Genomic DNA, 70,875 nt, shown 5'->3' with positions numbered 1-70,875 from the left:
GTTGAGATTGTTTTCCAGTGTGCATTAGTTTTCACTTACCTACACTGAAATTCATCTGCCATTTTGTTACCCACCTGCCCAGTTTTGTGAGAGCCCTTTGTAACTCTTCAGTCAGCTTTGTACTTAACCATCTTGAATAATTTTTTATTGTCTACAAACTTTGCCACCTCACTGTTTACCCTTTTTTTCCAAACCATTTATGAATATGTTGAACAGCTCTGGTCCCAGTACAGATCCTTGGGAGAACCCACTGTTTACCTCTTTCCAGTGTGAAAACTGATAATTTGTTCCTACCCTTTGTTTCCTATCTTTAACCCAGTTACTGGTCCATGAGAGGACCTTCCTTTTATCCCATGACTGCTTGGCTTGCTTAGGAGCTTTTGGTGAGGGACCTTGTCAATGGCTTTCTGAAAATCCAAATACACTGTATCCACTAGATCACCCGTGCCCACATGTTTGACCCCCCATCAAAGAAGTTTAATAGATTGGTGAGGCATGATTTCCTTTACAGAAGGATTCTTCCCCAATATATTGTGTTTAATAATTTTGTTCTTTACTATAGTCTCCACAAATTTGCCTGGTACTGAAGTTAGGCTTAGTGGGCTACAATTGCCAGGACCAGCTCTGAAGCCTTTTTAAAAGTCAGTGTTACATTAGCTTATCCTCCAGTCACTTGGCACAGAGGCAGATTTAAGTGATAGGTTACAGACTACCGCTATGGCTTAGTGTGGGAATCTCCTTCTCATGCTCTCCGGTGAAGAGTGATGCAAAGAATTCATGTAGCTTCTCTGCAATGGCCTTGTCTTCCTTGCATGCTGCTTCAGCGCCTGGATCATCCCGTGGCCTCACAGAGAGCCTGGCAGGGTCCCTGCTTCCCCTGCACTCTCCCCCCCCCCCCCCCCCAAAAAAAAAAAAAAGTTGCTGTTTAGTTTTTGAATCTTTTGCTAGTTGCTCTTCAAATTCTGTTCAGCCCAGGGGTGGCCACCCTGAGCCTGAGAAGGAGCCAGAATTTACCGATGCACATCGCCAAAGAGCCACCGTAATACGTCAGCAGCCCCCGCTCCGCTCCCAGAGCCACCTCCCCCTCCCTCACCTTCCGATCCGCTGTTTCCTGGCATGCAGGGGGAGGGGGGGGGAGCAGGGCACAGCAGGCTCAGTGGAGGGGGCGGGAAGGGCTGGAGTGGGGGCAGGGCCTGTGGCAGAGCCAGGGGTTGAGCAGTGAGCGAACACACACACCACACCACACCACACCACACCCCCCCCCCCCCCCCGGCACAGTGGAAGGTTGGCGCCTGGAGCTCCAGCCCCAGAGTCGGTGCCTGTACAAGGAGCCGCATAGTAACTTCTGAAGAGCTGCATGCGGCTCTGGAGCAACGGGTTGGCCACCCCGGTTTAGCCTGCCTAATTATACTTTTACATTTGACTTGCCGGAGTTTGTTCCTTTCTGTTTTCCTCAGAAGGATTTGACTTTTTTTTAAAAGGTGTCTTTTTGTCTCTAAGCAACTCTTTTACTATTGTTTAGCCATGGTGGCATTGTTTTTGTTTGGTCCTCTCACTGTTTCTGTTGTTTGGGGTATACATGTAGTTTGAGCCTCTATTATGATGTTTTTAAGAAGTTTCCATGCAGCGTGCAGGCATTTTACTCTTGTGACTGTTCCTTTTAATATCCATTTAACTATCTTCCTTATTTTTGTGTAGTTTTCTTTTTGAAGTTAAATGCTACTGTGGCTTGTTGTTTTGGTATTTTTCTCCCTACGAGGAGGTTAAATTTAATTACGCCATGGTTGCTATTACCTAGTGGTTCAGCTATGTTCACCTCTTGAACCAGATCCTGTGCTCCATTTAGTTCTAAATCAAGAATTGCATCTCCCCCCTCCATCTCCCCCCTTGTGGGTTCCAGGACTAGCTGCTCCAAGAAGCAGTCATTTATAGTGTCTAGAAATTTTATCTCTGCATCCCATCCGGAGGTGACATGTTCCCAGTCAATATGGGGACAGTTGAAATTCCCCATTATTATTGGGTTTTCTGTTTCTGCAGCCTCTCTAGTTTCCCTGGGTATTTCACAAGCACCGTCAGCATCCTGGTCACATGGTCAGTAGTTTATTCCTATTGCTCTCCTCTGATTAGTCAAACATGGAATTTCTATCCATAGGGATTCTATAGTACAGTTTGATTCATTTAAGATTTTTACTTTATTTCAGTCTATGCTTTCTTTCACATATAAAACCACTCCCCCACTAGCATGACCTGTCGGCTTTCCCCCAGCCCTTAGTTTAAAAACTCCTCTGACTGTCTTAATTTTACATGCCAGCAGTCTGGTTCTGTGATGCCCCTCTCAGTGTTGACTTGGGTTACCCATTGTTTGCCTTTGTTCCCCAACCTTCTCCACTGTAATTGCAGATCGAAAGCCGAGATGCGTCACACCTGTCGTGGGACCATTAACCTAGCCACAGCCAACATCACTGTGGAGGACTCCTGCAACTTCATCATCTCCAACGGTGGGGCACAGACCTACCACTTGAAGGCCAGCTCAGAGGTGGAACGGCAGCGCTGGGTCACGGCCCTGGAGCTGGCCAAGGCCAAGGCTGTCAAGATGCTGGCTGAATCAGGTAAGGGGTGCCATGCGCGGCTTCTCCGAGGGAGCTCTGTGGAAGAAGAGGGAGGGACCCAGTGGTGGTGCAGTGCAGAGGACACGGGGGAAGCTAGGAATGAGTGAACATGAAGACTGAATTCCCTTCCTCTCAGGGGAGGGAGTGCTTTCCTAGGTGGGGCTTAGGGTCCCAGGGTGCAGTGCTGTGTGTCAGGAGGTGGGATCTGAACCCCCTAAGTAATTGAATCTCCCAACTCCTGTAGCTACCTGCTCGGAGCTCTCTTGGGAGCTGCAGATGATGAGAACCTCGCACCTGAAAGCAGCACCAAACGCTTCACCCCAAGATACCAATCACCTTTCCATTTTAGGGATGTGATGTGTAGCGTGGGGCTCGATACAATTTTACAATTGGGATTCCTGGCATGTTTCGTTCCATCCTATTTAGATTTTCAGCTCCTCGGGGCAAAGACCACGCGTCTCCAGCCTTGCCCAGCACCAAGCCCATGGTTCTCCAGTCACTGCTCAGTGCTGAACTGCGTGCCCGATGCCCCATGGCAACACACGGCCTGGGGGCTTGTTGCCTTCCAGCTTGCTTTAGCATAAGGGGCAGATGGACCCTGCTTTACCCAGTAGGCTGTTCAATCTCTGGTAGAGCTGTATCTCCACAACTACACCCTGTTTCTGTATCGTAAATCTGCCTGGCTCCCCATCCCATGGCTAAGCTGCTGTGTTCTGCAGCAAGAGGCTTTTGAGGCCATTCTTCCCCCTGGGCTGATGTATTTAGCTCCACTGAATTTTATTTCCCATGGGAACACGGGGGTCTGACTGTGGCTCAGCTACCGCCTCGCGCTGTCTGGGGCTGTGGCATGAATGTGCATAAAGATCTGCAAATGCACTTACAAGGGCTCTCCACACTCAGGCAGCCGCTGCTTGGAACGTTCAGGAAAGTGAAGTCAGCACCCTCGGTAGGTGTCCAGCCATACCCAGGGACTGAGTTTTGTGTGTGACAATCGGAGTTGTCTCTGAACCTCTCTAATAGTGTCAGCTGTTACCTCCCTTAATACAAAAATCCCAGGTCTCCTCTGACTGCTGCTTGAATGGCAGCTGTCACTTTTGCACCATGTAACATAGAACAAATGATGGAACAGGTCTGGAAAATGAAAGATTACTTGCAGTTTTGAGGCGGGGGGAGAATATCCCAATTTTTCTAGACCTTTTTCAGATTAGCCCCTATGGACATAGCAAATGATTAGCTATATCTGGTTGGGACAGTATGTAAGCTGCCAGCATAGTGAGGTATCATTCCTGAGTAGTGCCTTTGGGAGCGACCCCCAATACAATTATTTAATGTAGCTCTGCGTTGGCCTGCTTGGGATTTCCCTTTTTTTTCTTTTTTCAGGACAAAGTAGACCACTAAAAGATCAGCTGTCATGTCTTTACTGACTCTGACAATGCTAAGTCTTGATTACAATCTCTGCCATCTCTAACCATGAATTCCAAGATTCGGGGCTCTGGTATTCCTGAAACGTCTTTGTTTTCTGAGTTCTAATATATACCCTAGTGTTGGCTCTCTTGCTGTTTAACACACACCTCGTATGCCAGCCACATGGTCAGATCAGATCTTTCCCTTAAGATTTCCTGGCTTGATCTGTTCTGATAATGTATTGGACTTGGATAGTGTCTTGGATAGACTTCTTGGAGCCACTTATGCAGTGAACAGCCCTGCCCATTACTGTCATCCTGGCCTTAGAATAATCATTCCAGATTCTGTTTTGAAATAGAGGGGAGCGCAATAAATAGCCTGTCTGGAGTAAAAATACCCTCCCTCTTTAACTCCAGTCCATGCCCCTTCTCAGCTGTCTGGGGAGCAAGGTGAGCTTTACGCTATGGCCTGTAGGTGAGCAGACGTGTGCTGTTAAACCAAGGAAGGAAGCTCAAAAGCTCCTGTCTGCTGAAGCTCTGCCCTAACAATTCAACCAGGGCTCCAGCACTTCAGCTGCTGAGATGTCACGTGGGTGGAAAAGGCAGCGCCCAGTCTGCTCCGAGGGTAGACCCAGGAGCTGAGACACGTTGGTAGCTGGCACGGAGCATAGGTGTAATAATTCTTGCCAAGCGATTGGGCTGCTGCATTGAGCGCTAGCTGAAGTTTTGTGATGTGGCTTATGTAGATTGCAGTACGGGAGCCCAGCTGCCAGCATGGGTCAGTAGCAGTGGTTCTGTAACCCACAGCCACTCAGCCTGGCACTCTGTGCCCACCAGTGGTGGCTGGGCCACAGATGGAGCCATGGCTAACAGAGCTGGCTCTTTTAGTCTAGGTAGGCGTGGCTTATGTTTTGAGAACCGATGAAGTGAGCTGTAGCTCACGAAAGCTTATGCTCAGATAAATTGGTTAGTCTCTAAGGTGCCACAAGTCCTCCTTTTCTTTTTGCGAATACAGACTAACACGGCTGCTACTCTGAAAAGAGGTCCTGGGGTCAGTCCCCACTGCTGAGGCCCCAGCCAGGTGGTACAATTCCAACCTGAGCAGCCATTGGATGACAGCTGCTGTCAATCATTACTGACCTCCAGCTGGATTGGACAGGATGAGGCACCATTTCCCCTGAGCTGTCCAATCCACTACCATTACTTTGTGGAGACAGAATGTAGGAAGCGCTGACCGTGTGTGGGGAGCAGGGGAGGGTCTGGTAACACACTTGGCTGGTCGGTGCTGAGTATCCCTTCCTGGCTGGATGTGATGTGGCTTGTCCTTGACACCCCCCCCCCACCCCCCCAGATGAGTCGGGTGATGAAGAGTCCGTATCACAGACAGACAAGACGGAGCTGCAGAACACACTGCGCACCCTGTCCAGCAAAGTGGAGGACCTGAGCACGTGCAACGACCTGATTGCCAAGCACGGCACGGCGCTGCAGCGCTCCCTCAGCGAGCTGGAGACCCTCAAGCTGCCCGCCGAGAGCAACGAGAAGATCAAGCAGGTCAACGAGCGAGCCACACTCTTCCGCATCACCTCCAACGCCATGATCAACGTGAGTGTGGCCAGCTGCGGGGGGTGGAGCACATGGAACTGCAGGGATTACACGCCCCAGCATGCACTGCTCCAGATTGGAGAGGCCTCTCAGATCAGTGCGGAACTGTGCGTGCGGGATCATGTGCTGTGTGGGGCAAGCAGCCATGGCCTGGGTCTGTGTGACACGATAAGGCCCTGATCATTATTGCAGTGAAGGCGATCTCTGGAGCAGGGGGCAGATGTATTGTCCTCTGTAAATCAGTACAGGTAACCTACGGGTTCCTGCATTGCCATCGGAGCCTTCTGTTGGGCAAAACACGAGCACCTGTGGCCTACGTGCCCTCCCTGTTATGGTGAATGCCCTGCGGTGCCTATCTAGGGCTTCTGTGGCTATTGCGATCAGCCCCTGCCACAGCACATTGAATTGGGTAGCCTGGTGGGCAGAGAAGAGGTATAAAAAGATGTAAATCCCTTGCACCCTTTTACACCTCTTCTCTGCCCACCAGGCAGCCTGATACAGTGTGCCACGCTGGGGGTTGATCGCAGTAGGACGTAGGAAGGGATGGGGATGAGGCAGGATTCCACATGGAGAATGGTTCCAGCTCAGCTCTGTGATTTTCTAAGAGGCCAGTGAAGGCATGGTTCAGTGATCGCTCATCTGGCCATAGAGGGTTGAGGTATCACTGCCCTGGTGTCAGAGGGAGATGGGGAACCCGGTTATGGGATGTGGGGTGTGGGAAGTTCCCAGTATGGGCTGGTCCCCAGAAGGGAGCTGGGGCTGTGATGGAAATGGGGATCTATGCTCACTCAAATGACTGAGCCAACGGTGGCTTCAGCTGGGAGCTCCCTCCATTTCTCTGCCTGCTGTCCCAGCTTTGTAAGCTGCCAAGCACTTGCCAGGGAGTCTCTGGCCTCAGAGCTGCCTCTAGTCTTCAGAACCTCAGCACAGGGGCTCACAAGGAAGATGTTGTCTTGACTGGCCAGAAGGAATTATCGTCTGGGTGGCTACAAGGCCACTTGAGCTTGGGTGGTGGCTGGGACACTGCCAATGGCTTGAAAATTCCCCTGCATCTCTTGTTTGTCCACAAGGGGGCAGCATTGCCCCAGGTGGGAATAAGAGGCATCTGGAGCCTACCAACGCATGTTGAGCAGACCCCTCTAAGGCAGCGCTTCCGGGGCAGGGTGGAGTACAGAGCTGTGGCAGTGACCTGTGCTCTTCCTCGCAGGCCTGCCGAGACTTCCTGATGCTGGCACAGACGCACAGCAAGAAGTGGCAGAAGTCCCTTCAGTACGAGCGAGACCAGCGCATCCGTCTGGAGGAGACCCTGGAGCAGCTGGCCAAGCAGCACAATCATCTAGAGAGAGCCTTCCGAGGGGCCACCGTGCTGCCAGCCAGCACTCCCCGCAGCGGGGGCTCTGCTAAAGGTCAGCGGGCAGGGCTCCTTCCCCGAGGCTGCACTACAGCTGTCTGCTGTTGCTCTTGCTGGGTGATGCAAGGACTGGTGGGATTGGGAGCTCTCTCTCAGCTCTCCATCATTATGCACTGCTCCCTTCTAGCGCTCCCCCTGCTGAGAGAGGCTGGGACTGGAGTAGCCAGGAGCTTCTGCCACAGCAAGTGCTCCTGCCCTGCTCCGGCTGGAAGAGATCAGTAGCTGGGAGCTCACCCCAAAAGCAGCACTGCTGCCCCGCTCCCAACAGTGCCCTCTGGTCTGGTGGGAGAGGCTGGGGCTGGAATAACTGGGAGCTCCCCTATAGCCAGCACTCCTGCCCTGCTCCTTGTAGCACCCCCTGCTGGGAGAGGCCAGGACTGGAATAGCTGGGAGCTCCCCACACAGCCAGCACTGCTGCTCTGCTTCCCATAGCGCCTCCCGCTGGGCTCCAGGCAGATGGAGACTGAAGACTCTCGTGTATAGCTTGCCACCATTCCCTCTTGCAGATGAATGCTGCCCAGGGAAAGGAGACCTGAGCGACGAAGATGATGATAATGAGTTCTTTGATGCACCAGAGATCATCACCATGCCGGAGAGCATGGGCCACAAGTGAGTGATCTCGGGCTGAGTCTTGGGCATCGTTCTCCCTACTCCTCTGCCTAGCAGGGAGGATGCCCCTTCCCTACGCGTACATCTGTGGATGATCATGTAGCTCTGCTTCTGCTGGTAAGCACCATACTGTAGGTTACTGTGATGAAGAGGGGTAGCTATCAGCATGGCCTGGGCCTCTCCACTTCCCTGCCATGTCCTGTACCATTCCTTTGCTCTTCAATGCGCATCAGACTGAGAAAAGCCTCTGATGGCTTGGGGGAGGGAGGGCATTGAGGGGTGCAATGTGCTGACTTGTTTTCTCTTCTTCCTGTAGACGCACCGGCAGCAACATCAGCGGCGCCAGCAGTGACATCAGCCTCGACGAGCAGGTAGTTCTGTACCCAGGGCAGGTACAGTCTTGTTGCTGATGGAAGCCCCCAGAGAGAGAGAAGCTGTCTGGGGGACATGGGCAGATATCCCAAGGAATGTTCCTGGCACTGTTGACTTGAGCTTGCCGGGTGCTTTAAGCAGGCATGAAGCCAAGGGCCTGACAGGCAGGGCTGTGCGTATGGGAGTGCATGGAAGCTGAGTGGCGGAAGAACTAGGCCTTCTGGGAGTGGAGTGGGAGGAGATCTGGTGGACTTGGTCAAGCAGGGTGTCCCAGGCATAGGAAGCTGCATGGAAGGAGGCTGAAGGTAGAGAGAAGGACACGAAGGGAGGGAAGGAGTCAAGATTGAGAAGAAGTCATGCAGGGCCAGGAAAGCCTGCAGACCGGCTTTCCCTTGGTCATGCCAGCATGGTCTTGCCCATGTCTTGCCCTCAGTTCAAACATCAGCCAGAGGACACCAAAAAGGAGAAGAGAACTCGGATTCCCAACAAGCCGAACTACAGCCTCAACCTGTGGAGCATCATGAAGAACTGCATTGGGAAGGAGCTCTCCAAGATCCCCATGCCGGTGAGTCCCCCAGCCTGTGGGGGTGCTCTGGGGCTAGTCCTTTGAAAGAGGGTGACCTCCAGTTTTCTGAGTAACAGCTGGGACTGAGGCTGCAAATTGATGAGCCCCATTGATCTAAGGTTGTTAGGTTCCCAGTGCTGCGGCTCCCTGGGCAGCCAAGATCCTGGGCTCCTCTCCTGTCTCTGACTCCTCTCTCCTGCTCCCAGGTGAACTTCAACGAGCCTCTGTCCATGCTGCAGCGCCTCACCGAGGACTTGGAGTACCACGAGCTGCTGGACCGAGCAGCCAAGTGCGAGAGCTCCCTGGAGCAGCTCTGCTACGTGGCCGCCTTCACAGTCTCCTCTTATTCCACCACCGTCTTCCGCACCAGCAAGCCATTCAACCCTCTCCTGGGGGAGACCTTCGAGCTGGACCGGCTGGAGGAGAACGGCTACCGCTCCCTCTGCGAGCAGGTGTGAACAGCCTCTGCCCTAGAGGGCAAGCCAGGCTACCATGCCGTCTGTGCTGGGGCTCCTTAGAGATCTCCTCCAGCTGGAGCTCCTGGTGCTGCCATCCCTGTCTACCCAACCCCAGGGCCCCACGGTTGTGTCTCTTAGAGAGAGCCAGGCGCTGGGCTTGGGAGTGGCAAGTAATGGCACTGGTCCCTTGGCAACTGTCTCGTTCTCTCCCTTATCTCTCCCAGGTAAGCCACCACCCTCCCGCTGCTGCCCACCATGCTCACTCCAAGCACGGCTGGACGCTTCGCCAGGAGATCAAAATCACCAGCAAATTCCGCGGCAAATACATATCCATCATGCCCCTCGGTGAGTCCTGGCCACCAGCATCCCTACTGCTAGGCACTAGGGAGGGTTCCTCGAGCCACGGCAGAGTGTCCCAGGCCCCTTAGTGGGGGTTTCTATCTCCACTCCCCTTGCTGTTACCCTATGTGCCAGCGAGGGTCTCCAGCCCCTCCTGTAGTGTTGTCAGCTGCCCAGGAAGGAGGATGGTAGAGTGTGGTGAAGATGATGCCCCCTCTCCTCTCCCAGCTCAGTGCTCCTTCTGCCCCAGCCCATCGCAGGAACATGCACTGGAGAGCCAGATTTCTGGGATCCATTTCCACTCCACCACTGCCTTGCAGAGTGATCTAGAGCAAGCCACCCAGCTGCCGTGCCTCAGTTTCTATAGTGGGAATGGCCTGAGCTGGTGGGGAGCTTGGAAAGCACGAAGCAAGTGCCACTGCAGCAGGCTAACCCCAGCCCCACAACTAAGGTGACGTTTATAATACCTCGCTCTGACGTAGAGCTTCTCAGCCATAGAGATCAGGGTCACGGCCTCTATTTTACAGGGGGGAACTAGGCACAGAGAGGGGATGTGACTTATACAAGATCACCCTGCTGTCTGGGGCACAGCTGGGAGCTAAGTTTCCTCTAAGCTGCGCGACCATGCAGCAAGCTATAAAAGGGCCACGCAGGCAGGGAGAGGCGCCCCTCGCCCAGCCCAGCCCTGCTGCAGCTGCCAGGCCAGGGAGAGGCGCCCCTCCCCCAGCCACAAGCTGCTGCGGTGAGAGAGGGCTGGAGGGAGTCTGCACCTCAAACCTGTCATCCCTGGCCGCACCCCCAGCCAGAGCCCACTGCCCCAGCCCTGAGCCTGAACCCCTCATCCCCGGCCCGAACCCCTCATCCCCGGAGCCTGCACCCCCAGCCAGAGCCCTCACTTCCCCGCACTCCAACCCTCTGCTCCACCCCTGAGCCCCTCGGCCCCACGCCCGCCACACGTCACCTCCATATTGGTGCACATAACAAACTTCATTCTGCACATGGATGTAAAAAATTAGAGGGAACATTGACTGGGAGTAGAACCCAGGTGCCCTGACTCTCAGCCCGGTCCAGTAGGCCACGTTGTCTGAGTTTCTTTGCCAGTGGAAGGAACAGTGAATATCATGGGTCTGAGGGAGTTCTAGTCGATTGGATGGTAATTCCAGAGTGGTGGGGGATTGGTTGTACAATTGGAGATCTGGAAAGCTGCTTATAAGCTGTTGAGAAATCGGCGTCTGCAGTATTTTCTGGAGAGTGTCTTGCTCTTTTATACCCCTTGTGCAAGAAATCAGACATGCTCTGGGACCCGTCCTTCAGCCCCCTGGCTGCTTCTCGTGTGCTGCTTCCTGGAATTGGTTACATGGCACAAGCATCTGTCCAGAAACCATGTTAGACATAACGGCAAATACACACATCGGGCTGAAACCACCAAAGTAAAGGGAAGTGCCTCTGCGTGAACGCAGTTGGTCACCTCCGAGGAGATTGGAAAACCAAATGAGCCCGGCAGTGTTATGGCTCGTGCAGGGAAATCCTCAAATCCAGTGCTTTACCCATCCCCCGCTCCCTACAGTGCTCCCTGCTGGGAGAGGCTGGGACTGGAGTAGCCGGGAGCTCCCCACACAGCCAGCTTGGTACTTCCTAATTGCGTGGCGCATGTGACTGTCGGATAAAAGCAGATTGGGTTGCCGTTAAGTGTTGGGCCGGGTGAAGTCCGGTTCGTGTTGCGTTGGGGGCTCTCCTAGAGATGGGCGGGAGGCCTGGATGGGCGCAGGTGTGTGCTGTCTGCAGCATTGTGAGGCAGCCGCTGGGGTTAGACTGGCCGTTCCCTTCCCCCATTTTTACTGCTTCTGCGGCGTGGGTGGGTGGAGTTTGTCCCCTCCCAGCACGGAGGGGGTGTCTGCTAACGGCTGTTCCAACCTCCACCTCCCTGTCTCTAGGTACCATCCACTGCATCTTCCACTCCTCCGGCAATCACTACACGTGGAAGAAGGTGACCACCACAGTGCACAACATCATAGTGGGCAAGCTATGGATAGACCAGGTGAGCGGGCGGGTTTGGGAACATGTTCACGTGGCAGCACTGGGAGGCAGGACTCCTGGGTTCTGTTCCCAGCCCTGCAGCAGCGTGGATGGGAACGGGGGCAAGTAAGTCCAGGAACGGGTCGTACAGCAGCAGCCAGGACCCCTGGGTTCTATTCCTAGCCGTGTGACTTGGGCTAGGCACCTAACAGCCATGGCTTAGTTTCCCCATCACTACCACGGGGGTGGGGGCTTGGAAAGTGCATCGTGAGTGCCGCTGAGCCTAGTTAACCCAAACCTTACTCCCCCGCAGTCTGGTGAGATCGAAATCGTCAATCACAAGACAGGCGACAAGTGCAATCTCAAGTTTGTTCCTTACAGCTATTTTTCCCGGGATGTGGCCAGGAAGGTAAGAGGGGGATTCATGGCTCATCCTCATTCCGAGTCTCCTCCCCCACCCCCGAGCAGGGTGCAGTGCTCATCGGGGCAGTGCAGGAGAGGGGCTTGGGGGATAGAGGAGGGGAGAGAATAAAAGGGCCAGGTGCTGTGGGGCAGAGGGGGAGACAGGATGGGAAAGGACCTGTGTGAGCTGCTGCCCCATGGCAGGTGAGGGAGAAGGCAGCACGTGGGGTGTGACATGGCAGCTACATCTGGGAAGTGACCTGCCCATCTAGCCCTGTATTGCTGGCTCAGCTCCAGTCCCAACTAGCTGTTCCTCTGGGGTCATGAGCACGGAGATAACGGGGCTGGGGGTGGATGGGATCTGGGGAATCCGTGGAGGGCGCAGTGGGTCTGGGGCGAGGAATCTGGTGAACTCCTGAGCGGAATGATGGGTTAATGGAGAGGAAGGGGGTGGAATATGGTGAATTTCTGGCTCCTGCAGCTGGCTTTGGCTGCTGGGAGCGGCACTAGAGGCTCACATGGGAACTCCCCATCTCTCTGCTCCTGTGCTGGGTGGCTGGGGAGACAGCTGCACCCAGTGCCCCACTTTGTACTTTCCATCCCGGCAGGTGACGGGGGAGGTGACAGACCTCTCGGGGAAAGTGCACTTTGTCCTGCTGGGCACCTGGGATGAGAAGATGGACTGCTTCAAGGTGCTGCCAGGCAGTGGGGACAACGGTGCTGAGGGGAGGCAGAGAGCCGAGGAGAGTCGGGTCCTGCTGTGGAAAAGGAACCCCCTCCCGTGAGTGAGGGCTGCTGGGCTGGGGGTGTGGCCGAGACACTGTGGGGGCTAGATGGTCCAGCATAGCCCCAGCTTCCTTCTGGGCTGTCTGATATGCAGGTGCTGGCTCACGCCTTGCCATCTCTGCCCTCCAATGCAGAGATCAGGGATTCCCATGGGACAGGGAACCGCTTCCCCACTGGCGGAGCAGGCAGCAGGGCTGGAGGGAGGATGCCATGCTGGCTGATCCCGTCCCACTGCCGTGTCTCACCCTTGTCCCTCGGCACAGGAAGAACGCTGAGAACATGTACTACTTCTCTGAGCTGGCGCTGACACTCAACGCCCTCGAGAGCGGCACCGCCCCCACTGACAGCCGGCTGCGGCCTGACCAGAGGCTGATGGAGAACGGGCGCTGGGACGAGGCCAATGCCGAGAAGCAGCGGCTGGAGGAGAAACAGCGCATCTCCCGCAAGAAGCGCGAGGCCGAGGCTATGAAGGCCACGGAGGATGGTAAGGAGACTGTTGGCTCCCTGCCCCTCTCCTCGCCCCAGGCGGCGCTGGCATGTCTGACACCCCTCCCGCCAATCTTCCTTCCCCCTCCAGGCACTCCCTACGACCCCTACAAGGCTCTGTGGTTCGAGCGGAAGAAGGACCCTGTCACAAAGGAGTTGGCGCATGTGTACCGGGGAGGATACTGGGAGAGCAAAGAGAAGCAGGACTGGAGCTCGTGTCCGGACATTTTCTGAGCTGGAAGTGGCAGGATCAGCAGCAGGAGGAAGAGAAGGAAAGAGGATGGAGGTTGAAGGGAAGCAGCCGATCATGTGACTTCCTTGCCTAGCGCTTTCCTCGAGTGTCTGTCTGTCTTAACCAATCGCTCGTTCCGAATCAATCACCACAAGCAAAAGCCAGTGGCGGTGATTGGCTGGGTTGCCTTAGCTGATTGACACTGACATTGATGTCTAGATCCCCGGGGCTGGTGCTCTCTGCCCCAGGTGGCCGTGTCCCCCAGCTCCCTTACGCGGCTGTCTGTCTGTCCAGCTTGGCTTGGCCCGACTCCTCCGGGAGCTGTGGGAGGGAAGAGCTCTGGAGCTGTTAGAAAAGGACTGGCCCTTGTTAACACCCTTAGACAAGGGGATGCACACAATGGGGCTGTGGGACAGAACAGAAGCCTCTCAATGTACTTCCCATGGGGTGGGGGGCTGTTTGCTGGAGCTGGGGATATCCTGTTATCTCATATTGTGGTGGGGAGGGGTCAGTCTCTCCTCCCTTAGGCAGGAGCTAGGGGCACCCAAGTGGCTGGGGGAGCCTGGTGAGTGCCCATGGAGACGGAGGAATGTTGTGGCAGGCAATGCAGAGCCATAGCTCCCCTTCCATCCCGGAGCAGGGGCAGAGGCTGTGACTGGCCTTGCTCTCCGAGAACCCTGTTTGGGGCAGTGTCTGCTGAACTTTCTGTCTGATTTCAGAGAGGGCCGTGGGCAATGAGACCCCCACCCCCTCTGCTCTCCCCTCCTCTCCCACCAAGAGGCACCCACCCCACTGTCTTCCCCCTCCCCACGTGCACTCTGGAAGGTGGGGAGCTGCGGTGGGGGTGGAGCATCCCTCTGGCCAAGCGAGCGCCTGTTATATATCTGTATATTATATATATGTAGAGAGAGCTAATATTTTGTTTGATTTCTGCCCCCTCCTCCCACAGTGGGTCTCATTTTTGTAACACCCACATCTCATGTCACCTGCACAGTGAGTACCCATGCTCTGTAGAGCTCCCGCCCAGCCCCTTAGGCACAGCACTGGTCTGTGGGAGAGGGGGAGGTGGTGCTTGGGCCCAGAGCCATACTTGGCTTTGGGCTAGGGCCCTGCCCACTTGGGCTAGCATCCCTCCTTCTCCACTTGGCCACTCCCCCCCCATGTTAGTCACCTGCCCCTTCCAGCAGGAAGGACAGAGGCACTGATAGCAGCCACAGTTGGATCCTGAGGTTCAGAGGTGCTGCCAAAGCAGGAGAGGATCGGGCAGGGCCAGGAAACAGGCCAGCCCCAAAATCAGAGGGGCGTCTCTCTGCAGCCCTGAGCCTGGCTGAGAATCACACACTGAGGTGCCTTCCTTGTATGTTTCATTCTGGGTTCGTTCTTTCCCCCCTTGACTCCACCACCTCTGCCAACCGGGTGAGGGGGCAGTGTTCGTACTTCCTGTGCCTAGACTGCTGGCTGGACGGGGCCGGTCCCCTCTCGCCGGCTGGGTGAGATGAGGCCAAGCCCAGTGCTAGCTGATCCCTGCTTGTGGGGGCAGGAGGAGGCACGGAGGGGACATGGGCCCTGGATTCCCATGGGAGGGACACTGGTAGATTTAAAAAAAACTAAAACAAATCCCTCCACTTCTAGTCTTGGGTTTTTTGCCTTACTGTTTTTTCTTTCTCTTTTTTTTTTTTTCCAAGAAAACAACTAAATTAAAAAAACCTGAAAGCCCCACGGGGGGGTGTGTGTGTGTCACTGCCAGCTGATTCACTGTAGAGACCAGCTCCTGGCTGGGTTGGTACGTAGACCTGCTCCTGCCCAGCTGGGCTCCTGGGGCTGAACTGGTCCCTAGCTTGGGGCTGTCTCTGTGGCTGGCTGCTTCTGCACAGGGGCTGGCAATCAGGATGTTGGTCCCAAAGTCCCCTCCCCCTCTGGTTATGGTAGGTTCATCTGTGTACCATGGAGCGAGAGGCCATGGAATGAGTGAAGACAGCCATCCCCCTGCTTTTCCTCCCTGACTTGTGTAGGTGTCTCTCTCCCCCTCTTCAGCCTGCAGGCCTTCAGGCAGGCTGTATATGGTGACAGAGGCTGCAAGGCTAGGACATGCTCCCTTCAAGCCACTGCCCAGCAGAGTTGGCTTAGACTCAATGGAAAGATTGAGGGTGTGGGTATGATTTTGCAATGGGGGGGTCACAGGCAGAGGGCAATGAACCCCCCCCCCCCGTTTCCTTCTCCATCATAGATGCACTTGGCTTCCCTAGGACCCCCACTTCCTGGCTTTTGCCAGTCCTTCCTATGCTGGCTGGAGATAGGCCAGGCCCAGTCCATACCCCTTGGTTCTCTCTAGTCAAAGCAGTGGTGGACAGCTGTCCCCTGGTTCAAACAGGGCCACACAGTGTCAGGGGGTGAGGGGCATTAAGTGCTGGCCTGGCAATGTTTTAACAAGGCCCTCGGTTCAAAAAATCTTCTGCCACTGGACCATGGGCTACTCCATGGTGGGGGAGGGGGGGCATTCCCCTTCCCTCTGCCCCTAGAATGCCCTGTTGTCCCCTCTCCCACACATCCCCCTTTCACACTCTGGCTGTGCTCATGTTAGCAGCATGCACACAGCCCTGGTTAGAAGCTGTTCCTTGAAGCACTGTGGAGGTGGGCCTGTGCTCACTAATTGTGGGGGTGATGGACCCTCTCTGGGTTGGGGGGTTAGGTGGGGAATCTGGGGAACCCCACCCCCCAGTGTCCCCACCAGCATAGGAGAGGAATAGAGCTCCCTAGGCTGATGGGTGGGTGGGGCATGGCTCCAGCCTCCTCTCTCCGTTTCAGCTCTGTAGGTGCTGGTGCAGAGGGGTTTGCAGCACCGTAAGTCCCCAGATCCTCTTGCACTGGAAGGCAGGGGTGTGTCCTAGGACCTGTAGGGGGCAGAAGTGGGAAGTTCCCCATCGCAGCAGCACCAGATAACAGCAGGGGGGGCTCTCAGAGGAGTGAGCTGCTTACCAAGCTAAGCTAGCCCTAGCCCTTGGATGTAAAGCCAATTATTCTCTGCTTCTCCTTCTTCCGCTAACCAATTTTGCTCCATGCTACACCCCTAGGTGCCCCCTAGAGTCAGTTTCAGACCATAATACTACATGCTTCCCCTGCCCACCCCGGCTAGAGGACTGGGAGTGGGAGGTGCAGGGCAGGGATCCTCAGGGATAATCTCCAAAATAAACTGACTCTCATAATGCATTGAGGGGAGTAGGGGGAGGAATTGCACCCTGTAGCCTCCTGCTGCAGAAGCAGCATGTGAGGGGGTGATCCTTCCTGGCTTAGCCCTCCCTTTGCACCAATTTATGGTGCAAGGAAAGAGTGAGATTCATCCTGCTACTCAACCCTCCTGCTTCAGCGTGACTCCTACATATCTTCCACCCAGAACGCTGCAGCCTCCTGCAAGCTGAAAGGTTGGGGCAAAGCTGCCTTCAGAAATGACAACACCTAATGCTAGTTCATCAGCAGAGCAGGGTTATCCCTGTTCTAGAGTGGGGAAAACTGAGGCACCTACAGAGCACTGGTAGGAATTAGCCACTGGCCTGCGGGGTGACATTGGGCGAGATGGGACTAGAACCTGACTATCATGAGTGCCCATCCACTGATCTATCCAGTAGACTATGCCATCCACCATGTATTTAATTAAACACATACAGCCCTGGGTGAATGCAACTGGAGCTGCTGCAAAAGCAGGGCACTCACTGCAGGACCAGGGCTGGCTGGCAGCAGACACCCCTCTCCAGCCTGGTTTATGGCTGCCAGCCTAGCCCAACTGTAGTGTTGCCAAGTCTCAAGGAGGAAAAAAAAACCCGGCACTGCCTCTCAAACCACACGAAACCCATTTCAGAGGGAGGGGAATGGGGTCAGGGCTTAATTTGCAGTGAAAAGGCTGCCCCCACACAAATTAAGCCCTGCATAAACACCAAAGGGGGCAGGAACAGTGGGAGATTTTCCTCCTCCAGCTTGGAAAGGAAAAACTCAAATGTTTGCAACAGGGTTTAGCAAGATGGGGGCGGGGGGGGGGGGGGAGAGAGATGACACACACGCGCCTCTGTCTTTCCATAGTCAACAGCCAACACTGACTAGGAAAGGTCTTCCCCGCCCTTCAGCCTCCTTGAGGATGAGGGGGGTGAGCGCTAAGCTCTGCTAGCTCATGGAGGGAGCCAGACAGCGAGCGCGGGGCAGGGGATGGCACTAGGGACACCCAAGGGAGGGAGCGAGGAGTGGGCGGTGGTGCCAGGGCCATTCTCTGGGTGACTGACCCCAGCCAGCGGGACGGAGGAGGCTGCAGCAGGGGGTGGGGTCGGCAGCACGTGTCCTGGTTGACGGCAGCACTGCATCGGGCTCATGGACCTGGGGGTGGCCGGCCAGGCCCCTATGTTATGGACTGGGACCGCTCCAAGCTTGCCGCTCGACTCCCCTTGCAGTGCCCTGCGGAGAGAGGGGCAGAGGCAGGTTCTGCGCCAGCAAGGGCTGGCTGGGTTCCCGTCCTGCTTTCTGGCTCGAACTGCCACTTCGCCATGGGTCTCAGGGCCTATCGTGGCCTCCTGGCACTGCCCCCTCCCCCACCGGGCACCCCTGCTTCCTACAGCAGCTCTCAGTGCCTGGGAGCCCAGCTGGGGGAGCCACAGCTGCGGGCACCAGAGCCCCCAGGGCGGAGCGTCTGGTTGGGGCAGAATCCTGCACTCTCCCCGAGGTCAGCCTGACATCCCCATGCAGGGGGCTCTCCTAGGGGCAGCAAGAGGGCGCGGGGGGAGACCCTGCCTGCCACCCTATCTCCGGGGCAATGGATCCCAGGGGAGCAAGGCAGGGGAGTCCCTGCCACTGCCGCCCCATCCTTGCATGATGTGGTGTACAGCCACCCTCACTTCTCGCTGCTGCTGGCAGCAGGCTGCTGCCTTCAGAGCTGGGCGGCTGGCGAGCGGTTGGCTGCTGGCCGAGCTCCCAGCAGCACAGACGTGAGGTGCCTATTGCATAGAAAGCCCAAATAAGCAATCACCCAATAAAAGCAGCGCAAAACCCTGCGGGCCGTGGCACCTCAGAAATTAAAGAGACTTTAAAAAGCCCAATTCTGCCTATTAGGGCCTGACACCACTGAGCTGGGGGCTGCAGTTGTCCAAGTCCTTCTGCTGCGGCGCTGCAATGGCCGCTGCCGGGCGCCAGAGACCACTGCGGAGTCGCTCGGCTGGTCCCGGCTGGAGCCCAGAGCCGCGGAGCCACAGGTGGCAGCCTGGGGAGAGACCGGCTCTGCCCTCGCCCCCTGCTCCCCCAGACCACGTGCAGTACAGATCCGCCCGGCCCCCTCCCTCCAGCCGCCAGCCGGGGCCCAGACGTCTCTTCAGCCACTGACCCCACCACCCCCAGCTTCCCATAGACCCCCGGCCTCACCCACTTGACTGTCCAGCAGCCAGCTGCTCCCACCACCCCCCATCCTGCCCCCCCACCTCTCCCCTGAGAGACCCTCCCGGGGCCCCCCCATCTGGCCCCACCCGCTCTCCCCAGACAGCCCCTTTTTGCCTCCTCCCAACACCCCATTACTCAGCCCCGCCCCCACCTAACATCCCAGACAACCATCCACTCCCCTTTGAGCCAGCCTCCCCTGATACCCTGCAGCCTTCACTCACCTACCACTGACCCCCCGCTTAATCCAGCCCTTCCCCAGACCCTCCCCCCCCCAGCTAGCACTCCCCCCGTTCTGTCCAGCACTGTCTCCTATCCCTGGCACTGCCTGGGGGCAGGGAGCATTGTTCACGCAGGTATGGTGCTGGAGGTGGTGGTGGCCTAGTGGGTCTTGCACTGGGCTAGGATTCAGCCCTGCCTTCCAGTCTCAGCCTGGCCAGGTGACTTTGAGTGATGATTACCTTCACCTCAGTTTCCCCATCTGTGAAATGGAGGCAGTGACCTTGCCATCCTCTGTAAAGCTATGTGAGAGCTACCGATTAAAGAGTGGTAGCTAAACGCGTGGCATTATTATATACCAATTATTTTAGGTTACTCTATAACGGGCGCAAATGGGAGCAGCAACAGAGGGGGAGCGTTTCTGGACATGGCTGGTTTTTCTAGGGTGCACACAGCTGGCTGGCATTCACCATAGCTCCGGGATCCTTCCCACCCCCACTTCCCCAGCCCCATGCATGCAGACTTTGCACCCTTCTTGGGGAAGCAGCTGGTCATAGTGAGTGATCTGCAAGCAACCACCGCACTGACCCTAGCTGTGTGGTTTCCTGCAGCCAGGCAGGTGCTCTGAGCACTGGGCAAGGTGAACTCCCAGCATCTCCTGGGCCTGCCCACAGCAGCTGTGTTCCTCCCAACTGCTGTATGACCCCTGGCCTGCCAGAAGGGGAGCCACTCTACAGAAGATGGTTCCATAGTGTAGTGGTTATCACGTCTGCTTTACATGCAGAAGGTCCTGGGTTCGAGCCCCAGTAGAACCAACTCTGGGTCATTTTACAGGCAGCAGTGAATAATGCTAGTGAGCCCCATGTACCACTCCTCAAGAGTTGATTTTATCCCCCAGCAGGGGAGAGGTGGTGTCACCCATTGTTTCTGCCAGTTGCCCCTGACTGAATGTACTACATCCAGCCCTGGGAGTGCAGGGCTCTGTCCCTTCACTAGGGACTGGCAGAGGTGCCAGCACCAGCCCCCACTCCAAGCAGGGCAAAAGGGATCAGTAGAATCCCCCCCCACACTCCCAGGGGGTGATCAGAGGGAGGAGCCAATTGCCCCCTCACAGGTGTCTGCCCCGAGCCCTGACCCTGCTGGTGACATTCCCTCCTGGGAGAAGAATGTAACTGCCCATGGAGAGAGAGACAGAGAGAGAGGAGTCTCCCAGCAGTGCCAGAGGACTGGAGTAGATGGGTAAGGGCCAGGGGGTGGCTGGGGTAGGTGGTCAAAGGGTCACTTGGTCCTGGCCTTTTCCCAGAACCACCCCATGGTCTGCAGCCTCTGTACGCCCAGGTGAGGCAAAGGGATTGGGGATAAAAAGTCATTGGTATCGCCCGAACAGGGACTTGAACCCTGGACCCTCAGATTAAAAGTCTGATGCTCTGCCAACTGAGCTATCCAGGCAGCTGTCAGATGTCTTTTCCCACAGCTCAGAATCACTAATCCAAGCAATAGTATTAGCTGCAGTTTCAATATATTTCTAGCCATGTCTGCATGTTCATTTAAACAACATGGGATGTCCAAAACCTGGGGAGAAAACATACAAGAGACAAAAAAAAAAAAAAAAAAAAAATAAAGAAGAAGATGAAGCAGCAGCTCTTAGATATAATTTAGTTTATCAGAAGCAGGAGCTTGAACCTGGCTACCCCCCGCAAAAAATTATTATACCTAACCCTAGCCTACATTGTGCTTATCTTTCTGTTACCTTTTAACCACCCCTGGAGTCCTATGGCTTTGCCCCTTCCTCCATCTCTCCCCAGAAGGCTGTCGTGGCTGCAGGAAAACCCCCTGGTGGCTGCATGTGGACACAGTGGCCACATTTGAGAAATGCTAACCCTGCATTCCCTTTGTGAAACTTCCCTGGGTCCTGTTTATCGGGCACACACTGAGCAGCGCCCTGAGCTCGAACATGCCACCCAGGTGTAGAGCAAATTGCACTCTGTTCTAATGCATTATTTGAGAAATAGGGTATGATCTGCTAAATTCAGATGCCCTAGTGTGTTTGAGACACACCAGTTCAACCGAGGTGATGCCCAGCCACACACAACCATTGAGATTACCTTCTTTACCTGGTGGACTTGGTCCCATCACTCTCTTACAAACTGTTGCACTGGCTCCCCATTTGCCATCACAGCAACATTAAGCTAACCCGCCTTCTCCCACATTCGGGGGGCGGGTGGGAAACCAGGAGTTCCCAGTCTCACCACGCTCTCCTGCTGGGGTAGGGAAAGCTAGATAAAGAGCCACCCCCAAGGTCCTGTCTCCCCCCAAGGTGGGTGTAAAGCAGACATGATGACCATTGAGTACATTCTCTTCTGGACTCCATAGGAGATGAATGCTTCAGAAGGGATGGGATGGATCATAGCTAAGCAGGAAAGCAATGGAGCTCAGAGTGGCCCCAGAGGGCATGAGGTAGAGAAGAGGGAACATCTGCTTGTCCTCACAGCTCCCCACCAGGCTGCTGAAGAGACATGAAAACCTGCAGTGAGAGAATCCTTATTCCTCAAAGCAAAGCCCACTATAGCAAAAACAACAATAGGGCACTCACCAGGCCAGTGGGCCTTAAACGCCAGAGGATGTGTACCTGCCTAGGTTTATGCCCCACTTTTGGTAAAAGTGATCCTTTTCCTGCGCTCAAATCCTCTGTTCAGCATAGAGGTCACAAATCACAGGATTCAGATCTCTTCTCGGAAATCGCTCGGGCTGAGCCAAAAGCAAGCAGCCCTCCAACCACTAACAAAGGACAGCAGAATTCAAGGCCAAGCCATGTCAGGAAAGACCCAACCGTTGAAAGAATAAAGTGTTCCTCGTGAGACTTACAGCACGTAGGTTAGGGTCCCATCCTCACCACCAGTTGTATCTTTTGCTCTTTAAACCCCCCCACCCAAAAAATGAAGCCTGGCACAGCTGAGTCCCCAAAAATAAACAATTTACTAAATGCTCATAAACAAGCCAGGCCTGGCTATTCACCAGTGACAACTCATTACTTTTTCGAGATGTGAGGCACAAGTCACAAATAATTATTTTCACTCCCACCCAATGTATAATTTATTAGCTATTAAAAGCTGGCATTTATAGTGAAGCAGCAGCAGGTGGACCAGTCATAAGCTACAGCTTCTTGCGCATATGCACCATGGGACCCCCATCCCCATCCCCTGCAGCATAGACTTAAAGGCTACAATCCTGCCGTGGCCTCACCAAGCCATGGCTACCACAATAACACCGTTAGAAAGGGATTCCTGGGCATGGTAAATTGCCATGGTAACAAGGCAGCTTCGTGAGGCACTCTTAGCTATACCAACGTTTGGGCCTCCCGCAGCATGGCATGCTTCAAACTTCCCAGGGGTGCATTTCGCTGCTGGAGAGAGTGAGTTTTGACATTTTAATCAAATCACAATTTGTCCTTAAATCAGTATATATTTATCAGTTAAATGACAAAAGAATATGCCAAATGTATTCGGGAGCTTTTGGAACTTCTTGGTTCGGCTGTGCCTCACTTGCCTGGACTGATGCCCCACTGCTTACCCACCACTACTCTAAGAACATACGAACAGCCAAACTGGGTCAGACCAATGTTCCTTCTCGCCCAGTATCCTGTCTTCTGACAGTGGCCAACGCAAGGTGCCCCAGAGGGAATGAACAGAACAGGTAACCATCAAGTGATTCATCCCCAGGGACACCTAGAGCATGGGGTTGAGTCCCAGCCCATCTTGGCTAACAGCCACTGATGGACCTATCTTCCATGATCCTATGTCGTTCTTTTTTGAACCCCTTTATAGTTTTGACCTTCACAACAATCCCTGAAAACAAGTTCCACAGGTTGACTGTCCCTTGTGTGAAGAAGTGCTTCCTTTTGTTTGTTTTAAACCTGCGGCCTGTTAATTCATTGGGTGACTCCCAATATAATATGTAAAAGAGTAAATAACACTTCCTTATTTGCTTTCTCCACAACCGTGATGATTTTATAGACCTCTATTATATCCCCTCTTAGTTGTGTCTTTTCCAAGATTAAAAATCCCAGTCTTTTTAATTGCTCCTCATACGGAATTTATTCCATGCCTTTAATCATTTTATTGCCCTTCTCTATAGCTTTTCCAAGTCTATCTTTTAAATTTAATTACATTATGGTCACTATTACCAAGTGGTTCAGCTGTATTCACATCTTGGACCAGATCAAGAATCAAGAATTGCCTCCCCCATTGTGGATTCCGGGACTAACTGCTCCAAGAAACAGTCATTTATGCTGTCAAGAATCTTTATCTCTGCATCCTGTCCTGAGGTGATATGTACCCAGTCAATATGGGGATATTTGAAATCCCCCATTATTATTGAGTTTTCTATTTTATAGCCTCTTTAACCTCCTGAAGCATTTCACATGCACTATCACCATCTTGGTCAGGTGGTCGGTAAAATATCCCTACTGCTGTATTCTTATTATTTAAGCGTGGAATTTCTATCCATAAAGATTTAAGATTTTTGCTTTATTTGTCTCTATGCTTTGTTTCACGTATAGTGCCAGTCCCCTAGCAGCACGACCTACTCTGTCATTCCAGTATATTTTGTATCCTGGTATTACCATGTCCCATTGATTCTCATCATTCCAACAAGTTTCTGTGATGCCTGTTATATTAATATCCTCATTTAATACCAGGCACTCAAGTTCACCCATCTCAGGATTTAGACTTCTAGCATTTGTATACAAGCGCTTATAAAATTTGTCACTTTTTAGCTGTCTGCATTATGCAGTGTAATTGAATGGGATGCTTTCATTTGACTGTTTCTCTTCAGTTCCTACCTGTACTTTATCAACTTCTATCCTCTCCTTCTTACTAGGATATAGAGAATTCCCATGAAAAGATCCCCAGAGGGATGTCTCTGCCTTTACCACGTGCTCCTCCGCACCTGTCAGCTTTCCCCCAGCCTCCTTAATTTAAAAACTCCTCTACAACCTTTTTAATTTTACATGCCAGCAATCTGGGTCCGTTGTGGTGTTGATGGAGCCCATCCTTCCTGAGTAGGCTCCTTCTTTCCCAAAAGGTTCCCCAGTTCCTAATAAACCAAACCCCTCCTCCCTACACCATCCTCTCATCCATTCCTTGAGACCCTGCAGCTCTGCCTGTCTAACTGGACCTGCACATGGAACTGGAAGCGTTTCCGAAACATGGAGGACCTGGATTTTAATCACTTACCTTGCAGCCTAAATTTGGCCTCCAGGACCTCTCTCCTACCTTTCCCTAATGTCATTGGTACCCATGTGTACCACGACCACCTGCTCCTCCACAGCATTGCACATAGCCTGTCTCGAGAGATCGGCAACTTTTGCACCCTGCAGGCAATTCCCCATGTGGTTCTCCCAGTCATCACAAACTCAGCTATCTATATTTCTAATAATCAAATCCCCCATTACTATAAGGAAGAGACAGGTAATAACTGGGATTCCCTCCCTTGAAGAGGTATCCTCATTGCAAGAGGATACTATGACATCATCTGGAAGGAGGTTCCTAAATATGAGATAATTTCCCTCCACTTCACTTTGATGTTCTTCTTCTCTGAGACATTCATCCTCCTCATCAACACAGAGGCTGTCAGACTGGGAGTAGGACCACTCTGCTGTGTCCCGGAGAGTCTTGTCTGTGTACCTCTGTCTCCCTTAGCTCCTCCAGTTCAGCCTCTCTGGTCTCCAGAGCCTGTACTTGGTCTCTGAGGGCCAGGAGATCCTTGCACTGAATGCACACATACGCCACCTGCCCCCAAGGCTGGCAATCAGACATTCTGCATTCAGTGCAATAAACTCTGCCACTGGACTTCTACTTGCGTTCTCTTTTTACTCCTGCAGCCATATTCGTTGGGTTTTGTTTTTGTTTTGTGGGATGGTCTTTATTGGCCTAAGTCTAGAGACTGTTCATCAGGTGTATCTGGCTTTCCCACTCCCTTGCAAAACTCTCATGTTCACTAGCTCCTCTGGTCACTTAGGAGCGGGCTTTTTAAAGCCCTGAGTAGCCCCACTGCCGGTAAAGGGTTGATGGGTACTAAATGGTTTAGGGATCAAAGCCTAGTTAAGAAGCTCTCAGCTTTGCCTAGCAGGCCGGTAGTCTCAGCACATGGCCCCCGAACAAACAGACCACAGTATATACTTCAGTCAAGCTGCAAGCACACAACAAACAAACAGACAACAAAATCACTCCAAGGTTCACATAGTTACTCCTACTTCACCTGGAGAACTCCCTCGCAAAACTCCCGTTAGCTGCTCCTGTTCACTGGCTGGGATCTGGTCCCTTCAAAGACATAGGACACGGTGAGCACCACTAAAGGGCTCACAAACTATTTAAAGACATACTACCCTATTCCTATTCACTATAACCCACCACTCCCCAACCCACTATGGTGCGTAACATTCATCCCCTCCCCTTCACTGACTCTCCACCCCCAGTCTAACCATCACCCCCATTCTCTGGGGAGTTAACGCTGTGACCTACCCATCACCCCAGCCTCCCTCTCCTTCAGCAAACATCACACCCCACCTGCCCCAGACCTCCAGCGAGCAACATTTCCCCTGAATGCATCCAATGAAGTGAGCTGTAGCTCTTGAAAGCTTATGCTCAAATAAATTTGTTAGTCTCTAAGGTGCCACAAGTCCTCCTGTTCTAGTTCCCCTACAGTTGGGGAGCTGGTCCCTTTGCACTGTGCTACAATAGAGAAGTGGCCAGCAGGTGTCACTGTGAGATCAAGGAAGAAAAGGAAGATGTTCTTTCGACCCCAGCTATCATGTGCTCATAGCATGTGGCTCAGAAACCCACTAAGTCAAGGATGGTATTAGCCAATGGTCTATGTTAAGTGTAGTATACACCACATTAATAAGTATTATGTGCCTGGTATTACTCACTCATACACACACACACACAAACACACAAATAAATGTGTTAGTCTCTAAGGTGCCACAAGTACTCCTCATTCTTTCTACACCTATATACGTGAGTGTTGGGAAGTTTTGTTAACCAACTGTATTATGCTTTCCCCACAGTTCTGGCACCCATATCAAGTATCCCACAACACTTTGCAAAGCTGAAGTCAGCTTTGACATTAGACAATAGGAAACGTATCAAAGGCAAAATACTTTAATGTGTTGCCAGGGTACAAGCTGATACCTTGGCAGACCAGTTACCTGGAATGCTAATATCCAGAACAAAGATAACGAAGGTACAGAACAACAAGTTAAGGAACTGGGACAAACTGATGGGTTGGATTTTAGTGACTTTAGAAAGTTTTGTAACTTGTAAAATCATCTGATAAATTCTGCTATCTGGAACGTGTTTCTTTGAAGCACATGTTCTGTGTAAGGTGAACATGCAGTGAGAATTTGCTTCCGAGAAGTATTGTACTGATTTGTCTTTAGACAATAAATTTGGCTAAGTTCAATTATTTGGTCTCTTGAACATTTTAAGAGCAAAGTAGTAGTCAGACAACTGGCTACACCTTTTAGTCAATAAACGGGAAACAGAAGGGCAAAAATAAAAATCAGTCAGTGATTAAAACAGAAAAAGCCATTATTTTTCATGGCTGGTTCAAGGAAATTTGGTGTGAATCACATCAATTGTTTTTGGATGGAAAGGAAATTTTGGGAAGTACCACGTTTGGCAACATTCTGGGGGTTTTCATCATCCAAATAAAAGTCATTTTTCAATGACAACCTCAAAAAAAGAAATCTGAAAAATCTGGGGGGAAAAGAGCAAGAAAAGAGTTTCCAAAAATTTCACGGAAATTTAAATATATTTTCCAACCAGCTCTGCCTGAGCCATGTGCAAAGGCCAGAATGGTAAGGGGGTGGGCACTCTGAGCCCCAGGGCCTGTATAGAGGGACCCGTGAGCTCTGCCCTCTGCTGCCTGGAAAAAGAAACAAAAAATGTGGGTCCATCAATAGCTCTTCCTTGCAAGCAACCTGCAGGAAGGGGATGTCGAGAAAATGAGAAGGAAACTCCAGCCTTTCCCCTCACTGGGCCCCTCTCTGTGAAGGGCTCACTTCTTCCTGCTCTTCCAGAGACATCTCTTCCTGAGATGCTAAAGGTCCACCTTGCAAAGTGTGATTCTGTAATGTAGTAAAAAGAAAAGGAGTACTTGTGGCACCTTAGAGACTAACCAATTTATTTGAGCATAAGCTTTCGTGAGCTACAGCTCACTTCATCGGATGCATGCTGTGGAAAATACAGAAGATGTTTGTTTTTATACACACAAATCATGAAAAAATGGGTGTTTAGAAATAGAAAATAACAGAACGCCACTAGCCGTCACCTTCAGCCCCCAACTAAAACCCCTCCAACGCATTATCAAGGATCTACAACCTATGCTGAAGGATGACCCAACACTCTCACAAATCTTGGGAGACAGGCCAGTCCTTGCCTACAGACAGCCCCCCAGCCTGAAGCGAATACTCACCAGCAACCACATACCACACAACAGAACCACTAACCCAGGAACCTATCCTTGCAACAAAGCCCGTTGCCAACTGTGCCCACATATCTATTCAGGGGACACCATCACAGGGCCTAATAATATCAGCCACACTATCAGAGGCTCATTCACCTGCACATCCACCAATGTGATATATGCCATCATGTGCCAGCAATGCCCCTCTGCCATGTACATTGGTCAAACTGGACAGTCTCTATGTAAAAGAATAAATGGACACAAATCAGATGTCAAGAATTATAACATTCATAAACCAGTCGGAGAACACTTCAATCTCTCTGGTCACGCGATTACAGACATGAAAGTTGCGATTTACAACAAAAAACTTCAAATCCAGACTCCAGCGAGACACTGCTGAATTGGAATTCATTTGCAAATTGGATACAATTAACTTAGGCTTGAATAGAAACTGGGAGTGGCTAAGTCATTATGCAAGGTAACCTATTTCCCCTTGTTTTCCTAACCCCCCTTCCTCAGACGTTCTTATTAAACCCTGGATTTGTGCTGGAAATGGCCCACCTTGATTATCATACACATTGTAAGGAGAGTGATCACTTTACATAAGCTATTACCAGCAGGAGAGTGGGGTGCGGGGAGAGAAAACCTTTTGTAGTGATAAACACCCATTTTTTCATGATTTGTGTGTATAAAAACAAACATCTTCTGTATTTTCCACAGTATGCATCCGATGAAGTGAGCTGTAGTTCATGAAAGCTTATGCTCAAATAAATTGGTTAGTCTCTAAGGTGCCACAAGTACTCCTTTTCTTTTTACTACATTACAGAATCACACTTTGCAAGGTGGACCTTTAGCATCTCAGGAAGAGATGTCTCTTTTTGCGAATACAGACTAACACGGCTGTTACTCTGAAACCTGTAATGTAGTAGTTACTATGCCTGCTGTATATCCCAAAGGTCCTGGGTTAGAGTCACTGGATTTGTGCTGAAGTGACAGTTTTCATATCCAACCCCATGCTGTGATTTCCAGGGACTGATTGTGTTGTGATGGAGTTTTCCAGGCCCTTGATCATTCTCATAACCCTTCTCTGAATCCCAAGATCCTCTTGGAGATGGGGTGACCTGAGGGGCCACACCATTTATTTATACTCAAAAATATTATAATAGTCTTAGTATTATTCTCCATCTTCCTCTTTATGCATCCTGACTGAGAGAAAAGATACTGCATTGTATTACTCCAAGCATTCATCAATCACAGAAATGGAGGGCTGGAAGGGACTGTAAAGGTCATCTAGTCCATCCTCCCTATGTGGAGACAGGGCCAAGTAAACCTAGACCATCCCTGACAAGCGTTTATCCAACCTGTTCTTAAACACCTCCAATGATGGGGATTCTACAACCTCCCTTGGAAGCCTGTTCCAGAGTTTAACTAGCCATATAGTTAGAAAGCTTTTCCTAAGATCTAACCTAAATCTCCCTTGCTGCAGATGAAGCTCATTACTTCTTGTCCTTCCTTCAGTGGATAAAAAGAACAATTGATCCCTGTCCTATTTATAACAGATTTGAAGACTTATCAGGCCCCCCCTCAGTTGTCTTTTCTCAAGACTAAACATGCCCAGTTTTTTTAAAACCTTTACTCATAGATCAGGTTTTCTAAACCTTTTATCATTTTTGTTGCTCTCTTCTGACTCTCTCCAGTTTTCCACATCTTTCCTAAAGTGTGATGCCCAGAACAGAACTCCAGCTGAGGCATCACCAGTGCTGAGCGGAGAGGGACTCCTGTAAATACACCCCAGAATAATGTTAACTTTTTTTTTTTTTTGCAGCTGCATCATTGTTGACTCATTCAGTTTACTCTAGCCCCCAGATCCTTTTCAGCAGTACTACCACCTAGCCAGTTATTCCCCATTTGGTAGTTGGCGATTTGATTTTTCTTTCCTAAATGAAGTACACTAAACTGGGAGGAGAGGTAGATATGCTGGAGGGTAGGGATAGGATACAGAGGGTCCTAGACAAATTGGAGGATTGGGCCAAAAGAAATCTGATGAGGTTCAACAAGGACAAGTGCAGAGTCCTGCACTTAGGACGGAAGAATCCAATGCACCGCTACAGACTAGGGACCGAATGGCTCGGCAGCAGTTCTGCAGAAAAGGACCTAGGGGTTACAGTGGACGAGAAGCTGGATATGAGTCAACAGTGTGCCCTTGTTGCCAAGAAGGCCAATGGCATTTTGGGATGTATAAGTAGGGGCATTGCCAGCAGATTGAGGGACGTGATCGTTCCCCTCTATTCGACACTGGTGAGGCGCCATCTGGAGTACTGTGTCCAGTTTTGGGCCCCACGCTACAAGAAGGATGTGGAAAAACTGGAAAGAGTCCAGCGGAGGGCAACAAAAATGATTAGGGGACTGGAACACATGACTTATGAGGAGAGGCTGAGGGAACTGGGGATGTTTAGTCTACGGAAGAGAAAAATGAGGGGCGATTTGATAGCTGCTTTCAACTACCTGAAAGGGGGTTCCAAAGAGAATGGCTCTACACTGTTCTCAGTGGTAGCAGAGGACAGAACAAGGAGTAATGGTCTCAAGTTGCAGTGGGGGAGATTTAGGTTGGATATTACGAAAAACTTTTTCACTCGGAGGGTGGTGAAACACTGGAATGCGTTACCTAGGGAGGTGGTGGAATCTCCTTCCTTAGAAGTTTTTAAGGTCAGGCTTGACAAAGCCCTGGCTGGGATGATTTAATTGGGGATCGGTCCTGCTTTGAGCAGGGGGTTGGACTAGATGACCTCCTGAGGTCCCTTCCAACCCTGATATTCTATGATTCTATGAAGTACTTTGCACTTGTTTTTATTGAATTTCAGACCAGTTCTCCAATTTGTCAAAGTCATTTTGAATTCCACTTCTGTCCTCCAAAATGCTTCCAACCCCTCCCAGCTTGGTGTCATCTTCAAATTTTAAAAGCATATTCTTGACTCCATTATCCAAGTCATTAATGAAAATATTGACAAGTACCAGACCCAAGACTGATGCTGGCAGGACCCCACTAGATACACTTTCCCATTTTGACAGCGAACCATTGACAACTACTCTTTGAGAATGGTCTTTCAACCAGCTGTGCATCCACCATAGTAATTTTCATCTGCACCACATTTCCCTAGTTTGCTTATGAGAATGTCGTGGCACTGTGTCAAAACCCTGACTAAAAATCAGGATATATCATGTCTACTGGGTCCCCCCATCCACTTGGCCAGTAATCCTGCCAACAAAGGAAATTAGGGTGGTTTGGCATGGTTTATTTTTGACAAATCCACACTGGCTATTCCTCATTACCCTATTATCCTCTCAGTGCTTTATTGTTTAATAATTTGTTCCAGTATCGTTCCAGGTATTGAAATTAGGCTGACTGGTCTATAGTTCCCCAATTCATCTTTGTTCCCCTTTTTAAAGATAGGTACTATGTTTGCCCTTCTCCAGACATATGGGATCTCTCACCCGTCCTCCAAGCATTCTCAAAGATAATTGCTAACAGTCCCAGCCCCCAATGTATTTGAAGACTGTTATTAAGTTCCTCCACAGCCTTCTCTTTTTTAAATTAGATACGCCCAATTCTTTCAACCTTTCCTCTTAGGTCATATTTTCCAAAGCTTGCATTTTTGTTGCTCTCCTCTGGATTCTCTCCAATTTGTTCACAGCTTTCCTAACGTGTGATACCCCAACCTGGACACTGTTACACAATACTCCAGCTGAGGCCTCATCAGTGCTGAGTAAAGCAGGACAGTTACCTCCTCGTGTCTTACATACGACACTCCTGTTAATTAGAAACCATTCCTTCCCCAAGAATGACAAGAATCATAACCAAATTGGGGGGGCGGGGAGCAACAGTGAGAATATTTGGAACTATCAACTATTCTCTTAAGAAAAGAAAAAGAAAAGAATCCCAAGCAATTGAAAACCCCTGATAGCAGCAAACGCTCTACGGAAAACCAGTACTCTTTAGATCTTCAGTCTAATGCACTCTCAACCAAGCTATTTCAGCTGCCACAGGTCAGGCGGGCATGGATGCTAGTAAGAAAAAGCCAGACATGATGGACATCTGTGTGATGTTCTGTACCTTGTGGGAACACCCTATACCCCCACGTTCATCTTTAGAAAATGATTGTGTGGTATCCAATGCAAAGTTTGTCATGTTGGGTGTCTTCGGAAGGCTCGTGATGCACCGAGCATTGTTGTTATAGTGATGTTATAGTAATTGTTGTTACAGCAATGTTATAGTAATGTTATAGATTATAATTTCATGTATATAGTTATGAGGCTGAAAATGTGTCTTCGTGGCTTAAAATAAACCCAGGCAAAAACTCTCCAAAAGCAAAGAGGCAGTTCACACCTCCTCAGGGCATGTATGGGACAAACCCAGCCCAGCCTCACAGGAACAAAGGACACTGGCCTAGGCAGCAACAAAAGGATCTTCCCCCCAGAAGTCACCCCCACACCCCCACCTTTGGTCAGTTTGGGACTGCGATGAGGTAATGTTCACTTGACTCTGAGGTGGGGGGGCAAAGCCAAGAGGGAAGAAAGGACATGATAAAAGGAAGAGACGTTTGCCATGCTCTTCCTCTGTCTTCCACCTACATCTACAGACACCACCACGTGACTGAAGCACTGATCAAAGGGGAGAGGCTGGTTGAAGGGCAACCAGCCAGTCTGTGGTGAGAAGCATCTAAGGGTATGTCTACACTGGAAACTTCAAAGTGCTGCCACGGGAATGCTCCCGTGGCAGTGCTTTGAAGTGCGAGTGGTCGTGTGCGAGCGCTGGGAGAGAGCTCTCCCAGTGCTTCTGATAATCCACCTCCACAAGGGGATTAGCTCCCAACGCTAGGAGCCTGTCTATACTAGCACTTTAAAGCACTCAGACTTGCTGCACTTGGGGGGGGGTGTGATTTTTCACCCCCCATGAGCCAGCAAGTTAGAGCGCTAAAAAATGTAAGTGTAGACATAGGTTAAGTTTGTAAGGGCATTGAATCATAGAATCATAGAATATCAGGGTTGGAGGCGACTTCAGGAGGTCATCTAGTCCAACCCTGTGCTCAAAGCAGGACCAATCCCCAACTAAATTGGAAGTGTTAAGATCAGCTTAGAATGCATTTTGCTTTTATTTCATTTGACCAAATCTGACTTCTTATGTTTTGTCTTATGATCACTTAAAATTTATCTCTGTAGTTAATAAATCTGTTTGTTTATTCTACCTGAAGCAGCGCGTTTGGTTTGAAGTGTGTCAGAGACTCCCCTTGGGATAACAAGCATGGTACACATCAATTTCTTTGTTAAATTGACAAACTTATATAAGCTTGCAGCATCCAGCAGGCATAACTGGACACTGCAAGATAGCGGTTCCTAGGGTTGTGTCTGGGACTGGGTCCGGAGATATTGGCTAATGTCATTCACTTTCAAGTAGCTGGGAGCAGCTTACATGCCAGAGGCTGTGCATGAACAGCCCAGGAGTGGGGGTTCTCCCAGCAGAGCAGGGTAAGGCTGGCTCCCAGAGTCAAGGATTGGAGTGACCTAGCAGATCACCAGTCTGGATAACACCAGGGGAATGTCACAAGCTGACTCTAGTGAAGCAATTAATCCAGGGGCATACATGACAGCAGGCATTAAGAGGGAAATGAGAAGGGCCAAAATGGAGTTAGACGAGGAAATAGCTAAAGGTGTAAAAAACAAACAAGAGATTCTTGAAATAGATCAAGAAGCCTGTGAAAGAAATTGGTGGACCCATGGGTCACTGGGAGCTAGTGGGAGCAATTAAAGAAGATAAGGACATTCCTGAGAAGCTAAATGAATTCTTTTATTGGTTCTCATTTCTGTATATTGACTTTTGACCTGCCTTGGAAGATAACACCAGGGCTGCAGATCGGGCCAAATCACGTGCCCAATGCTGAAAAAAAACTATGATTGTGATGGAAGGACACAAGAAGATGAAGGTGACAGAAGAAGGCAATTCCTAAATTCCTTCTGTCTCCCTGCCCCTTTCTCATAGCTCCTTTGCCCATATCTTCTCCTTTACCCATTCAATCTGTCCCAAATTCATACTGGACTTAAAGATATGAAGGAGGAGTTTGCTTTTTACCCCATCAGGGTTGTACCCACCAAGTGGCTCCTTTGTCCTTTCTTCCCAGTTTGGGACGATCTTATCTCACTTTCCTTCACCCTTGTGAGGATTGGTTGAAGGGCCCATTAGGGCTTAAACAACTGTGTTTCTAGGAAATCAATGGCTTTTTCCAAAAAGCAACCCCACCTGAACAGGGACTTGAATCCTAGGCCCTCAAATTAAAAGTCTGATGTGCTATCAACTGAGCTACTCAGGCTTTTATATAGCTTTTTTCGCCCTGCATATTAAGGAACATAAGTCACTCAACTCCAGCCTAGAAAACAGAGACTTCATAGAAGAGAAGGAGGTTCCCAGACATGGGGCTTTTTGCAGAACACACCTTTCAACCCCCACCTAAACATCTTTCCTCATGTGAAATGAAGTTTACAGACACGTGGCAGTTCACGCTCTAGACTCACCATCCAAGACAGAGTGTAAGAATAATGCTACATGCCCCCTTTCAGGGCTTCTCCCTGAAAAGAACTCAGTTTTTTCCACTCTGCTGTAGACCCTGACGCTCAGGTGAGATGCCTGGGTGGGTAGGAAGGAAGAAAGAAGGGAAGGAGAAGGAAAATACTCCCACAGGAAGGAAGAAAGAAAGGAAGGAGAAGGAAAATACTCCCACAGGAAGGTTCTATAGTGTAGCGATTATCATATAGGCTTTACACGTAGAAAGTCCTGCGTTCAAGCCCCAGTAGTGACAAAATTTACAAAAATCCAACATTGCAGTTTTCGGGGGCTAATTTTGTTTCATTGGGGCAGATGGTGTTTGGAGCCAGCTTGGTGGTGTCACACAAATGCGTCCCATTGCAGAGGAGTATCACCAGCCCCCAGCATTATGAGACAATCTGTAATAGCCAAGTGTCTGCTACTCTTCAGACAATAGAATCTCACGCAATTTCTTTGCATTTTTAGGTATGCTTCTTCTCATATTCAGTATAGCCCACCCCAAGAGGTCAAATACCTGTTGTAAACCCTGTGCCCCAAAGCCCCGGAGAGAAGGGACCTGAAGCAGAGCTCTGTGTAATCAGAAAAAGCTTGTCTCTTTTGCCAATAGAAGTCAATTCAGTAAAAGGCATTGTCACACCTTCCGTGTGCCTGTCATAATGCAGACGCCCTAGGGACGGCCAGATGGGGTGATGTTCAGCTGCAAAGGGCTACATTTGGAGTCAGCTCAATGATGGAGAGGTGACAGTGTCACAAACACAGTCTGCCCCAGCAAAACGAAAATCAGCCCCTGAAAATTGCTGTGCTGGATAGGCGGAGTCTTAAACACCCACAGGTCCCAAGACAATACAATAGAATCTCGCACAATCTCTCTGATGCCTTAATCATAGGTCAGACCCCAAAATCCGGAGATTGGCTACATGGTAAAGTTATTAATGATGTAGAAATGTTCACTTTTTTATTTGGAAAGGAAGAGGATGATGTATTCATAGCACATGAGGATGCTGAGCTACTTGCCCTTTTGTAACTAAGAAAGATATTAAATAGCATCTGCTAGGAGTAAACATTTTAAAGTCAGTACGCCCAAACAGTTTGTACCCGAGTCCTAAAAGTTGGCTGAGGAGGAGATCTCTGGTTCATTTTTAATAAGTTTTGGAATACTGGGGAAGTTCCAGAAGACTGGAAGAGAGCTAATGTTGTGCCAATATACAAAAAAGGCCGACGGAATGATCCAGGTAATTATAGACCACTTAGCTTGAAATCAGTTCCAGGTAGGGAGATCAATTGTATGGTATGAAACTGGATGGTCCTGTTTTTGAGAGGCTTTTCCCACATCCGGTACTGAGACAAAACTGGATATGGTTTTGTGGGGTATCGGATGGGGAAACGCCACTCCGCCCTCTCTGGCTCTTACAAATGACACCCCTCCTATGCTGTGACCGCAAATGCATTGTCACGTTGATGGGGGCAGGGTAAAGCTGGCAAGGGCTGGGCCACGCCTTGTTCCCAGAATGGCCAGTATTCCAGGAACATGGCCTCCTTCGTACCACTGCAAAATACTGGAAAAGCTGATACACGATTCAATCAGTAAAGACTGGGAATATAATTAATGCCCATGAACCTGGTTTTATGGAAAATCAGCCTTATCAAACCAACTTGATATTTTTGCTTGAGATGACAAAGTTTGGTTGATAAAGGTAACATATATTTAGACGTTTGTGAGACTTAGCACCACACAGCATTCTGATTAAAAAATTAGCCCTGTCCCACATCAAGAGGAACCATCTAACCCCTCAGGAGCAATGGGATCAGCTCTCTCTTTTTTCTGTGATACAGGCTTCATCCAGATACCAGCTCCTAGGCATCTCGTGATGTGTGACTTTGGGTGCTCTCCATGTGAGCAACTTTGTGGTGTGATGGGGTAGCGTGCCAACCTTAGGCCTGGAGAAGAATTCAGGGGCGTGGTGGTACGAAGTAGCTCCTTCAGCAGTGCTACAAATATCCTTCCCCCCGTCCCCCAAGTCCCATCCAGTCCAGATCAAGGAATTCAAGGGAACTATTATGACAGGGTCTAGAGAAAAAGCTAAACCAGACCAAGTGAGTTAGGGGTGGCGTAAGTTAATCATTTACTTTAGTGTTGTTCAGTGTGATGACTGAATGTCAAGTGGAGTCAGTCACGATTCACTATGTGAAGAACTGTGGAAAGAAAATGGTTTTTATCCCTATTGTTAAATGGAGATATTGGGGGGTAAAACATCTCAAACCGAAGTGGGGTTTGAACCCACATGGGCATATATCTATACAATCTTAATTCCAATGCCTTAACCACTCAGCCATTCTAGCAAGTGACCTGCTGGCCGTTTTGCCATAGTGCCATTTGTTTCCTGGAGCAATGACTCACTCACTGCAAGGTTTCCTGACTCTTTAGTGAGTCAGGGGTAAGCTGTGAGGACAGGTATTTCCAGTTCTCTCCCTCATGCACTTTCAGCTCTGTCCATACCTCTCTGAGCTCCATCTCTTTTTTCCTGACTGTAATTTGCAGAGATCCTGCCTACCACAGCTGCAAGGATCACCTTTAAATAGAGTCCTGAGGGGCCATTATCCACCAGCAAATTGCATAGTGTAGTGGTGTGCTTGGCTCTTTTACATGCAGAAGTCCGGCTTTGAGCAGGGGGTTGGACTAGTGACCTCCTGAGGTCCCTTCCCGCCCTGAGGTTCTAGGAGTCTATGGAGGAACTGAGTCTGAGGCCCACGCCAGTAGAACCAGCAGCTCCTCTCTGAAGCACCAGTGTTTAAATAGGACTACTGCACCCCTTTGCTCTGCATTTCCATGGCGGCTTCTCCCCAGTCCCCTGTGGATTACAGCAGGGAGGTGAAGGCAGTGGTGGAAATGGGATTTGATCATCAGGCAAGGGGAAGCAGGGTGTGTGGTGACAGTGTAAACTGCTTGGTGACTTGTCTGCCAGGTGTCTAGACAGGCGTCTGATGAGCAGTGAGGAGGAGCTTGCAGTTGTGGTCCATGTTGGTACCAGTGATCATAGAATCATAGAATCATAGAATACCAGGGTTGGAAGGGACCTCAGGAGGTCATCTAGTCCAACCCCCTGCTCAAAGCAGGACCAATCCCCAATCAAATCATCCCAGCCAGGGCTTTGTCAAGCCTGACCTTAAAAACTTCCAAGGAAGGAGATTCTACCACCTCCCTAGGTAACGCATTCCAGTGTTTCACCACCCTCCTAGTGAAAAAGTTTCTCCTAATATCCAACCTAAACCTCCCCCACTGCAACTTGAGACCATTACTCCTTGTCCTGTCCTCTTCTACCGCTGAGAATAGTCTAGAACCATCCTCTCTGGAACCACCTCTCAGGTAGTTGAAAGCAGCTATCAAATCCCCCCTCATTCTTCTCTTCTGCAGACTAAACAATCCCAGGTCCCTCAGCCTCTCCTCATAAGTCATGTGTTCCAGACCCCTAATCATTTTTGTTGCCCTTCGCTGGACTCTCTCCAATTTATCCACATCCTTCTTGTAGTGTGGGGCCCAAAACTGGACACAGTACTCCAGATGAGGCCTCACCAATGTGATGTGGGGAGAGATCCTGAAAGCTAAACGTAGGGTGACCATATGTTCTGTTTGGCTGGAACAGTCCCTTTTTTAAGCCCTGTTGGTCAGAGCAAACGGGACAGATGCACAGTTTTGCCAAAAAAGATGGGATGCGACCCCTAGCAGGGTGCGGAGGACGTGCGCAGGGGGCGGGGAGTGACAACACCAGCCCCGCATGGCAGGAAGTGCTCAGGAGAGCAACTCGGGCCGGACCAGCCCTGTGTGGGAGGGTGGCAGGGGATCTCGGGCTGTTCCATGGGGGCCTCAGGCTGGCCCTGTGCAGGCAGGAGGCAGGGAGAGTTCGGGCCAGCCCCATGTGGAGGGGGACCTTGGACCCCACGTGGTGTGTCCCATTTTCCCTTTGGGAAAATATGGTCACCCTACTAATTGTAGCCTACTAGGTCAAAGGCTCAAGGGCAAGGCCTCAGCAGTAGCGCTCTCTGAAATGCTTCATTTCCCGGGCCAGTCCAGCTAGGCATGGGGACTGCCAGGGTCTCCATGTGTGGTTGAAAAGATGGCGCCAAGAAGAAAAGTTTAAGTTGATTAGACACTGGGGAACATTTTTGCTGGCCGGCTCCACCTGCATCAAAATGGAACCAGATGGCTGCCAAATGAATAAACAAGATACCGGAGGAATGTTTAGAGAGAGAGACATGGGTACTGCAGTGGTGTGTGCATGTGTCCAGGAAAGGGGATGCTGCACATTACAAGCACATAGGCGACGGGGACAGGGAATTTACACAGGTAAGTTCTGCGGAAGGTGGAACCATATGGGGCTCCCAGCAAAGACAGGCACATTTCACCACCCAACAGAGAGGCCCACGGGAGGCTGCTCAGGAATTTGGAGTGTGTGGGCAGAGAGGCGTAGCTAGGTATTGTTTTAGTAGAGGGGTGTGTGTGTGTGTTCTTGTTCTGTTCGGCTGTAGCAAAGGAGGAGGAAGTCCACAGATGCCATGCTTGTAATACAGTAAGAGAGAGAGAAGCAGCTAGAGCACCAACAGAATAGCTTTTATAGAAAAGGCATCCGGTAAAGTGGACAGTGCTGAGGAAAGATGGAGTGTCTGAGGAGTGACCGACTATAGTGAATGCCCTACGCAGATCACCTAAAAAACAGGGATCTGAGCATGTTCTGGAATGATGAGTCCTTTTGAAATGAAAGGCCAACTATGCCAAGTGTCAGCCCGCCGTCCACTGCTGTTTATCAGATTGATGGACAGTGTCAGCAGGAAGATCCCAATAGGAAAAGGCGAGAAGCTTCTCTATGCAGATAATACAGCAATAAAGGCATCCTCAAAAGAAGGATGGTAGAAGAAATGGTAAACCAGTGGTTTGACCAGTAAGCAGGAGTGGGATGAAAATGAGCATGACTAAGACTGAGGTCAGGTGGGTCAGTAGAGGTGCGACAGCCATTAAACCAGACTGAGCAGTCCAAGGACCATGGCAGCGGGGTTATGGAAGTTGGCGAGTCTGAATGGGAGACCCAGTCTAGACTAGGGAGTGCTGGAAGAGTGTGGAATAACATTTCAGATGTTGTCTATGAGAAGAGTATGCCACCAAGAATGAAAGCAGAACTGTACAGAACAATTATGCATCCTCCAATGCGGTATGGTGCAGAAGTTGAGTGGCAAAGAGATGGCAGGTTCAACACCTACAAATGTTTGAGATTAGATGCCTTCACACCAGACGAGGAGTTCATGAACACAATGAAAGCACTGTGGGGAAAGTCAATGTTCATGATGTGGCTGACAAAATCCAGAAAGTGCAATTTTGCTGGTAGGGACCTATACAGAGGATGAATGAAGGAGACCTGGTGAAGAGAGCATGGAAGGAGCAGGTAGCAGGAAAGAGACCCCAAGGAAAATTGAGGAAGCGATGGATGGATGGCATCAAAGAAGATGGCAAGCAGGTGGACCTTAGTGCCACCTAGGACAAAAGAAGATGGTAGATGATGGTATTTCAACCAGACCCCAGTCAATGGGGGTAATGGAAAGAAGCGTGTGCACAAGTGACAGAAGCAGCAAGAAACCACAGAAACAGACACAAAGAAGGAGCAGAAAAGCCAAGGACACAGCCAAGACAAGCACTAGGAACACGGCCCTGAGCAAATCTAGGAGAGAGCTTTTGGGCTAAGTGCAGCCTGGAAAGGTGCTGGGAATCGTAAGCAATAACATTGTCTCTCATTGTTTGATTTCTACTGTGTTCAGGGGAACAGGACTTTGTACGTTCTTTGTAACTGTAACAGAGTTGGCTGCCTCCCACACACACCCTCAGGGCCAGGGGTAATTCTGCGACACCCTGCCTCAGTTTCCCTTGTTCCTGGGCTCCTCAAACTTCACACACAGGCTTCTTTCTGTGCAAACATCCCTCCTTAGGTTCTGGGTTTATTAATAGTTCAGTTACAAACAAAACTCAAAGTCTCAATAAAAAGTCCACACCATCCACCTCAGTTCCCTGCTTTACGCCAGCCACTCCCAGCCCTACTTGGCTGGAGTCTTGTTGTCCTGGTCTCTTAAACTCTTCTGTAGCCATCTGCTCTCTACAACCTGCTGGAGTCTAATTCTCTGCAGCTCCCTCTGCCACAGCTACCCTCCGGCTCTTTATAGAGACCAGCTGCCCTCTCTCAGGCCCCATGGCAAGGCTGCTAATGAGGCACAGATGTGCTGGATCTGTTCCCTCTTAAAAGGACCCCATTCACCCTGTGATAATAAACAAATAAGACTGCACTAAAGAAATGCTTAATTCCATCATCAATTTCTCCTCCTAATTAGAGCAACCCACCAGACCCCAAATGTTTGCCTATTCACCCAAGCTGAAAGGGGGAACTCTCACTCTTGAAAAATACAGCAAACAGCCTAAGGTAAGTTTTCTATAAAATGTTTTCGGCAGAATTCACATCCTTGGTGTGGCCAGCTCTGGTGATTTTACCACAAGGCTCGTGATATTTGATCTTCTTAAACACCTACCTCCTGGAATTATGAGAGTCTCAGATTTAATTTAAGGGAAAAAAAGTGAATTGTCAGCTTTTGTGGTTGCAGAAAAAAGCTGCAAAATGTGAACCCAAAAGGCTCCAAACCCAGGATATCCATAAAAGAACATAATATAAGTTTGGTTGTTTTTACTCTTGATTGAAAACAATCCCAGGAGTTCTTGGGGCCTGATTCACAATTTATGAATGTTTGGAGCTGGCATTAGCTCTCCCTGTTCATAGACTGCTGACATACTGCAGCATTATGAAAAAACCTAAGTAGAGCCGAGCAGCAGCTCTGCCACCGTAGGCAAGAATTGCTTTCTGTTCCAAGTTCTTCTAAGTGCTCTAATATCCACCCGTTATTTGGATTGCCTTGAAACTTCATGTTCCTCCAGACAATGTGGGGTAGGGTGAGTGTTCCCAATTTGGGGTGATTTGACTAACGGGTCCCTGAAATACGTCCCCCTCCAAAAAAGAGCTTAAGATTGACAAATTCTTCCAATGTTTTTTTCCCCTAGACCTGGGATCAAACCACAGCTCGGATTGTGGCCCAAATGATCTCAGTCTCCCAGCATTTACTCCAGCCATTGTGCCATGCACACCTCCTATGGAGGAAGCAAAAGTGACAATGGTATTCGAGAGAGAATTTCGCTGTCCAGCTATCAGAGTAGCAGCCGTGTTAGTCTGTATCTGCAAAAAGAAAAGGAGGACTTGTGACACCTTACAGACTAACAAATTTATTTGAGCTAAAGCTTTCGGATGAAGTGAGCTGTAGCTCACGAAAGCTTATGCTCAAATAAATTGGTTAGTCTCTAAGGTGCCACAAGTGCTCTCCAGCTAGGCACTGACGCTCATGCATCAAATGGATTACACTGTGCATGTTATCTACCTAAACTTGATATCTTTTTTGGATGAGATTACAGGTTTGGTTGATAAAGGGAATAGTGTTTGATCGCAATGGTCCCTTCTGGCTGGAGTCTACGAACTTTAAAAATTCACATTGTTTGAAATAATCCGTTAAAGGTCATAACACATCCCAGGATTTACATGGGTCCTGCCTCCAGCCCCCAGAGACGCTCTGTACCAACCCAGAATCACACATAAACATCTGCAGTCTTTATACAAGGTACTCCACGGTATCTGTCACACACATGCACTTCTCATCTCTCTTTTCACAATCACAACACTGTGGTGCTCTTCAGCTTAGTCCCCAGATCTCATATGGCCATCAGATCACACCGCTGTCAAGGCCCTCCAGCTAATGCCACCACCATTCAATACACCTCCACCTCAGAGCGACAGCAGCTGATGTGCTTGCTGATAATGCCCAGGGGCTATTGCCAGCTCCAGGGGGGCAGAGTTAAAGTTGGGTTAGCGTGGACCTTACCTCTGCATTTCCTGGTTTCCAAAGGTTTGAGTTTTGCTAAGCTATTCTGGAAGGTGTAACAGGGTGAATTCGCCACCATAGCATCTGCTCGTGCCACAATGCAACTTGGAAAGAGCTCTTCTGCTCTAGCACCGCCTGTTGTTCATCATTTGTGGTCTGCAGCTTTCATGGCTCAGCCCTCCGGACAGGTCACCTTCCAGTTCAGTCCCCTTCCAGAGGTAGCAAAAAAGGCCAAACAGAAAACCCAGAGTCTACTGGCCTCTGTGCCAAGCTCTCAGCCCCCATCTGGACTGATCAGCTTTTAGCCCTGAAGCTTGTACCTCCGCTCTTGATGGGGGGTCAGGAGAGGAACCTACGCCCACCCTCGCCTCTGGGTTCCAGCCCAGGGCCCCTGTGTTAGGCAGCCAAGGACAGCACCGTGCAATAACCCCACCACTTCCCTAGGCTGCTCCTACCTTCTCCCTGTTTGTCGGCATCTCTCACAGGCTGCAGACTCCACTGCTCCTGCTCTGGAGCTGTCTCCTCACACAGCTTCTTCCCAGCCAGCTGCTGAGAAGCATCCTCAAGTCCACCCCCAGCCTCTTCAGGCAGTTATTAGCTCTGTCCTTAGATCAAAGCCCTTCCTGCTAGAGCTGGGTTCTCACTGAGGCCAAGTGCAGGCCCTTAGCCAGCTTCTCCTCCAGCTGGCCCTTCCATCCGCCCTTTCCCCTTCAGGCTTGCGAGGTCCAGCACAGCACAGCACACCACCCCTCCCCTGCTGAATAAGGGAAGAGGCAGCATACATGTTGGTCCCCTTCCCAAAGCTCATCCCAATTGCCAGGGAGAGAGGGGTGCCATGTCCCACCCACTCTGCAAGGCTCCTGGTCCTGGGCCCTTAAAGAAACAGTAACAAGATTTCCTCCCAAACACGACTTTTAACCCAGACCACTTTCCGTCTACCAATATCTCCTATTCCCAAGGTCCTTGGACTTATCAAACCTCTCATAGAAACACAAGGGTGGAAGAGACCTGGAGAAGTCATCAAGTCCAGCCCCCTGTAGTGAGGCAGGACCAAGTAAATCTAGACCATCCCTGACAGATGTTTGCATCCCATGAGAAAGGAGTGGCTGCACCGCTGTCCTTAAGGGTACATTCCCCAGCAACCTTAACTCATGAGTCTACATAGATAGACAGGTGCTGATCCTTGTAAATTACACTTCCAGTTCATATTCTCTTGGGTTTTCTTGTTTGTACCAAGCAGCTGCCCAGAAAGCAGCTATTTTGTGTGTGATCATGAGCCACATGGCAGCGCATGATCCAAATGATAAATGAGGCTGTTTATAAAAAGCTTTTGAGGAATGTCCTTGTTGTGTTTTCTGCTGGCAGGCCCTGTGGTCTGAAGTCAACAAGCAGAAGGTGGTGACAGAGGAGCTGTCTGCTGGTCTCTGCTAACAGTGAAGGGAGCTGACTGAGTGAGCCAGCACCTCATTTGCATGTCAGCTGTGGATAGTTTGAGGACATTGGGGTGTAATCTGGCTCTGTTTTGCATTGGGAGCCAATATTTTAGAGATTACTTTACTGGGCATGACCTGGTCACTGACTAAGTTCAAGGGTCACCCTAACAGGAACTAGGGTTTGCTGAGGTTGGGTAAGAATCATAGCCTATCAGGGTTGGAAAGGACTTTATGTAGTTCAACTATGTGCTTCAAGGAGTATCAAGCCCCAGCTTTTGCCCCAGATCCCTAAATGGCCCCCTCAAGGATTGAACTCAAACCACTGAGCTAGTCTTCCACTCTGGGAGAGACCTGGGAAAGCTACAAACCTAGTGATGAGAGAAATTGTGTGTGCCTAGCTTGCTGTTGTGATTATCGGTTTGTGAGGCAGGGAGTGAGGTGGGTTCCTTATGCCACCGATTCTCTTATATTTGAAGAGGTGACATTCATAGGGGCCTTCTGTGGGCAGAGTCCAGCAGTAGTTCTGGTTACCTGGTCAGCAGGGGCCAGAAAAGCGATAGGTGAGAGCCCCCGTGCAGGACAACAGCAGACTAAGAGCAGTTGTGTGGACTATGGTAGAGCAGAGGAGTTTGACAGCCATCATGCCAGCCTGAAGACTCTAGTAAGGCCTTCCTGTCCTAGCTGCTGCACTCATTATGGAAGCACAGGTGGGAGCGCCCTAGAGCTGCCTAAGGAATGGGGACTGTGATTTTTCCTGGCACTTCTGGAGCCACAGACTGTGAGTAGGGAATTTGGGGACCCATGAACTGGGGTGGGGTCACAGAGCTGGAAAACCTGCATCAGCCACTCAGGGACTGTGATTCATGCTCCCTGAGGTAGCAGGTGGTTGCAAAGTTTGTCCAAGTTCACCCTGTCCTGCCCTTTTCCTTCCTCCAGTAAAGTTCTTCTGTTTACACCTCTGTTGAACGTGCATGCAAGTGGGCATAGATTTGCCTATCAAAAGTGCGCTGAGTGGATCTGGGTTCCTAGATTACTGGGTGGAGGCTAGAACCAAAATTAAGCAAGTTGTAGAGAATACCCTAGATCAGGGGGTGGGCAAACTTTTTGGCCCGAGGGCCACAGCGGGGTGTGAAACTGTATAGAGGGCCAGATAGGGAAGGCTGTGCTCTCCCAAACAGCCTGGCCCCCTGCCCCCTATCCGACCCCTCCCACTTTCCACCCCCCTCAGAACCCCCCACCCCTCCAACCCACCCTGCTCCTTGTCCCCTAACTGCCCCCTGGGATCCCAACCGCCCCCTGTTTCCCATACCCTGACCGCCCCAGAACCTCCGCCCCATCCAACCACACCCTGCTCCCTGTCCCCTGACTGCCCCGCGGGACCCCCTGCCCCTTATCTGACCCCCTGGCTCCCTTACCATGCCACTCAAAGCAGCATGTCTGGCCACCGCGCCGCCCAGCCAGAGCCAGACACACTGCCCAGTAGGGGAGGAGCCGGGGGCTAGCCTCCCCGGGCCAGGAGCTCAGGGGCCGGGCAGGATGGTCCAGCCCATGGGCTGTAGGTTGCCCACCTCTGCCCTAGACAGAAGGACCCGGCCCCTGTTGTTGCCAACGCTGTTGGGAGCAGGTTACATGCTTACATCACTGAGCTGCTAATGAACCAATTTCTGCCCAAATTGAGGCAATCACAATTCTGGGACACCTGTGAAAAATGATTCTTCTGTGACATCACCAGGCCTTAACATGGCCACAAATAAACCCTGTGAATGAAGACCAGAACTTGAACCCCTGCTTGCACAATGAGTCAGGATAAGGGCCCTGCACATGGCATGAGCTGCTCCTGGGGTAATGTGAGGCTGTCACGGGTGCATGGGTTCAGTGCTCTGGAACTACTCGGAAAGAAGAAGAGACAAGCCGCTCTTGTAGTGTGACACCCCTGAGGGCACACTCTCACCAGGGCAAGTCTCCTCAGCTTCAGCACCTCCTGGGTCTGACCTCAGAGCATTCAGCACCCCTGCTCCCTGAAATGAGCTCCCTGCAGTGAGTCCACCTAGATGGGACCTGGGGAAACCTTATGCACCCCCACTTCGCAGTCAGCAGTGACTCCCAGCCAGCGTGGAAAACAGAAGGGTTTATTAGACATCAGGAACACAGCACAGAACAGTGCTTGTTAGCACAGAAGGGTAGAAAGATTCAGCCAAGTCCATCTTGGGGAAGCCCTGGGCTGTTCCCCTGAGTCCCACACCAGGAGACTGACTCGCTTCCAGTAGCCAACCCTCAGTCATGCCCAGTTGCCCCTCCTCCGCCCTTTTTCTCTTTCCAGGCAAACCAGTCACCTGGCCACCACCTCTGGCTTTGTTCTCAAACTCCTCCGCCTAGCTCTTGCAGAGGATGGGCCCTAGTCATCCCTTGCCAGGATACAGAGGGTCCGGCTGTTGTCTGGGCCCAGCAGCTAGATGGCAGTCACACCTGCCTGCTAGGGGTCTCTGCAAATATCACACACCCTTGTCCCGCCACCTAGATACTTGTGCAATACACAGGGGAAACAGGAACCCACACTGTTCATACAAAACATTAAGAAAATTCCCACTTTGTCACAAAGGTCTATTGTGTTTTCTATCTGAGGATTGAGGCTGGGTCTGCCCCATCTACACTAGAAGCTAAACATGTCTGACCCCAGATGAGAGGAGACTGGCAACCGTTGTGAGCCGTGAGTCATTTCCCTGATGTGCACAGGGGGCAGATAGGCACCTGCATCTTGAACCGTGCTCTTCTAGCCCCTCAGGGGTCAGCGAGATGTTCTGATTTGGCAGATGCCCCTTGTCCAGGAACTCCAAGATTGCAGCGCATCCCGTATTGCATTCACACACACCCCTCAGTGTCATGGGAATCTGCATAGTGATGGGCAGAGCCATCAGGGAATGCAAAGGTTAAAGCCAGACTCTCATCCTTAAGTCAGTCTCCCACCCCCCCTACTGGGTTATCTGCCAGGCCGAAGCCTGCTCTGGAGGCAGTGCAGTGTAGGAGCTGACACCCCCCCCCCCCCATAGGTATGCTCCCCTAGCACATCCCAAGGTGCTTTGGGCCATGATGAAGGCATGGGACCTTCTCCTATCTCTGCTGGCAGCTCAAATATTTCCACCACCTGTTCAGAGGGAGCCAGGGCAACAAAGGCACAGAGAGAGGCCCTGTAGTGCAGCAGGCGGCTGCCCCATTCCTGGAGAAGAGAGCTTAAAAGCAGCCCTGGAGAAGGCTGCAGCTGGGAAAAGCTAGGCTGATTGGGGAAGCAGCCACAGCTGGGGCCAGCCCAATCAGGGCCCAGCTGACCCTGATTAAAGGGTTGTAGGCCAGGAGCTGTAGAAGTCTCTCTCCAGCTCTGGAGAGAGAAGGGCTAGCTGCCTGAGAGGAGGGTACCTGAACTGAAGCAGGGCTGGGGAGCTCCAGCCTGGCAACTCCCCAGGCTGAAGGCCTTGTTGAAGGCCTACAGAGGTACTGGGGCTGCAGAGATACAGCCTGGGAATAGGCAGAGGCAGCAGGTCCAACCCCCTTGCCAATGATGAGTGGCCGTTGCAGACTGTAGTCTGCCCCAGTGAGAGGGGGCTAGTTGAGGATGGGCAGTCACCATTGAGGCATGGTGGGTTTAGAGGGTTGGGGGTTTCCCTGGGAGGGGAAATCCAGAGCATAGGGGTACTGCTGGGGCAGAACCCTGAGGTAAAGGGCACCAGGGTCCAGGAGGGACACAGGGCTAGTGTCAGGTGAGACACTGGCCTGCAGAGGGCTCTCAATATGCTGGAAAATAACTAATGACCAGAAGGAGATGCCGTGCCGGTGAGTCTTTGCTCTGCTACAGCCCCCCCCCCATTCTGTCTATCCTCCTTAACCTATAGCACAAGGGTTGGTGGACATTCGCCCTCAGGCTCCACTCTGGCAGAGGCCCTGTGTTCCCATTTGCCCTGTGTGCTGAACCTCTTCCATATGCCACAGAGTCCCACATCCAGGCAATGAGGGGCCCAGTAGTTTCCATGGGGTGGCTCTGATGGGGCGTAGGGTGAGGCCTCCGGGGCATGTTCTGTGAGCTGGGGGTGGGGGGCAGATGGCAAGAAGCGGTCCCCATGACTGGCACAGATGGGCCCTCCACCCAGATGCAGTGAGGAATGAGCGGGCACTGGGTAGCTGGGGCTGGTGCCCTCAGCAGCAGCTGCAATGCCAATCAGACCTGCCCCACCCCCTCTCTGGGAGAAGCAGGATGGGCTGAGAGTGGGTGCGGGGAGAGCGGACCCAGCCGCAGACCAAGGGAAAGGGACAGTGGCTGGATGGAGAGAGGGTGAGATGTGGGAGGGAAATTCCCAACCCATCCTGCTCTGGCTCAGGAAGGTGCCTCCTTACCCTCCTCCCCCGCCCCTACACACACATGGAGGGGTGGGGGAGGTGAACTCTGAGGATGAACCTCTGAACTCTGGGGCTGCACTGGCCAAGGACAGCAACCGTGAGTGGGGTACAGAGAAGGGATGGGCATGTCAAAGGGACTTTTGGGTTGCGGGCCTGTCAATGAGCATGACAGGCAAATCATAGATTGCGCATCCAGTCCTATTATTTTTGCCCCACAATCCAGGCTGGGCTTTGCTGGGGACATTGTGCTCAGTTCAGTTACTAAGAAACCTCTGCTGTGGGATATTGGTCTCTCCCTGCCATCCCCTCATACACACGCTTGTTAGCAGAGAGCAGGTGACTCAGACACGGCCAGTGATGTTTCACGGATCATTCCAGCCCCTCCCGAGCCTCGTAGAATCATAGAGCTATAGAGGGAGAAGGGAACATGAGGGTCATCTAGTCTAACTCCCTGCCAAGGGATTTGGCCTGGAACAGCCAGATCCCAATGAGTGGGAGTGAAAAATATCCAGAGATAGTGCCCATGAGGTTTGCTAGGGTCAGAGAGAGCCATGGAGAAAGGTTGATGGGTGCGGACCAGCTTGGACACAGAGAGAGAGAGAACTAAGCACAGAGGGAAAGATGCATAGACAGAGAAGGAAGAAACAGAAATGGGAGGGGCTGTTGCCGTGTCTGGGCAGAGAATGGCAGGTGGGATAGATGTGACGGGGGAAGTGGAGAGTGAGAACAGTTATGTCTGACTAATGATGGCAAAGAGCACATAATCCATCCAGCAGTCACTTACCTTCCTTCCTCCAGCCCCTGGGGCCTGAACCGGGTGTTTGTGGAAGCAGGGCTGGAGCAGATCCTCTTTAGAATCTCAATGTCTCTCAATCACTAACTCCTGCGGGATCTTTCTGGGAAAGTTTTCTGACCATTTCTGTGCCGGTCCCTGTGCAGCAGCCAACACTCAGTCCCTGCCAGATCTTGCAGAGAAATGTCTTCCCTCCCGCACCTGCTGGGGAGAGCAGGGGACACAGTTCACAGTATCAGGAGGTCTGGTGATCACTGGGTGGTCTGATAACATCAGGCAGTAACAGGACTCTGCACATTGCTTCTGAGCTTCTAAATGTAAAGGAAATGGCTTGCCCAAGATTAGGCCTCCTGGGACAGATATCCTAGAAAGCTACATTTATCATTTAAAGGTTCCTAATGTATTGAGGCTGTAACCCAGCTACGTTAACTAGCATGGAACTTAGTACCTTCATAATTACTCCATTTTCCTCTCATTTTTCCAGTTAATATATTTCTGTGATGTTTCAATCATGTGGCATCATACAGACTCCTAAATGGGTCATCTGTACAGCTGGAACCTTTAGTTCCATCACACCGACCTCTGCCCCTTGAGCTAATGCAATAACTGATAGCAGTAGTAGGTTGTTATGCTCTATGTGGGCCAGCAGGAGAAGGGGATGAGACACGCACTTTGCCATTGGGCTTCACAGCTGTTTGCTGGAGGCAGAGGAATGGCAAGACTCAGGAATGGTGGGTTCCATTCCAGGCTCTGCAGGGGAGTGTGCTCTTGTGGGCACAGACTCTCCCGCCTCTGTCTCCTCCCTCAGCAAGTTGTCCCAAGCTCCTTGTCCCATCCTCCTTGTTCAGCCAATCCCAGGCTCATAGGCACCGACTCCATGGGTGCTCTGGGGCTGGAGCACCTCTGAAAAAAAAATAGTGGGTGCTCAGCACCCGCCAGCCACCTGCCAATCAGCTTCTCCCCCAGCACCTCTGCGGTGGAAAGAAGTTAAATAGTGGGAAAAGTGTGTGTAAGACAGGGTGCTCTCCGCTGCCCCCTTTTTTTTTTTTTTGGGGGGGGGGGGATGAAAAATGGAGGGGAAAAAGCAGGATATTTCCCACCAAAATTAAATTTGAGGCTGAAACTGCAGTGTTTCTAGGAAATTAGTGGCTTCCCCCCAACCCCGCCCAAAAAGTCAATGTTTTCTCATTCAGATTTCACTGTACATATTGGTAAGGCCAGTGAATGCTGGCCTAGAAAGCGGTCACACACCAAGGAAGCGAAGCCAATTCGAGACTTGGGACTTTTTCCTAAATGTTCACTTCAATCCCACACAAACATCCTCCTTCTAGTGACATGCAGTTTGCAGGCTCCTCTCACAGTTCAGCCTCTAGGTCAGGGTGCTGAACGTATGGCCTGCAGGCCAGATCCACTCCCTCCCCAACCCATGGAACGGTTTCATCCAGCTCACAGACTTCCTGTGAATTGTCAGGCTTGTCTACGTGACCCCGCACTACATGCTATGGGGTTGTTATTTGTAGAGCACGCCAGTGTGTTGAGCTCTAACACCCTCGTGTATGTCCTGCTAGTGTGCATTGATGTAGTCCTATTTCAAATACACACGAATAAACATTTAGTGCACCTGAGCGGGGTCCACCTGTGGGAGTTAGGGTGCAATACAAATCACCGCTGGAGTCCAGACTCCAGGGCCATGTAGACATGCCATTCATTTCTTTATGAGTATGATGGTGATCAGCTCATCGTGGGACCCTCATGTCTACCTGAGGGTGGGTTCAAATCCTGGTGAGTAGCATTAGTTTGTACTTTAAGACCAACCAGGACTGCTGCACAACAATCCAGCAAAACCTCACAAACGGGTGTAGAACGACTTGGTCATGCTGAAGAGTCATAAGTCTAGTGGAAGCTGATATGTGTCCAGAAATGGCACTGAAGTGTTACCTGCTGGCTGGAGAGTAGATACCCCAAGTGGCAAATCAAAGAAAAGAAAGCTTCAGATAAGTCAAAGGGTGGATACCTCTTTGCCAATGATAAACCAGCACACTCCTGGTTTACACTTTTTAAATAAAAAGAAAAGATCTACCTTTACCTTTCCTCATTTCTTTATTTAGCCAAGAAGAGAAAGGTAGATCAAGAGTGTTGTGCATTTCAAGAGAAATTGCATTTCTTTGTGGGCATGAATGGAAAGCCCATATGCTTGATTTGTCAGCAACATGTAGCTGTGCTAAAAGAATACCACATTCGAAAACCCTGTGATGCAAACACTGGTAGAAAATGTAATAAGTACATAGGAAAGTTACCTGAAGATAAATAGTGTGAATTAGCACAGGCATTGGAAAAAGCAGCAGTCACTGTTTACTAATGGTCATCACGTAAACAGTGCTGCTTTTAAGGGGAATCATGTGACTGCCCATGAAATAGCTGTCATCAAGACCACTTTCTGGGAGAATTTTTGAGGAAGTGTACGCTAAAAGCTGCAGAAATAGTGCACCCAGAGAAGCAGCAAGCGTTTGCAAATATCCACCTCTCAAGAAACACAATTGCAGAGAGAAGCAACGATTTAGCTGAGAATTTGAACAGTCAGCTCTGGGACAAGGCTTCATCGCCTCCTGGGACTGAACCTTGGAGCCTCCAGCACGGGTCTGGTGCTCTGACAGCTGTGGAACAGCCCCTGGAACATGGTTCCAGGCCTTGACATGCCAGGAAAGACTAATTGTTGAAAGGGCTCCAGGCGATGCTCCAGCCACGCACTGCACTAGAAGTGCCATGCATGAAGGAGAGGTCTACACTAGACAAATGTCACAGCAGTAGCTCTCACATGGGAGAGTTAAGGTTGTGGTGGTTGTTTGGGTGGGACTCTGTGGTGTTGAATTGCAAACTTCACTGTGTACATGCTAGGCTTGTTACCTCATTTTTTAATTCTAATGTGCTCAGAAGGTGAATTTAGAAGGCGGGTGTCAAACTCATTTCATATGGCAGGCCTGGTCTCTGCCACTTGGCACAGGCCACCTTCAGCACAAGTTATTAAATAGAAATAGCTAAAGACAAACCATTTTGGCAATTACCTACATTTATTTTAGATTTTGACTGCTACTGCTGCTCCCAGATACCTGGCATCTCTTAGCTTGAACCACTGCATCATCGTTTAAAGCATCTGTTTGGGCTGAGGCTATCTTGAGTATCGAGATCAGGTGTGTGTGACTTAGTTGAGAACGGCATTTAAATTTGTAGATGATGATGGAGAATACTTGTTCACACACGTACGTGCTCCCAAACATGGAAAGAAGTCTTGAAGCAAAGGACTTCCGTTTGGGATAATTAGATCCCAGATATCGATAAAACTCGGGCACACCAATAGCGTAAAGCTTGCCCTTCCAGCGAGGGACACACACAAGTTCCATTTGAAGCTCCTCAGGTACATGATGCACAATGACTGGAAATAGTGTGCTGAAAATTGCAAACTCTCCTTCATGGTTCCTGAATCAGAGAATCATTCTTGTCTCAGTTCAGCAATTTTGCTCATGTACCTTTCTGTGGCCTCATCACATTGAGTCCCAACAGTGTCAGGTAGTGATTTCAAGGCAGGGAAAATGTGCTACATAATGCTGCTGAAGCTTAATTTCAAAGGTGTGAATGGTAGCATAGAATTCTGTCCCTTCTTGGTTGCACCCCTGCATTTTTATGTTGAGTGGGTTAAGCTGCTGTGTAATATCCGCCATGAAAACTATGCCTTGAAGCCATTCATTGTCCTCTAATTCAGTGACAATTTTCACTTCCTGATCCATGAAAAATTGGATTTCACCATGCAATTCAAAAAATTACTTCAGCCCAGTGTACTGGCTTAGCCAATGACTTCAGTGTGATACAGCAGTCCATGATGACTGTCCCATTCTTTCAAAAGCTGGTGGGAGACCTGAAGCTCAAATAAAATTTTCAGTTCTAACAATCACATCCATCACATGATTCAATTTCAGCATTTTACTACAGAGAGCTTCTTGATGTGAAATGCAGCAAAAAACTGTTGGTTATGATTGATTTGCAATTTGACCTTCAATTTTCTCACAACTCCAGCTTTCTTGCGCATCACTGAGGGTGCTCTGTCTGTGTCCGGACTCACAGCTCTTGACCAGTCCTCATCCAGTTTGTTCAGAGCTTCCGCCAAGTTGCTGAAAAGGTCATTTGTTGTTACTGGGTCTCTCACAGGAATCAATTCTGAGATAATACAATAGAATCCCACAGTAGAGCTGTTAAAGAAGAGAGATTTTTTTTCCCTGTGGATGATTTGGACAAATAAAAAATTGTTTCTGAATACATTTTTCCATGGAAAGATTCAAGTTTTGAGTGAAAAATTAAAAACCAAAATATTTCAATTCTGAAATGTCACTATTGTTGCTCATGGGAGATGTAGTTCAAGTGCCTCTAATTCCCATTTTCCTCTCTAGACTGGGCTCCCAGGTCAGACTACATCTCACATGATGCACCACAGTCTTCCCTCTTGGTGAGAGAGGGCAGTTCATTATGGTAGTCACATGGACACAGTGCATAGTGGGAGATTTAGTTTAGCAGGATAGCCTGGCCCATAGAGAATGGGAGCATGAGGTAAAAACCAATTACAACTCCCATGAGGCACCACAGAGGATAAAAATATTGTTGTTTATGCTTAAAATATTTCCATCTGTGGTGTTTAGTTGTCTAACAAAAAATACAAGGAAATTGGACATTTTTTGCAAAAAATTTGATACAAAAACCTAATTTCTCAAAAACAAATAATATAGATTGGAAATTTTTGACCCTCCCCCACCTCCCATATTTCTCTACACCATAAACTCAGCTTTCTACAACATCTAACTCATGCAATTTAATCTTGGGCAAGTCATTTCCTTTATGTTTATGAGAGCAGGAGCAATGTGCAAAGCCCTGTCGCTACCTGATGTTATCGAACCACTCAGTGTTCGTAAGACCTCCTGACGCTGTGATCTGTGTCCCACCGTGCAGAGTGGGCAAGACATTTCTCTGCCTACACTTGGCAGGTGCTGGGTGTCAGATACTCCATAGGGACTGGCAGGGACATTCTCCATGTCTGGATAACAGATTATTACTTGGAAAACTTTCCCAAGAAGATCCAATCTGGAGAATTGCAGTTAGTGACTGTGAAGTGGATCTGGCCCAGCCCGGCTCCTGTAAACACTCAGTTCAGGCCCCAGGGAGGAAAGAAGGTAAGGAACTGCTGGATGGATTCAATGCTCTTTGCCACCATTAATTAGACATGATTGTTCTCTCTCTCTCCTGCTATCCACTTCCCCTGGCCCCACCCCATCCCCAGTGCTGTTCCTTGTCCCTACATGGCCAACATCCTGTCCAGTTTCTGTTTCTCTGTCCTTGTCTGTCTGTCCAGCTCAGCCCCTGTGTTTAATTCTGTCTCTGTCACTTGCTGTCAGTCCAAGATGCTCCCCACCCATCAGCCTTTCTCCAGGTCTCTCTCTGTCTCTAGCATCCCCCATGGCCATTATCTCTCTCGATATTTCTAACTCCCACTCGTTGGGATCTGGCTTTTCCTGGCCAGGGGGCTGGGGAGGGGCTGGAATGACTGGTGAAACAGCGCTGGGGATGTCCGAGTCACTGACCTGCCTCTGTCTGCTCTCTGCTAACAGGTGTGAGGGGGAGAGGGAGAGACCGGCATCCTGCAGCAGAGGTTTCATGATGGCCGAGTTGAGCACAGTGTCCCTTCCCCCAACATTGTTTGGCCTAGTTTATGAAGTGGAATATAACGAGACTGGATGCCCACTGGCTGATGCACCACCAGGAACATCTACAGCATCACTGTGCTCATCTGCCTGTTCGGGCTGGTGAGGAACAGGATCGTGCTCTGGTTCCACGGCTTCCACATTAAGAGTGTCGAGGACTTGAACCCCAGACAGCACGGTTCGTTGTTTGACCAGAGAGAGACAGGCAACACCCGCAAGTTCTGAACTCAAAGCTCTTTACTGAAGAGTGCACACAACAATAGAGAGCAGCCCATCTCCAAAGAGAACCAGCCAGCCTCTAAGTAAAACTAATAGGTTTTTATAGACAGTTCCGTCGCGTCACAGATTTATTCATAAAGCAGCCCACCCCTCCCCTATGTTAGTTAAAATCCTCTTTCTCTATTATGCATGCACTTCTACCCCCTTCTTATTGTAGATAACTTTTAGCAAATCGCAATGCTTCACTAATTTTCTTATCGGTATGGGTGTCAACCAGGAGACAAGGAGTTAAGAACAGACATAACACAAAAACAAGGAGTGGAAAACAGTGCCTCCGATCTCCAACAAACTGTTCCCAGAACATTTGGTACAAAAATGCAGGAATGCAGGCCCCCCCTTTTTTCTTAGTCCCTGCAACTTAAACAAGTATTCTTTCATTCTACTTATTTTGTTTAGGGACTTTTCCAGCAACCTTTATTGGCCTGACTTTGGTTCGGTTGGCATAACTGCTTCATATTTAATTTTTTTACCTAATAGTCCCCCCCTTTGTCCCTAGAGTACCATAGGGGAATTCTTGGGACATACTGGTCTCTGTAAAAAGAAAAGAAGGACTTGTGGCACCTTAGAGACTAACCAATTTATTTGAGCATAAGCTTTCGTGAGCTACAGCTCACTTCATCTGATGCATTACTAGCTCACAAAAGCTTATGCTCAAATAAATTGGTTAGTCTCTAAGGTGCCACAAGTACTCCTTTTCTTTTTGTGAATACAGACTAACACGGCTGTTACTCTGAAAACTGGTCTCTGTGTGGAGTGACTTCGAAATATTTACTGGTTGGTACGGCACAGCTTGGTACCCATTTAACAGCCACATCTTAACATAACATACAAAACTATTAGGCCACAAATAATTACAACAGCACTGCAAAGCAAGTTATGTAACCAGCCACCTATGTCTGGAACCCAATCGAACAAATTGCTCCACCATGAGTGGATTCGCTTTTTTATGGTTTTTTTGCAACTTGCATAAGGTGGTTTGCTCTTTCCCACGTGGCGTTATAAACGTCCGGAACATACACACAGCATTCTTGCCAAATTAACGCACATGTTTCTTTTTGAGAGGCTAGCAAATATTTAATGCCAAGCGGTTTTGAAGAACCATCTACCTTAGTTTTTTTTGTTTGGTTGCCAAATTTACCAAGGCATTGGCAGTAGTATTTGCCATTATTTTTAACATTTTTTGAAGTCTTATGACTCCTTCCCCAATACGCCAGGTGGCACCTCCACAGGCAAAGACAAATCCTGCACAAGCACCCGTCCAATCATTTAGGGCGCGCCAAGTAAGGGGGCAAGAGTCATTTGCATTTTTTAGCCCTTTTTACATTTTTGATTTTTTTTTTTTTTTTAGGGAGATGTGTGCGGTATACTACAGGTGGTTCTAACCAAGCCAAGTAGCAGGATCCACTCCATGAAGGAGGGAGGGCTAGGTATGCCTTGTTACCACACACCCAGTATACTCCAAAAAGGGTAGGAGTGACTTTGGACCAGGTATTATTAATAAGTTTATACCATTCGGTCCAAGATGGGAGGAGGGAGAGTTTAGCCACGGAGGCGTTAGAGGAACATAAACACATAGTATGAGCTGGCAGGTTATATCCAAGCATACAATTTATAATGTAATGCTTAATTAACTTATGTCCTTTATATAAAAAATGTTTTTTTATGCAGACTGCACTTGTTACCCGTGAATTTATACCACGCGGAGGTGCAAGAGGTTGCCCCATTCAGGAGAGAGATATTAGGACCTCTTTTACTTCCAAAATGAGTGCCATTAAAGTAGGCTGCGCGCTCACTATTACCCAAAGCTATTTTCCCTTCTTTTAAGAGGCACCATTGACCAACTTGTTTTTAAATTATTAGATACTTGCTTTTAGAGATGCCGGTATCAGCCCAGGTAATATTTTAATTGCCTGAAAAATTTTTTTAGGACGGGGTCCAGGTCATATTCATTGCACTAAGGGGAATAGGAACCATGGGAAGACCTTTGTGGCTATCAGCTGGCATTAATGAACACACCCAGCATGAGGTGTTTTGTAGGGCTGGCATACAAGATTTCATTTCATGGGCAAGACAAATAAATGTATTAGAACTGTGTGATTCTATAGTTTTAACTTTTTGTACCACCAAAAAAGAAAAATAACAAACAAGTTAAAAACACAAGAACCCAGCTTAAAGAGCGGGGCCATTTTTTTTTTTTTTTTAAGAGGACACTACCAACTTAAGGCTTTTTTTAGCTGCAGCCAGAGCTTCAGGTCACCCAAAGGAGTGGCAGTTCATTTGTCTTGAGCACAGATGTTGTCTGCTTCTGATTCATCCGGTTTACGATGGGGTGAACGTGCATAGCTCCCTCAAAGTCCGACACCGTCTGCTCTGGGGAACCTTTTTCCAGGTCAGGTTCCCTAGCGGTGCAATACAGGTTAGCTCTGTCAGTGGACAAGGGAGAGGTTACTAGCACTTTACCTTGTCCTTTCCCCTGCTGTCCAAAAGGAGGAAAGGAAAAAACCCAGAAGGAGGGACAGGCTGATCAGTAGTCGAAGTGAAGTCATCTTGAGGTGGAGGGGTCTTTTTGCAGTAAGAAGCATGGGTCCAGGCAGTCAGTCCTTGGCACTTTACAGCGGTGTTGGTAGTTAGCAGGACTTAATACGGGTCTTTGCAGCATGGGGCCAGAGTAGTCTTTTGTTGATGGACCTTTATGTAGACCCAGTCACCTGGCTTTAACAAATGGCAGGTTTGCTCCGGATTCTTGGAGCAGGACTTCTTTCACCTGTAAATGCAGAGACCTAACACATTTCATTAATGTCTGGCAGTGTTTTACAGATCTCACAGCTGCTTGGCACATTCAAGCCCCCCTCTTTCTTGGCTGTCAGCCAAATCCTAGCTGTGAGTAGTGTCCTTGGGCAGGCCAGTGTCTTATTTTTGGACCGAGCCTACAGCATTGAATTAGCTCGTCCTTTGTTCTTTTTTTGGCTTTTATTAACCTGCAAAGGAAACTTTTTTACTTTTTATTTACATACCTTTGTTTAAAAATGAACACATATACATTGCTCATTACACAGCACTTTAGTCTTATTGTTCAATGTATGCCACATACACCGTTCTAGGAAAATGACTTTATTACAGAGCTTTGGAGCAACAAGCCAGGACAAGCACACCCACTTTTGAGGAGTCCACTTGGTACAACCTCTGGTGTCCAATAACTTTTTTTCTTTCCCAACCCTCTGGCTAGAAATTTGAGGTAGCCAGAAGGATCCCATGTATAATATGGGGAGTGGGTTAACCTTTCATGTCCTTGCTTCCAAAGACTGTTGGTGTGTGAATTTTAACAATTTTTTTTTTAATTAAAAGATCTGGACAATGAAATTTTTTTTTACTTAAACAAATGTATTAAACTTTAGTATATTACATTTTCCTGATATTATTTAAACACTTTGTATTCCAAGTTGAATAAAACAAGTATCTGCATTTTGATTTAACCCTTCTATTTAATTTTAAACTAAACTGTCCTATGAAAAATTAAACACAGCAATTCTGGCCACAAGACAAACACCACAAGACAGGACATAGAACACAGAACATAATTCCTGTTGTGCCAGTAAATTCATGAGATGTTGAATTGCTTTTCAGCTGGTATCAGTCTTCTTATTTTTTTTGAAAGACAAAAAGAACATAGATCTACCCCTTCTGGGCAGTCAGTCATTACTTAAAATATTTCCTTTTTATACAAATACCCTTATTAATTGCAGGCAAAACAGAGGAATTACCCATATTTTCTTGTATTTGTTTTATAGGCAGCCCATCAGTTAGGTAATTTACATTAAAACAAATTTTTTTCGGCTTGCTTTTGGATTCACAGCTTAAAGATTGTTACTTTAAAAAGGGCACAATAAACTTTACCAGACTTTTGATTGCCTTTTACTTTTAACTCCTGTTTTTACAACACAACTCTAAAAAGGAAAACACCAACTACTGTAGCCCCTTAGAGTCTAATAGGATCTTAATTAAGTAGCATTATATATTTACATTTTTTTATACATTTGGGTGGTTAAATTTTAATAAAACCCCTTATGTTCTTTTAGCTAATTTGACTAAGTTTTTTATAGCCAAATGATTTCAATCACATAGTTTCTTTGCCTGGATTTATTTACAGACATTTCTTTAAAAAAAGGCCCATTTTCCTTTCAGAATGGCTGCAAAGAAACCAAGAATTCTTTTTCTTCAGCATTTTTACAAATTTCAACTGATAATTCCCTCCAGCAACTACAGAGTTAACTTTTCACTTCAGCGGTCTACATCCTCAACCTGGCTGTCTCCGACACCTGCTTCCTCTTCTGCTCGACTACGTATCTCATAGCTTATGTGGTGGAATATCCGTTTTGTGTGAAGGTTGTTTTTATTTTCATAATGTTGCTATTTAGCATGCTGGCTCTGTCGACGTACAGCACCAGCCTGTACCTCCTGATGGCCATCAGCACTGAGAGGTGTCTCTCTGTCCTCTACCCCATCTGGCACCGATGCCGCCGGGCAAAACGCTTGTCTGCCCTTGTCTCTGCCCTGCTCTGGGCTCTCTCCATGCTGGTGTCCTGTCCAGTGGGTGTTTTTTGTATTGTTCTTTTAGATGAAAACTGTGTCAAATCCTTCCTACCCATCTTTGTTCTGAATGTCCTGATATTCACTCCCACCATGGTTCTGTCCAGTTTGACCCTGTTCATCAAGGTCCAATATAGCTCACAGCAGTGTCAGCCAGGAAAGCTCTATGCTGTTATCCTGCTCGCCGTCCTCTTCTTCCTCCTCTTCACTGTCCCTCAGAGTGTTCATATCTTCCTCTCTTATCGTAACACATACAATCCCAGTGAGATATTTCATGTGCTGGCCTCTGCAAGCAGCAGCACCATCCCATTTATTTACTTTCTAGTCGGGAGCTATGGGAAGCGGCGATTCTATGGCTCCATCAAGGTCTCACTCCAGAGGGTTTCTGAGGAGAAGACAGATTCCAGAGAAGACGGAGAGACCACCAGTGCAGAGCCAGTGGAGGCGGTCACTTAAATCCATACAGCACCCAGCCTGGGAGACCCTGTTCTGAGGATGAAAATTTCTCTAGATCCCAGAATCAAAGAACTCAGAATGGGAAAGGACTTGGTAGGTCACTTGCTAATTCTTCCCCATGCCCACCCAGAGCAGAGTCCTTCCCTAGAGGAGAGCCCCAGGGTTCTGTGCAGTTGTAAAGAACAACAATGGGTCACATGGGGCCCAACCTGCTCCCAGTGGAATCAGTTTGGAAAGTCCTATTGACTTGAATGGGATCAGGGTCTATTATGGTCTGATCTGCTTTGTTCTAAAAATGCCTCTGACACGTAATTTCAGTTTTGGTGGCAAGTTTTCCGTGGTGTCACCTGGTGAGTGTTATCTCTTCTGTAAAGAATTAGTGTTGGGGACATCTCGCAGCCTCCCCACTTTCCCTGTAAATATGCTGAATAAAAATTCAATGGCCTGGAGAAATGGTGGGGGGGAATAACAGTAGCATGACTAGGACTGTCCCCATGTAACTCATTCCCCAGCCAGCTCCCTGCGCAGACACACTCCCATGGAAGGCAGGGGATTGTTCCGTGCAGCTCTGGACTCCCGCTGATCCCAGCTGATATTTGAATAGTTCACCTTTATTCCAATGGAAATAATACAAACCAACTATCTACTAATCAAATTCAAACTCCTCTACTAATATTGCCAGGCACCAGTGCTCCAGAATGACCAGGCTAACTGCCAGGTATTGCTCTCTAACTCCTCTTTCTCTGTATTCACCCCGGCCTTGGTGATTTGGGGAATGTGAGACAATCTGGGGAATTGATTTACAGGGTATAAAGTTGTTGTGAGATGAACTCTCTGCATGTATCCGTATCCGTATCTGGCTGCAAACGTCATTTTGATTCTACAGCTGTTTTATTGCCTTGCTACTGCCTCTGTACCTCCATCTTGGACTAAATCCCAAGGGTTGGGGGCTCAGGGATACTGTTGTCTAACTTTGATGGTCGTCCGTTCAAACGGAATCCCCCTGGAAATGGAGATGGCTGATGCCCAGGGCACACCCATGTTTCAAGTGTGACTTCCATGGGGAGGTCACTAAGCAATAGATCACCTGGTGGGGACTCTGAGCACCAAGGTTTCACCTGGCAAAGAAGATGGGAGGTTGTAAAAGAGAGGGTTTGTCAGTGGCCATTTTAGAGACTGAGATGAGGGCACTGACTGCAGGAGAGAGAGAGTGCCTGGCTCAGAAGATGAGCCATGTGCAGGATTGGGGACCCAGGACTCCCTGAGGGACTCTGACCTTCACCCAAAGCATACACCAGCATGGTGAGGAAAGCGAGGCAGGGAAATGTGCCTAGATTTCTTATTGCTTTGTCTAGATATGTATATTTCTTGCACTAGCTATCGTAAAGAGTGATTGGTTTGAAACCCTTTTGCAAAGCTCGTGTGTCTGTTTGTTTCACTATCACGACCCCCTGAGGAGGTGAACTGTAAACCCAGAGTGCTCAAAAGTTTGGCAGTCTGGGAAAGGGTGTGTCTAAGCTACTGGGGAGTCTGGGGCGGGGTCAGCACTGGTGCTGGGGGTGAGGGCTGCTGGGCCGTCTGGTCCCATTTCTGTGAAGGGCTAACAGAAAGAGAGCCTGGGCCCAGGAAATGTGCCAGATAGGCCAAGGGGAGGGAAACGCTGCAGCCTACTCAGATGCAGGGATGCTTAAGAGCACAAGGGGCCCGTGGGACGGGACCCAAACCCAGCAGCCTGGTGAGCGTCTAGCCAGGGGAGCTTTGCTAGGGCTGGGTGGGACAATGTGAATAAACACTGTGTCACAGTCACTTTGCTCGGCCTGTGGCTGCTCCTTGTCTCTTGCCTGAATGGGAGCCTTTTGCAAAGGCCCCAATGTCCAGAAGGACCAGACCAAACGGGTTTTTATTCCTGGGGGTGCTCGTGGCATTTCCAGAAAGGTTCTTCTCTTCCTCCCAAAAGAACTGAAAACAAAAATTTCAGCAGCGTCAAAACGTTTGGACATTTTCCAATGAAAGAGTTTTGACATTTCATTTTGAGGCAACATTTCCTAAGCGAAACGTTGATTGGAATTGAAAGGCCATTTCAAAATGACATGCGAAAAGCTGCCTTTGATGTGACTGAATTGGCTTTTTGATGCATCACTTCAGCAAGAGATTCAAAAAAACCTTCAGTTTGGGTTAGAAACAAACTGATTTTCTTTTCCCTGGTTTCTCGGTTTGACCACACAGAGCGGCTACATGGACGCTCTTACAGCAGCGTAGCTGCATCGGCATAGCTGTGCCGCTAGAAGCTCTCCACTCGAGACATGGCCTAAGGATGTAGAGAAATTGTATGAGGTTCAACCACACTGTCTGAGGATCAGCAGGCACTTCTGCTATTACAGGCTGTGTCAGAATCATAGAATATCAGGGTTGGAAGGGACCTCAGGAGGTCAGCTAGTCCAATCCCCTGCTCAAAGCAGGACCAATCCCCGACTAAATCATCCCAACCAGGGCTTGGTCAAGCCTGACCTTAAAAACCTCTAAGGAAGGAGATTCCATCACCTCCCTAGGTAACCCATTCCAGTGCTTCCCCACTCTTCTAGTGAAAAAGTTTTTCCTAATATCCAACCTAAACCTCCCCCACTGCAACTTGAGACCATTACTCCTCGTTCTGTCATCTGCTACCATGGAGAACAGTCTAGATCCATCCTTTTTGGAACCCCCCTTCAGGTAGTTGAAAGCAGCTATCAAATCCCCCCTCATTCTTCTCTTCTGCAGACTAAACAATCCCAATTCCCTGAGCCTCTCCTCATAAGTCATGTGCTCCAGTCCCTTAATCATTTTTGTTGCCCTTCGCTGGACATTTTCCAATTTTTCCACATCCTTCTTGTAGTGTGGGGCCCAAAACTAGACACAGTACTCCAGATGTGGCCTCACCAATGCTGACTCTCTGGGGATGGAGTGACATTCAGCTGCAATGGGACACATCTGGAGCCCGCTTGACACAGAGAGTGACAGCCTCACATCCTGCTCCAAAACAAAATCAGCCCCTGAAAACGGCAGTACAAGGTTTGCCGGATTTTATAAACATTGTCACTCACACAAGGAGCTGCTGGTGCTCAAACCCAGGACCATCCATGTGTAAAGCAGGTGTGATAACCATTGCATTGCATATCCATTTCAGCAAAAATGGGTCAGCCATTTCTGAGCATGAGATCAGGGGAAAATACATTCGTTTGCTCATGTTAAAAGGGTTCCTAACTCTGTTTTGTCACAAGCCTCTAGCACCCTCATGCTTTGGAGCAGAGACTTGAAGTGTTGCCAGAGAGTGGGGGGGGATTACTCTGGTGTCAGGGATGTCCCGGATGACTGGAAAAAGGCTAATGTAGTGCCCATCCTTAAAAAAGGGAAGAAGGAGGATCCTGGGAACTATAGGCCAGTCAGCCTCACCTCAGTCCGTGGAAAAATCATGGAGCAGGTCCTCAAGGAATCAATTCTGAAGCACTTAGAGGAGAGGAAAGTGATCAGGAACAGTCAGCATGGATTCACCCAGGGCAAGTCATGCCTGACTAATCTAATTGCCTTCTATGACGAGATAACTGACTCTGTGGATGAAGGGAAAGCAGTGGACATGTTGTTCCTTGACTTTAGCAAAGCTTTTGACACGGTCTCCCACAGTATTCTTGCCAGCAAGTTAAAGAAGTATGGGCTGGATGAATGGACTATAATGTGGATAGAAAGCTGGCTAGATTGTCGGGCTCAACGGATAGTGATCAAGGGCTCCATGTCTAGTTGGCAGCCGGTATCAAGTGGAGTGCCCCAAGGGTCGGTCCTGGGGCCGGTTTTGTTCAATATCTTCATAAATGATCTGGAGGATGGTGTGGATTGCACCCTCGGCAAGTTTGCAGATGATACTAAACTGGGAGGAGTGGTAGATACGCTGGAGGGTAGGGATAGGATACAGAGGGACCTAAACAAATTGGAGGATTGGGCCAAAAGAAATCTGATGAGGTTCAACAAGGACTAGTGCAGAGTCCTGCACTTAGGACGGAAGAATCCCATGCACTGCTACAGACTAGGGACCGAATGGCTCGGCAGCAGTTCTGCAGAAAAGCACCTAGGGGTTACAGTGGACAAGAAGCTGGATATGAGTCAACAGTGTGCCCTTGTTGCCAAGAAGGCCAATGGCATTTTGGAATGTATAAGTAGGGGCATTGCCAGCAGATCGAGGGACGCGATTGTTCCCCTCTGTTTGACATTGGTGAGGCCTCATCTGGAGTACTGTGTCCAGTTTTGGGCCCCACGCTACAAGAGGGATGTGGAAAAATTGGAAAGAGTCCAGCAGAGGGCAACAAAAATGATTAGGGGACTTGAACACATGACTTATGAGGAGAGGCTGAGGGAACTGGGATTGTTTAGTCTGCAGAAGAGAAGAATGAGGGGGGATTTGATAGCTGCTTTCAACTACCTGAAAGGGGGTTCCAAAGAGGATGGTTCTAGACTGTTCTCAGTGGTAGCAGATGACAGAACAAGGAGTAATGGGGGAGGTTTAGGTTGGATATTAGGAAATACTTTTTCACTATGAGGGTGGTGAAACACTGGAATGCATTACCTAGGGAGGTGGTGGAATCTCCTTCCCTAGAAGTTTTTAAGGTCAGGCTTGACAAAGCCCTGGCTGGGATGATTTAGTCGGGGATTGGTCCTGCTTTGAGCAGGGGGTTGGACTAGATGACCTCCTGAGGTCCCTTCTAACCCTGATATTCTATGATTCTATGAAAAACTCTCCAAGAACAGAGAGGCAGTTCACACCTTATAGAGCATGTATGGGACAGACCCAGCCCAGCCTCAAAAGAACAAAGGATGCTGTTCTAGGCAACAACAACAGGATCTGTTAGAACCTCGAGGGAGTCACCTCCTTCCTTTGGTCAGTTTGGAACTGCAATGAGGTAATGCTCACCTGACTCTAAAGGGGGGATAGGGGGCAAAACCAAGAGGGAAGAAAGGACATGATAAAAGGGAGACACGTTTGCCATGCTCTCTCTCCCACCTACATCTAAAGACACCACCAAGTGACTGAAGTACTAATCAAAGGGGAGAGCCTGGCTGAAGAGCAAGGTTAAGCTGCTTAAGGTTGTTTCTGTGCTTTATGATTGGCTATGTGAATAACAAGTTATAATCAAAACCGCAAGCCAGGGCATATATGGAAACGGTTAAGAGGAACACTTTTCACCTTGCAGGTGCATAACCGCAATATGATGTTAACATAAGATTGGACAATGTATTAAATGTTCCAAACCGCAAAGGACAAAATGAAATGATGGGTTACAGGTTTGTTTAAAGTCTTGCAAAGCTTTATTGTTAAAATATTTGATAATGATTGGATGGTATGCAGCTAAGCACAAAATGTTGAATGAGATAAACAAGGGGTCTATAAAGACCTAGTGATTGCAAACCAACTCAGGCCAGGGTGAGCTGGTGGGTGCCTGATTGGTAAGCGATTGCCTTTCTGTTTGTGCCCATTATTTCTAGACGTCTAATCTTTGATTAAACCAGTTGAGCTTGCCTATTTGATGTCTCATCGATCAATCAATCAAACCAAACCCATATATTACACTCTCCAATCTGCTAGGCAGGCTAGGGGTCAGCCTGGTCCTGGGGCAGCTGGCCTGTGGGGTCTCATTTCTATGAAGGGGTAACAGACCGACAGGCTGGGCCCAGGGATGTGTCAGAAAGACCAAGGGGAGGGACAAGCATTGCAGCCTATTCACACCAAGGGACACTTGAGAGCTCAACAATCCTGCTGGGGTGGGACCCAGCCCCAGCAGCCGGGTGAGTGTCCAGCTGGGGTAGCTTTCCCAGGGCTGGGTGGGACAACGTGAATAAACACCATGTCACAGTCTCTCTCCTACACCTGTGGCTGCTCCTGGTCTCTTGCCCTGAATAGGAGCCGCACACAAGTTCCAGAAGGATCAGACCAAATGTGTTTGTCATTCTTTTGAGGGCTTGCAACATTTTCAGAAAGGTTTTTCTCATCTGGCCAATGGAACCTGAGTGCTGGGGGTGTCCACAGAAAGGGGCAGAATGGGGGTGGGGGTGGTAGCTCAGGTTCTGGCTACCAGCTGGGATTTTCAAATACCTGCACAGCACCCCTGCCCACACAGTCAATCCAGCCGGGTTCTGCAGCTCCAGTCAGGTCAGAGCGCAGCTAACTCAGCAGGCGCCAGGTAAGCCCCTCACCTAAGAGGAACTTATTGGCTGATCCAGAGACAACAACAGCTGCCCCAGACACTGCACTGCATGCTAATTAGAAAGGGCCCGGAGATATGATTGTGATATGAAGTTATCTGGATCTGAGCCACCTCTACCCCATGTGTGTGACCAAAACTAAGAGACGCGTGGGCACCTTGAGGGACCCAACATGCGTCACTTCAGTGCTGAGTTGTGTAGGTTGTAGGACACAGGGGTCTTCTTGCCATGGGGTTGTCAACAATGAGGTGAGAGGTGAGAACAATCTTGTGTTTAATGATGGGTGAGTGAGACTATAGTGTTAGATGGAAACTTGTGAGTAGGGATGAGGGGGATTGTAAAAGGATGTGAAGGGGTTTTAAAATGTAGCAAACATTGGGTTGTCCCTCAGGAGCAGGCTCAGTGTTTGAGTATGGAACAGGTGTGGGTAGTTCCTGTTCAGTACAGCTCCCCTAAACACAAGGTCTTCCCTAGCAAAGAGAAGGCCTTAGACTCTGTGCTACAATTGTCATGTGCCCCATTCCCTAAGTGATGTGTACTATCTGCAAGGCAGAGTGCAAGAACAGGTGTTCTAGGCATATTAGGTCATCGCTCAGAGAGGGCAGAGTTCAAGTTGCTTTGATGTGTACCTTACCGCTGAATTTTCTGGGTTGTCAAAGTTGGAGTTTGAAATACCTTAACACTGTGTTTCCTGGTTTTCAGAGGTTGAGTTTTGTGGAACTCAGTATTCTTCTAGGGCACAAAATACCTCTGGGCAACCTTAACTCTGCATTAACAAAGTTTTTTGGCAGTGAATTTCCTCGTTCTTTTAACAGGAAGAGAAATGTTTGGTGTAGGAGTTAATGGTAATTTAGGTGGTTGTGGTTCTTACCTGGGTTTGCAGTTGATACGCTGCTTTGACTATGTAATAACAACAAAAAGATTTCACTCTGGTAAACTGCTTTTCACTAATAGATGTCAAAGAACTTCATGTCATCCCCTTTATACAGATTGGAAACTGAGGCCCAGAAAAGGGAAGTGACTTACATAAGGGCACTAAGTAGGGCAGTGGCAAAGTCAGGATTACTCCCAGTCCAACAGTCTCTCCCCTAGGCCCCACAGTTGCTATGTGGTGCCTTGGTGCTCCTTCCCACTCCTGTACATTTTGCTCTAGTGGAATGGGGCTAATGGTCATGCTTTGAAATGTTTGCAAAGTGTAGCTGCTGAGAGGGCCTGTGAGAGCAGTCTCAGTCATCGTCTATGTCCCAAAATCTTGACAGTTCTATTACACATGACAGTAACTTGAAGCACATAAGAGAAATCTGGGGTGTCTCATTCCTTCTCCACACCCCTCCCCCATCATTCCCTGCTACATGTCCCAACACACACCCCAACGTTTCCAGCTCCATCCCATTAAGCCATTAGTTGACACTATAGAAGCCACTAGAGAGAAGTTGCTTCTTGCTGCACTATGTTGGTGGATACACAGGCAGCAGTTTGGGCCCAGGCTGCACTCTGAGCTGGGCCCCTCACCCGCACTACCACCCCCAGATGGGTCCCCTACCCCTGCTTCAGCCAGCCTTGCCCAGCTATGCCTCAGGCCCTCCCAAAGAGCCCAGCTCCAAACCAGCCTGCCCACCCACCCCAGAGAGAAGTGAGATGCACTTTAATCATTTCCTGGTTTTCAGGTGTTTAAATGTGTTACCTTCATCCCACCCCCTCCAATCCTGGCTCACATGGCGGGGGGTGGGCAGGAGAAGAAGAGGGTCAGAGTACAAAAGAATAGCACAAGCACGTAGGGACAAAATCAGAAAGGTTAAGGCACAAAATGAGTTATCCCTGGCAAGGGACATAAAAGACAGTAGGGAGAGTTTTTATAAATATATTAGGAGCAAGAGAAAGATAAAGGAGAGTGTAAGTCCACTACTTAGTGAGAGAGGAGAGCTAATAACAGATGAAGGCTGAGATATTTTGCTTTGGTTTTCACTAAAAAGGTTAATGGTTACCAGATACTAAATAGAATTAACATTAATTACAAGGGGGAAGGAACACAAGCCAGAATAGGGAAAGAACAGGTTATTTATATTTAGATAACTTAGATTCATTCAGACAGCAGGAGCTAATTAAATTCATCCTAGGGTACTTAAGAAACTAGCTGAAGCGACTGTTAGCAATTATCTTCAAGAACTCATGGAGCATGGGGGAGGTCCTAGAGGACTGGAGAAGGGAACAAAAAGGACCTAGGGAATTATAGACCAGTCAGCCTAACTTCAGTGCCTGGAAAGATACTGGAACAAATTATTAAACAATCAATTTTAAGCACTTGGAGGATAGTAGGGTAATAAGGAATAGCCAACATGGATTTGTCAAGAACAAATCATGCCAAACCAACCTAATTTCCTTCTTTGATGGGATTACTGGAGGAAGCACAGGCAGGAACGTCTGTGAGGGGAGGGCTCCTGCCTCATACTTTTTTTGCCTCTGTCTTCACTAACAAGGACAGCTCCCAAACTGCTGCGCTGGGCATCACAAGATGGGGAGTAGGTGGCCAGCCCTCTGTGGAGAAAGAGGTGGTTAGGGACTATTTAGAAAAGCTGGACGTGCACAAGTCCATGGGGCCGGACAAGTTGCATCCGAGAGTGCTAAAGGAATTGGCGGCTGTGATTGCAGAGCCATTGGCCATTATCTTTGAAAACTTGTGGCGAACGGGGGAAGTCCCAGATGACTGGAAAAAGGCTAATGTAGTGCCAATCTTTAAAAAAGGGAAGAAGGAGGATCCTGGGAACTACAGGCCAGTCAGCCTCACCTCAGTCCCCGGAAAAATCATGGAGTAGGTCCTCAAAGAATCAATCCTGAAGCACTTACATGAGAGGAAAGTGATCAGGAACAGTCAGCATGGGTTCACCAAGGGTAGGTCATGCCTGACTAATCTAATCGCCTTCTGTGATGAGATTACTGGTTCTGTGGATGAAGGGAAAGCAGTGGATGTATTGTTTCTTGACTTTAGCAAAGCTTTTGACACGGTCTCCCACAGTATTCTTGTCAGCAAGTTAAAGAAGTCTGGGCTGGATGAATGCACTATAAGGTGGGTAGAAAGTTGGCTAGATTGTCGGGCTCAACGGGTAGTGATCAATGGCTCCATGTCTAGTTGGCAGCCGGTGTCAAGTGGAGTGCCCCAGGGGTCGGTCCTGGGGCCAGTTTTGTTCAATATCTTCATAAATGATCTGGAGGATGGTGTGGATTGCACTCTCAGCAAATTTGCGGATGATACTAAACTGGGAGGAGTGGTAGATACGCTGGAGGGCAGGGATAAGATACAGAGGGACCTAGACAAATTGGAGGATTGGGCCAAAAGAAATCTGATGAGATTCAGTAAGGATAAGTGCAGGGTCCTGCACTTAGGACGGAAGAACCCAATGGACAGCTACAGACTAGGGACCGAATGGCTAGGCAGCTGTTCTCATAGAATCATAGAATATCAGGGTTGGAAGGGACCTCAGAAGGTCATCTAGTCCAACCCCCTGCTCGAAGCAGGACCAAGTCCCAGTTAAATCATCCCAGCCAGGGCTTGATCAAGCCTGACCTTAAAAACCTCTAAGGAAGGAGATTCTACCACCTCCCTAGGTAACGCATTCCAGTGTTTCACCACCCTCTTAGTGAAAAAGTTTTTCCTAATATCCAATCTAAACCTCCCCCACTGCAACTTGAGACCATTACTCCTCGTTCTGTCATCTGCTACCATTGAGAACAGTCTAGAGCCATCCTCTTTGGAACCCCCTTTCAGGTAGTTGAAAGCAGCTATCAAATCCCCCCTCATTCTCCTCTTCTGTAGACTAAACAATCCCAGCTCCCTCAGCCTCTCCTCATAAGTCATGTGTTCTAGACCCCTAATTATTTTTGTTGCCCTTCGCTGGACTCTCTCCAATTTATCCACATCCTTCTTGTAGTGTGGGGCCCAAAACTGGACACAGTACTCCAGATGAGGCCTCACCAATGTCGAATAGAGGGGAACGATCACGTCCCTCGATCTGCTCGCTATGCCCCTACTTATACATCCCAAAATGCCATTGGCCTTTTTGGCAACAAGGGCACACTGCTGACTCATATCCAGCTTGTCGTCCGCTGTCACCCCTAGGTCCTTTTCCGCAGAACTGCTGCCTAGCCATTCGGTCCCTAGTCTGTAGCGGTGCATTGGATTCTTCCGTCCTAAGTGCAGGACCCTGCACTTATCCTTATTGAACCTCATCAGATTTCTTTTGGCCCAATCCTCCAATTTGTCTAGGTCCTTCTGTATCCTATCCCTCCCCTCCAGCGTATCTACCACTCCTCCCAGTTTAGTATCATCCGCAAATTTGCTGAGAGTGCAATCCACACCATCCTCCAGATCATTTATGAAGATATTGAACAAAACCGGCCCCAGGACCGACCCCTGGGGCACTCCACTTGACACCGGCTGCCAACTAGACATGGAGCCATTGATCACTACCCGTTGAGCCCGACAATCTAGCCAACTTTCTACCCACCTTATAGTGCATTCATCCAGCCCATACTTCCTTAACTTGCTGACAAGAATACTGTGGGAGACAGTGTCAAAAGCTTTGCTTAAGTCAAGAAACAATACATCCACTGCTTTCCCTTCATCCACAGAACCAGTAATCTCATCATAAAAGGCGATTAGATTAGTCAGGCATGACCTTCCCTTGTTGAATCCATGCTGGCTGTTCCTGATCACTTTCCTCTCATGCAAGTGCTTCAGGATTGATTCTTTGAGGACCTGCTCCATGATTTTTCCAGGGACTGAGGTGAGGCTGACTGGCCTGTAGTTCCCAGGATCCTCCTTCTTCCCTTTTTTAAAGATTGGCACTACATTAGCCTTTTTCCAGTCATCCGGGACTTCCCCCGTTCGCCACGAGTTTTCAAAGATAATGGCCAATGGCTCTGCAATCACAGCCGCCAATTCCTTCAGCACTCTCGGATGCAACTCGTCCGGCCCCATGGACTTGTGCACGTCCAGCTTTTCTAAATAGTCCCTAACCACCTCTATCTCCACAGAGGGCTGGCCATCTC

The 70,875-nt window shown here is 49.3% G+C and overlaps 2 protein-coding genes and 2 non-coding genes across 6 annotated transcripts in view; 3 read left to right on the top strand and 1 right to left on the bottom strand.

The window, feature by feature from the left end:
- LOC102931965 (oxysterol binding protein) overlaps nt 1-15,007 on the top strand; it is a 24,560-nt gene extending 9,553 nt beyond the window's left edge. For all 3 annotated transcript variants that reach the window (XM_043549529.1, XM_037899383.2, XM_037899384.2), the window contains 13 exons: nt 2,401-2,609; nt 5,364-5,614; nt 6,822-7,020; nt 7,532-7,634; nt 7,951-8,005; nt 8,440-8,571; nt 8,778-9,023; nt 9,254-9,374; nt 11,303-11,406; nt 11,698-11,793; nt 12,395-12,567; nt 12,836-13,056; nt 13,150-15,007. In XM_043549529.1, the coding sequence (XP_043405464.1) occupies nt 2,401-2,609; nt 5,364-5,614; nt 6,822-7,020; nt 7,532-7,634; nt 7,951-8,005; nt 8,440-8,571; nt 8,778-9,023; nt 9,254-9,374; nt 11,303-11,406; nt 11,698-11,793; nt 12,395-12,567; nt 12,836-13,056; nt 13,150-13,292 (2,053 nt within the window). In that variant the 3' untranslated portion in view covers nt 13,293-15,007. The remainder of the gene's footprint in view (nt 1-2,400; nt 2,610-5,363; nt 5,615-6,821; nt 7,021-7,531; nt 7,635-7,950; nt 8,006-8,439; nt 8,572-8,777; nt 9,024-9,253; nt 9,375-11,302; nt 11,407-11,697; nt 11,794-12,394; nt 12,568-12,835; nt 13,057-13,149) is intronic.
- Nucleotides 15,008-19,657: 4,650 nt separating this feature from the next.
- Nucleotides 19,658-19,730, top strand: TRNAV-UAC. The gene has a single exon. It is a non-coding gene; the product is annotated as a tRNA-Val (tRNA).
- Nucleotides 19,731-20,291: 561 nt separating this feature from the next.
- TRNAK-UUU lies at nt 20,292-20,364 on the bottom strand. Its single transcript has one exon. It is a non-coding gene; the product is annotated as a tRNA-Lys (tRNA).
- Nucleotides 20,365-40,298: 19,934 nt separating this feature from the next.
- LOC102935798 (proto-oncogene Mas-like) lies at nt 40,299-62,070 on the top strand. The gene is given in 7 exon segments (XM_043548451.1): nt 40,299-40,431; nt 43,295-43,380; nt 53,534-53,754; nt 54,190-54,344; nt 54,347-54,504; nt 55,910-55,988; nt 58,832-62,070. Coding segments are annotated over 4 exon segments (1,119 nt in total). The 5' UTR covers nt 40,299-40,431; nt 43,295-43,380; nt 53,534-53,754; nt 54,190-54,235; the 3' UTR covers nt 59,605-62,070.
- Nucleotides 62,071-70,875: the final 8,805 nt, after the last annotated feature.

This window comes from Chelonia mydas, chromosome 6, assembly GCF_015237465.2.
Source record: "Chelonia mydas isolate rCheMyd1 chromosome 6, rCheMyd1.pri.v2, whole genome shotgun sequence".
NCBI lineage: Eukaryota > Metazoa > Chordata > Testudines > Cheloniidae > Chelonia > Chelonia mydas.
Note: the sequence above shows the minus strand (reverse complement) of the source record. Positions and strands in the feature narration are given on the sequence as shown.